Raw genomic sequence first — 70,807 nt, forward strand, 5'->3', positions numbered from 1 at the left:
AGAGAGAGACCACACCGTAGTCACTTGGAGGGATAGAGAGAGAGAGAGACCGCACCGTAGTCACTTGGAGGGATAGAGAGAGAGAGAGAGAGACCGCACCGTAGTCACTTGGAGGGATAGAGAGAGAGAGAGAGACCGCACCGTAGTCACTTGGAGGGATAGAGAGAGAGAGAGAGAGACCGCACCGTAGTCACTTGGAGGGACAGAGAGAGAGAGAGAGAGACCGCACCGTAGTCACTTGGAGGGATAGAGAGAGAGAGAGAGAGAGACCGCACCGCAGTCACTTGGAGGGACAGAGAGAGAGAGAGAGAGAGACCGCACTGTAGTCACTTGGAGGGACAGAGAGAGAGAGAGAGAGAGACCGCACCGCAGTCACTTGGAGGGACAGAGAGAGAGAGAGAGACCGCACCGCAGTCACTTGGAGGGATAGAGAGAGAGAGAGAGAGAGACCGCACTGTAGTCACTTGGAGGGATAGAGAGAGAGAGAGAGACCGCACCGCAGTCACTTGGAGGGACAGAGAGAGAGAGAGAGAGAGACCGCACCGTAGTCACTTGGAGGGACAGAGAGAGAGAGAGAGACCGCACCGTAGTCACTTGGAGGGATAGAGAGAGAGAGAGAGAGAGAGACCGCACCGTAGTCACTTGGAGGGATAGAGAGAGAGAGAGAGAGAGAGACCGCACCGTAGTCACTTGGAGGGATAGAGAGAGAGAGAGAGAGAGAGACCGCACTGTAGTCACTTGGAGGGATAGAGAGAGAGAGAGAGAGAGACCGCACCGTAGTCACTTGGAGGGATAGAGAGAGAGAGAGAGAGACCGCACCGTAGTCACTTGGAGGGACAGAGAGAGAGAGAGAGAGAGACCGCACCGTAGTCACTTGGAGGGACACTCCCGAGGTTTCAAGGAACACTCACTATTTCTCTTTGTTCAGTATCACCTTTTTGCACTAATTGTGATGTGATTAATAAATCGGTTTTGCCTTTAACCGTAATACCAGTACCAGTGGTGATCTTGTTGTTGTCAGGAACCAGTCCTGAGATTGGATCAGATTATAATCCTGAAAATAGTGGTTTAAATCCGACAATTGGCGACCACGAAGGGACTATTTCTGACAACAGCTGAAACCTGGTGGGGGATAGTTCCATAATATAAATTGATTATTTCTCCAGTAAAATGCAGTGAGTGGGGGATAGTTACATAATATAAATTGATTATTTCTCCAGTAAAATGCAGTGAGTGGGGGATAGTTACATAATATAAATTGATTATTTCTCCAATAAAATGCAGTGAGTGGAGGATAGTTCCATAATATAAATTGATTATTTCTCCAGTAAAATGCAGTGAGTGGGGGATAGTTACATAATATAAATTGATTATTTCTCCAGTAAAATGCAGTGAGTGGGGGATAGTTACATAAAATAAATTGATTATTTCTCCAGTAAAATGCAGTGAGCGGAGGATAGTTACATAATATAAATTGATTATTTCTCCAGTAAAATGCAGAGTGGAGTGCACACCCACCACGGGTGGCCTCATAAAATGAGGACAATCAGTTTTTCTTTCCTTGGTGAGAGGTTTCTTTAATCTGGGGATTTAGTTCAGTGGTCGAGCGCATGTTTCGCATGTGTTGAGGTCCTGGGTTCAACTCCCAGCGTCTTCCTCAATAGTTTTTCACCAGAATTACCCACGGAAAGTTGAATGACGCTTTTTGAGCTCAGCGAGTTCCAACTTCTGAGGCTCCACAAGCATTAAATTGTCCCGGAGCGGGACTTCATCTCACGGTCCCCTCAACAGCTCAACTCAAAGCAGCCGCCGACTGAGGGGAATGTGTGACGGTGCAATATCGAGCGAGCAGTCCCAGCTCTTGTTCCTGTTTGACGCTCTGTCATTCTTCCATCTCACTTTATGATTCAGAGGTTGGATTTCAGCCTTGTCACTGACCATTAGCGATTGGGTTTTTTTTATTTCCGCAGACTTTTTTTTTGGAAAGTTCAAAGTAAAGAGGAGCAGAAACCCCGTGAACTGAAGCAGAGGTTGAACATTGTGAACACGCGGGACCGCTGGGCATCTCGATGTCCTGGAGAGACGGAGCAGAAAGCTCACGGCTTCACTTCTAAAGTGTCTGCTTGTTTATTTCTCAGGTACCTTTTGACCCGTGGGAATGTCGCTCAGTGGAAGAGCGCATGCTTTGCATGTATGAGGTCCCGGGTTCAATCCCCGGCATCTCCAAACAAGTTACATTTCAAATTTTGGATTCAACTGTGAGAATATCATCTGAGACTCGCCTCACATTCACACACAAGGAGAGACAAGAGTTTCTTCACCTTGCGAAAAACCGAACGCTCCGCACAGAATATAATTCAATGGGAGAGCGCCCACGGTGTTTCAATGGCTCCCATCTCATGGTTGAACAGCTTGCCCAGTGATAGATTATTTCCAGTTTCACAGATTGGGGGGAAGCAGCGGACCGGCGTTCCGACCACAAAGAGGGAAGAATAGTCTGGATGTTGGGAGCTTCTTCTTTTCCCAGAGAGGAGTGAGCATCTGGAATGCATTCCCGGCTGGTGCGGTGGGTGCTGACCCTCTCTGGTGTGGTGGGTGCTGACCCTCTCTGGTGCGGTGGGTGCTGACTCTCTCTGGTGTGGTGGGTGCTGACTCTCTCTGGTGCGGTGGGTGCTGACTCTGACCCTCTCTGGTGCGGTGGGTGCTGAGTCTGACTCTCTCTGTGCGGTGGGCGCTGACTCTCTCTGGTGCGGTGGGCGCTGACTCTGACCCTCTCTGGTGCGGTGGGTGCTGACTCTCTCTGGTGCGGTGGGTGCTGACTCTGACTCTCTCTGGTGCGGTGGGTGCTGACTCTGACCCTCTCTGGTGCGGTGGGTGCTGACTCTCTCTGGTGCGATGGGTGCTGACTCTCTCTGGTGCGGTGGGTGCTGACTCTCTCTGGTGCGGTGGGTGCTGACTCTCTCTGGTGCGATGGGTGCTGACTCTCTCTGGTGCGGTGGGTGCTGACTCTCTCTGGTGCGGTGGGTGCTGTCCCTCTCTGGTGCGGTGGGTGCCGACTCTCTCTGGTGCGGTGGGTGCTGACTCTCTCTAGTGCGGTGGGTGCTGTCCCTCTCTGGTGCGGTGGGTGCCGACTCTCTCTGGTGCGGTGGGTGCTGACTCTCTCTGGTGCGGTGGGTGCTGACTCTCTCTGGTGCGGTGGGTGCTGTCCCTCTCTGGTGCGGTGGGTGCCGACTCTCTCTCCGCCTTCTCGAGGGATCTGGACTGGTTCTTGACTGGGGCAGAGATGGAATCTTATAGAAGGTGAGTGGTTTTCCAGTTAACCAATGCATGGTCAGTGTGATCCACTGGACTCGATTCGATAGCCTGAGGGAGTCGGGGAGGAATTTCCCAGAATTTCTCCTCCTTATTGGCCCTGGATTTTTTTCTAGTTTGTCACCGCTCCCAGGAGATTCCATGTTCCCGGTGGGTGGGGCTGGTGGTGTGTGTGGGAAGTGTCCAGTCACGATGCTCCAGGCATGTGGGGCAGGATTGATGAACGAGCTGGTCATTTCCTGCCCGTCATGTCCGTCTGTAACCCCAGATCGTCAAGGTGTTTTTAGTGAAGTGATCTTTAAACACAAAACCCACACCTGGGACAAGTCCTGTGTCCGTCTATAGTGAAATGAGACTCAATGCTGTCTGTGCCTCACCTTGTCCTCCTCCTTTTACATTATTGTATTGTCCGTTTGGTTAAGATGAAAATACAAATTATCCGCTCTGGGCTCCTCCAGTCTCTCTGTGTTTCTCTCTCTTCCTAAACTGACTGACTGTCAGATAATAGTAACTGGTGTCCTCTCCATCCCGTTCTCAACACTCAGACACGACTACTTACTGAATAAATTCAACACTCACAGACAGTCCAGTGTCAGACAGTTACAGACGGTTTCTCTCCACCTTTCCTTACAGGACTGGCGAATGATGAATGCCCCGTCAGACCGGTTGATATACAGTAAAAGGGACAGTGACCGTCTCACCAATAGCACCGGAGGTTTGTTCACAGACACAGAATCAGTCTTTCCCTTTCTATCAGTGTGTCTATATTACGCTCAGTAACAGTATCCCGCCTCCTTGTATAGCACTGGGGAGAGAGAAAGACAGACAGACAGAGAGAGACACACAGACAAACAGACACAGTATCAGTCTCACACTTCCCATCAGTGTGTCCGTTTCACACTCAGTAACAATATTCCACCTTCATGTACAGCGCTAGAGAGAGATAAAAACAGACAGGCACAGTATCAGAATTACACTTCCTATCAGTGTCTCTGTATCACTCTCAGTAACAGTATCCCACCTTCATAATCTGTTCAAAAGAGAGAGAGAGAGAAACTGACCTGTAATGTCCCGTTTTCACACAGTAACAAATTGGAAAATATTCCATTCCAATTGCTATTCCAAGGTGGAGTGACAGAAGATGCAGTCTCATCTCTCACTGATATTATTTCAGAGACAGACACATTATTAATCCCACTCTCAGGGACAGTGTCACACATTTAACCCTCTCTTGCATGTTGTCCCCTCTGCAATCTTGCAGCTCAGGACCGCTCTGTATTACTCTCAGTGACCGAGAGTTTCACTCCGATTGAAATAAACTGGGACTGTTGCTGCCTGATATTAATCCTACACGGTCCCAGCAAATACACCAACTCCCACTTTCCTCCCCCGTTTCTCCAGGATTGGTTTGAGGAATCCTCCCTCCAGTTTCGGAGTCAAACGTTACTTTATCAGTAAGGGAGCCAAGAATGAACAGAACCCATTGGCTCATTCCACAGCCGCTCACTTTATCTCTGAAAGACTATTTCCCATCAAAAGAGCCCGAGAGAAACAGCAGGGATGGAAACCTCGAGTTTAATAGTTGGAGATTGTAAAGTCAGTCTGGATTCCAGCGTTAGGCACTGGTGGAATCCCATCTGTTTCCCATTCTGGTGCCTGTTCCTGCACTGCCTGTGGAGCCCATTCCCTCTGACCTTTCCCCCAGACCCACTTCCTTTGCTCAGACAGGCGGGAATGGAGAGATCACGGCCCCCGGGGGAAGGGAGCAAAGAGCAGCCTCGTTACAGCAGCTCATCGCTCCGGGACCGTGTCCGCAGATGGGCTCAGAGATCGGCATTGAGTCCGGGGGAAGGGCAGGGGGAGTCCGGGGGCTGTTTGTAAGAGGCGGAGTGGATCAGGAACTGGTCCCGGAACATGGAGTGAGAGGGGGGAAGGGAGAGGTCATTCTCGGGCTGGGTGTGGACAGGGTGTGTCCAGGGGAAGGGAGAGAGAATGGGAAGAACCTGCTATTAAAACCATTGCTGCTTTCTCTCCCCAAACCAGGAGTGAATGGTCCTGGTTTAGTTCCAGTCTCACCCTGTTTATTGTTATTGGACAGTGAAGAGTGGGAACAGAGCCGGACAGTAAGGATGTGGGGAGTTATACAAAGAGCATCTATTGCAGGCAGCAGGTGAGAAGTGTGAAGGACACAATTTAAACAGCGGCTGTTTATTTTCGGTTGAACGGTTAGTCCCATGGGAGAGGAGATTAGAAACCTGACCTGGACAAAGGTCCCTGCCCCATCGGGTAGTCCCATTCATGGATCAGTGCAGGGGTTGGGTTGTGTCTGGATGTCACTAAATTGTTGTAAAACAGCCCAACACACCTGGTGTGCAGAAGCTGAGTGCTGCAGTGGAGTCAGACACTGACACTGTTTGTATCACCGGTTTTCATTTGTGGATATTCTAAATGATCATTAGAGATATTAAACTGATAACTTTTCCATTTTCAACCTCACCATTTCTTGAGTTACAAGAGATCATTTTCTTTCCACAGGCGAATCCTTGAATGATCCAGAATGAATGTGATGTTTCCTCCACCCGAGGCACAAGGAGGAGTGCAGCCAGCTCCTTCTCACACACAGGAGGTACATTATCACCCACAGAGCACAGAGACACAGACAGGTCATCAGTTCCACAGTCTCAGACAGTAGAAGTCGTCAGTCCCACACTGATCCCAAGTTCCAGAGACACACTTTCAATCCAACAGTCAAACAGAGCGGGTCAGGCAGACACTGTTCCATTTGCCCCGAACTCAGTCCCGCTGACAGGTCGATACAAAAATCCCAGTCCAAAATCACACTCTCAGATTGAAAGGCACTGTGTCAATCTCACAATAGGGCAACATAGCTACGAATTAAATACCAGAGAGAAATCACACATGGTACCCGATTGAAAGGGACAGAATGAATCCCAATAATGTACCCGAGATTCCAATTGAATACTATCCCAGAACTCTCACACACATGACTTTAATACATGAAATATCCATTCGAAAAGTGTACCATTTGCTACAAATCCAAACCTCACGTACAGTATCGATTGAGAAATACTGAAAGATAGTAAACCTGAGAAGCAAATTAGATACCAGTTCAGACTGCACTCGCAGAATGAAATTTAAAGATAGAGTATCAATTCTATTAGTGCAGACTGAGATACACATTATATACCAGTCCAAAAATCTCATACAATATTAGACTGAAAGATACAGTATCAATTCCATTTCTACAGACTGATCTACACATTACAAACCAATTAAAAAATGTCACCTTATCAGTTTGAAAGATTCATTATCATCCACAATTGTACTCAGATTTAATAGTAGTCCAAAAAGCACACAAATTATCTGATTAAAACCTCCAACATTAAATCCTAAAGTTCGTCCATATTTACAAATTAAATAAGGAGTAAAACTCTTCAAACATTAAGATATTAAAGCTAAAGTATTGAACGCAATAATGTAATCTGAGAGAATAATTACGTACAGATACAGAATGAATCTCACATTCAGATACAGTACCAGACACACAAACACAGAATGAATCCAACACTCACAGATACAGAAGGAATCCCAAACTCACATACAGTACTAGAGACTGACAGACACAGAGTTAATCCCACACTCTCATCAAGTACCAGGGAATGATAGGTACAGTATGAATCCCACACTAACATGCAGTATGAGTAACTGCATATTTAGGATGAATTCAACTCCCACATACAGTCATGGGGACTGTATATAAAGAATGAGTCCCACACTCACATGGAGTACCAGAGACTGACAGATACCGAAAGAATCCCACACTAACACACAGTATGAGAGACTGCATATAAAGAATGAATCACAAACTCTCACACACAATGCTGACAAGATACAGAATCAATCCCAAGTTCACACACTGTACCAGAGACTGACAGATACAGAATGAATCCCACACTCACACACAGCACCAGAGACTGACAGATACAGAATGAATCCCAGTAAACTATCAGGGAATCAGCACAGACCGGGGATCAGGGCCTTTACCCAGTAAACTATCAGAGAATCAGCACAGACCAGGGATCAGGGCCTTTCACCTGTCAGAGAGAACATTGTATCACAGATCACATTCTGATTTACAGCCGTGCATAACAGATGTTTGTAGCTGCGATGGCCGAGTGGTTTAAGGCGTTGGACTCGAAATCCCCTGGGGATTTCCTGCGTACGTTCGAATCCTGTTCCCAGTGATACTTCTTAAAGTTATTTTTACTGCTCAAATAACGATGAACTGGAGTTGACGAACCGCATTCCCTCTCTCAGAGAGACTCTCCAGCGCGGCTCATGCTTTTAATTCGGAGCCCAATGGTCTCTTGCAAAATTGCGAGACACGTGAAGGAATCTCTCCCAAGCTCCATCTTAAATTCTGCCCGTTCGCAGAACTTGACATTGATCCTATTTCTTCCTGTACTTTGATCCCACCTTGTCTCTGTCTCTGACTCTCTGTGTTTTTCCCTCATGGACTCCTCAGGCTTCGTTGAACAGCCACGGATGATCGAACCTGGAACACCGGCAGTGAAGGGTAAAGATGGAAAGACTGAGACGGGGGGAGAAGCAAAGGTGCAACCCAGCTGATGAATTCGTAACTAATGTCCACACATTTATGTCTCTTCACCCTCACAGTGAAAAATCAGCAATTTGAGTCCAGTCCACTTATGGTAGAGTGGATAATATGCAGATGTTGAGACAGACACCAATCGAACCGTTGCCGTGGTGATGAAAGCTCCGAATCCTAAACACTGGACCACAAGGAAACGCTGAAAATTCTTTGCTGTGAACAAGCAGACCAACGCGGCCTTTCCCACTCGCCCCTTTGTAATTCAGGTCATTTTCGTGTCAGACAAGCTGCTCGCACAAAATGGCATTTTCTGTTCGAACGACTATCGGGACAGAAGGTGATGTTCAGGCAATGACAGCACCAAGTGCAAGTAGGCATGGACATGGAATGGAAAGTGAGGGAAAATACTCCCACAAGCTGCTGATGGACATGTTTCCATTTCCAAAATTCACGCATCGAATCAATGCAGCTGCTGGGAAAACTCCAAGGCAACGCAGGTCTATCGGGCATCGTTTGAAGCAACTGGCAGTTTAAAGTGTCATCTCCTGCTGCTCCTGTGGGGAGTGAGGGAGAGACACTGTCGGTATCTGCGTACAGTTTGATTTTGTACAAAACTGTACAGAGAAAGAGCAAATATACCAGGGCTGTGAGATATTCTATATTATTCATATTTGACCAGAGGAATATCCGCAGTCAGAAGCTGAAAAGAAGGGAGAGATAAGAGGCCTGAGAATAAACACAGAGCTGAATGAATCACGGAAGAGTGAAAGAAAAATAAATGTTATCAGTTCCACTTTATCTCGTGCTCAATCCTGGGAGCTCCCCGATGGACTGGTGGTTAAAATTCAGTGCTCCCATCACCGCGTGGTTCCATTCCCAGTCAGAGAATTAACTTTAACAAGAGTTATGAACTTAATAAATAATTACATGAAGCTAATTAAACCCTGTTCGTAGTTGAATGACTGTTTTAATCACCATTAATCAACCAATAACGTTCTGTTTCAGACTGAAGGAGATGCCGACATGGTTACCGAGAGACAGACAGACAAAACTTGAATAAGATTTTTGTGCTTTGCATGTGATGAAATTTCATCATTTTACAGACTGGATCTTAAGAGTGGGATTAAAAGCTCAGTGCAGCCGTTGTTAAATTTAACATTAACAGGCAATTGTCGCCGTTTATCACAGGAACGCCCGAACCGGTTCTCCGATGAAGATGAAAGTAACGCAACGAGGAACATCTGATCCAACACGAAAGGCATCGGGCTGTGATAAAAATCCCCACCGTTTTGCTTTTCCAAAATAAAGGGTGTGACATTTATTCTCTGAAAATAGAAACAGTCTGGTCTCACTCACTACAGTAATCTCTCTGTCACAGTGAACCAGCTCTCCTACTGCGAGTGTGACCTCCCTTCGGGCCTTTCGGGGGCTTGTCTCAAGATGAATTGTGATTTCCGTGAAGCCAATGTTCCATTCCTTTATATGATTCATGTGCCTGATTTCCGACCGCAGGGTAAATGGTGGAATATCAGCCCTGCTCAGCTGGCAATGATCACAGTACATTTTCTTGCAGACAAAACACACATTGAAACCCTGGAATTTTGATACGATGAATCCTGAGGAAAAATAAAATAAGGACTCGAATCATCAAACTTTTGTGCCAACCGATTGCGCCACCGAGTCAGGTGGAAAAATCATCCGCTAAATCAGTAATTCACTGAGCTAAACCTTGAGGCTGCAGTGACCAATATAACAGCTGTCTACTGTCAGTTTACTTTTACAAAATCAAGAGTTGGAGCTTGCAGGAGTGAAAATCCAACAAGCCGGTCTTCACTCTTAAAGCAGCAACTGTGAAGTTAAGAGAAACGTGCCGGAGAAATACTCGATTTCAGCGCGGTGACACTGGGCCAGAGTAAAGCTCAGTTAATATGATCGTCGAGTGGCGAGAGGGTGGATTTGGAATTCCTGAGCATTTTCCAGATCTGCTTGGAGCACCAATCCCTTCAATTCATCACTTACAGGGACAATTCGATTCGCGGTTTCTTTTCCCTGAGCTTGGCGAGATCTTAAAAATTGAAAGCGACTAATATCAAAGCGAACCTCGTCACCGACATGCTCACAGATACAGAGCGGTCACACTCTGCTTCAGTGAGATGAAAGCCCAGAGCAGTTTCAATGTCGAATGTAATTGGAAGCAAAGCTCGTTCAATGAAAGTGCAGGTCATTGAGGTGCCTTTAAAGTCCTGATTGTTTGAACTGAATTTCTTTCAAAAGCGCTTGAGATTCAGGTGGAGTGATTTGGGGACTCCTTTTCCCTCTTCGCAAAACTTTGAACCGCAGATCAAGATCCAAAGTCCAGGGCTAAATTAGGGTTTCTCCAGGGTATGAAACATCGAATCAAGAATTATACCCCGACCTCAACGAGCCCAGAAACAAGAACGTGTCACGGACACATTCTATGAGAGGGCTGTCTGTATGATGAAAAGGCATTTTTGAAAAGACCTCCTGATCAGTTCCGTGTTGGATCCTGAACAAAACACAGCACTGTGTGCTTCTCAAATTCACTGAACACCATGAATTACACAAAGGCACCACTAGGAATTGAACACAGGATCTCCTGTTTACTAGACAGGTGCTTTAACCAACTAAGCCACGGTGCCAATTCATGGGAGCGTTTCGCACCTCCTCTCATTAATATCTATCAGCGACACGTCACATTCTGTTGATGATTCAGACTGTTTTATCTTTGTCTCTTTCGCTTGCCAGTTTCCCTGTGAATCCCGATACTGACTGCGTTTCAGGCTGTGTTTATCTTTCTGTGTCCATCAGTGCTTTGATAGACGAATGAATATGTGTGCTTGTGTTTGTTTGTTACTTTAAATAAATTAGGGATGGACAATTCTCGCTCTGACACTGAAGAACTAATTGAGCAAATTTCACAGTGAAGTGTTGTTTATTGTGGTGCTGAAACGAAAAAAAAATCGTGAAAGGTGCAAAGAGGGAAAACGAGAAAAACTTGTGAGTGAAATTAAGGACAACTTTCAACGTTTTTACACGTATATTATGAGAAAGAAGGGTGACTAAGAGTAATGTGGGCCCCTTAAAGACAGATGGAGGTGATATTGGAATTGAAAATCAGGAAATGGCAGACTTGCTAAATACTCACAGAAAAGCATGAGGATAATAAACCAGAGACACGAGGAAAACTGAAAATAAATCAAGGGGATTCAGTGTAAGTAAAATAATGGTAATGGAGAAAACAATTAGACTAAAGATAGACAAATCTCCAGGACCTGATGGTGACCATCCCAGGGGACGAAGGGGAATAGGTGAGGAAATTGTACATGCTTTAGTCATGATCGTTCAAAACTCTCTTGATTCAGGAATTGTTCCATGGATTGAAAAAATTCAAATATCATTCCATTAATTAGGAAGGGTAGGAGAGATAAAACAGGAAATTATAGACCTATTAGTCTGACGTCTGTTGTGGGGAAGTTACCAGAATCTGTTATTGGGGAAAGAATGACTGAGCACTTGGATAAACATGAATTGATCAGAGAGAACCAGCATGGATTTGTAAAGGGTAAGACAAGTCTAACGAAAATAGTTGAACTTTTTGAAGATGTAACTAACGTGGTAAATAATGGAGTGTCTATGGGTGTTATGTGTATATTGACTTCCAGAGGGATTCGATAAGGTTTAACATCAGAGACTGTTAACAGAAATGAGAACATGTGGAATTCAAAGCAACCCATTGACATGGGGAGGGAGTTGGTTTGGAGGTAGGAGACAGAGAGTAGGGTTAATGGGTATGTACTCAAATTGACAGGATTTGATTAGTGGTGTCCCCCAGGGATCTGTATAAATGAGGCAGATAAAGGAATAGAGAGCGGTATATCCAGGTTTGTTGACGACACCAAGTTTGGGTGCACAGTGAGTTGTGTAGATGGGAGCATAAAGTTGTAAAAGGAAATTGATAGATTCAGTGAGTTGGTAAAACTGTGTCAGATGGAGCTTACATAGAATTACATAGAATGCACATCACAGAAACAGGCAATTCGGCCCAACTAGACCATACCGGTGTTTATGCTGCAGACGAGCCTCCTCCAACCCCTCTTCATCTAACCCTATGAGCAAACCCGAATATTCCTTTCTCCTCCATGTGTTTATCTCACTTCACCGTAAATGCATCCATGATATTCGCCTTAACTACTCCTTGTGGGAGCGAGCTGCACATTCTAACGCCTCTCTGGATAAATATGTTTCTCTTGAATGCCAGATTGGATTTATTGATGACTATTATATTCATGGCCCGAAGTTCTGACGTCCCCACTCCCAAAAGTACAAACACCTTATCTACATCTGACCGATCAAACCCTTGCATAATCTTAAAGTCCTGTATCAGGTCACCCTCAGCCTTCTCTTTTCTCGACAAAAGAGCCCCAGACTGTTCAAAGTTTCAATCTGGGGAAGTGTGAGACCATCCACTTTGGCGCGAAGCAAGATAAATCAGAGTATTTTCAAAATGGTGAGAAGCCAGGAACTGTGGGTGAGCAGAGATACTTCGGGAAATCATGACGAGTTGGCAGACAGGTGCAAAAAATAATTAAAATGGCTAATGGAATGTCAGCCTTTATCTCAAGGGAACTGGAAATCAAAAGGGTGGAATTTATGTTAGAATTCTATAAACTCTGCTAAGGCCACATTTAGAGCACGGCATTCAGTCCTGGGCACCAGACCTCAGGAAGGATATATTGGCCTTGCAGGAGGTGCAGCGCAGAAAGACCAGAATGATACCGGGGCTAAAATGGTTACATTATGAGGGCAAGTTGCGTGGACAAGGTTTGTATTTCCTCGTGTATAGAGGATTAAGTGGTGATGTAATTCAGGTGTTGAAGGTGATTCAATGATCCAATGGTGGGTGTGTGAGTTGGTGCTGAATCGGTCCCCTTCAGTGAAGAGAGGGTCAGCGGGCGCCTGACAGACACGGCTCGGAACGGGACTTGCTTCTCTCCGGCGGCAGCGGCTGGTTTAGAGAGATCTCTCTGTCTGCTGCTGTTACTCCGCCTCCCGCACTCTGGGAGAACCGCGGAGGTCGGTCCTCATTTTTCTCTTATGGATCCGGCTCCATCCGTTTACTGTTGACGGGAGTGCGTCTGATACCAAGTCAGTCAGAAGCGGGTGCAAATCACAACATAGGCACAGGCCCAAGGACTGGGGACTGGTTTGATATTGGGTCCTTTTTAAGGGATAGGCTGTAGAATGTTTGTATAATAATAATGATCAGAATTAACTTTGATACAATGAAGTTTTTTTCAGTTATTTCCCATTTCCACCCTCACCAGTTTTATACAGCAACAGGTAACAATGTTTGAGGGATGTGATGTCCAGTGTTGGTGGAATCAGTGTAATTTAACTTAATACATTGAAGAATCTCTTGTCTATCCCAGGCTCTTACCTTCGGTTTAGACCCTCACCGAGTTTAAAATTGGCCACTCACTGATATAAATAAACCAGTAACAATCCCGAAACCTCAGCGGGGATATTTGTTCCGATACTTAATGACTGTCCCAATTTCCACTGAAATTCTCAATCAGCAAATCCCAGAGGCTGTTTCGGGTTTCACAAACTGTGAAACAGATTGTTTTAAAAGCCGGAAAGAGGGAAAAACTGGTGGTTGATATGAAGTGTTATACATTATCTCTTTCTGTTTCAGATTTACAATTTCTCTTTGTGTGTTACTGGCAGGAGAGGCTATAACGGAGCCCAGTGACTGGGTAACGAGCTGCACTGAGTCATTGGCCTGTGTTACAGACCGGCTCGTTGGACCTGCTCATTTCGTGAACTCGCTGGTGTCTCAGCACGTGTGATGACTGAGTGAATCCCTTCCCACACACGGAGCAGGTGAAAAGTCTCTCCCCTGTGTGAGTGCGTCGATGTCTCAGCAGTTTGTTTGTGATTTTAAATCTCTTCCCACAGTCAGAACATTTAAAGGTCTCTCAGTGTGAACTTGCTGGTGTTTCAGCAGGGTGGATGACCGAGTGAATCTCTTCTTACACACGGAGCAGGAGAACGGCCTCTCCCCAGTGTGGGTGCATTGGTGTGTCAGCAGATTACATTTGCTTTTATACCTCTTCCCACAGTCAGAACATTTAAAAGGTCTCTCATCGGAGTGAACTTGCTGGTGTGTCAGGAGGTGAGATGACCGAGTGAATCTCTTCCCACACACGGAGCAGGTGAATGGCCTCTCCCCCGTGTGGGTGCGTTGGTGGCTAAGCAGTTCAATTTTGCTTTTAAACCTCTTCTCACAGTCAGAACATTTAAAAGGTCTCACATCAGTGTGAACTCGCTGGTGTGTCAGGAGGTGAGATGACCGAGTGAATCCTTTCCCACACACAGAGCAGATGAACGGCCTATTCCCAGTGTGAGTGCGTTGGTGTTTCAGCAGTTCAATTTTGCTTTTAAACCTCTTCTCACAGTCAGAACATTTAAAAGGTCTCTCATCAGTGTGAACTCGCTGGTGTGTCAGAAGCTCAGATGACCGAGTGAATCCCTTCCCACACACGGAGCAGGTGAACGGGCTCTCCCCAGTGTGAACTCGCTGGTGTGTCAACAGGGTGGATGACTGAGTGAATCCCTTCCCACACACGGAGCAGGTGAACGGCCTCTCCCCAGTGTGGGTACATTGGTGTGTCAGCAGATTCCTTTTGCATTTAAACCTTTTCTCACAGTCAGAACATTTAAACGGTCTCTCCCCAGTGTGAACTCGCTGGTGTGTCAACAGGGTGGATGACTGAGTGAATCCCTTCCCACACACGGAGCAGGTGAACGGCCTCTCCCCAGTGTGAGTGCGTTGGTGTGACAGCAGATTACTGTTGCTTTTAAACCTTTTCTCACAGTCAGAACATTTAAAAGGTCTCTCATCAGAGTGAGCTCGCAGGTGTGTCAGGAGGTGGGATGACCGAGTGAATCCCTTCCGACACACGGAGCAGGTGAACGGCCTCTCCCCAGTGTGACTGCGTCGATGAGTTTCCAGCTCTGAAGGGGAATTGAATCCCTTCCCACAGTCCCCACATTTCCACGGTTTCTCCGTGGTCCGGGTGTCCTTGTGTGTCTCCAGGTTGGACGATCAGTTGAAGCCTCGTCCACACACAGAACACGTGTATGGTTTCTCCCCGCTGTGAATGGTGCGATATTTTTTCTGGCTGTGCAATTGGGGAAAGCTCTTTCCACAGTCAGTGCACTGGAACACTCTCACTCGGGTGTGTGTGTCTCGGTGCTTTTCCACTCACACTGATGTTTGAAATCTTCTCCCACAGATAGAACAGACAAAAGTTTCTCCTTCCACATTCAAAGGTCGATGATATTCAGGTCCTGATGAATCGAGTGACTCTGTCAGATCTTGACGAGATCTTTGGTTTGAGTTTCCTTCTGCAAATCCTCCCCTGTAAATGGAGTTTATAAAAGTTATCACTGTAATTACAAGATAGAAATTCAGATCAGATAACTCTACTTTCTATGGAACATTATTTCCTCTCTCATTACTCAAACCTGAAAATCCCCCGTCCCACACACTCTCCCTCCTCCCTGTGCTGAAATCCAAACCCATCGCATCATCTTTCAGTAGCCCTGAACCATAAGTCGCTCCCCAACCGATCACCATTTCCCCTTCATTTACAGACGCTCCCCAACCGATCACCATTTCCCCTTCATTTACAGATGCTCCCTGACCGATCACCATTTCTCCTTCATTTACAGACGCTCCCTGACCGATCCCCATTTCTCCTTCATTTACAGACGCTCCCTGACCGATCACCATTTCCCCTTCATTTACAGATGCTCCCTGACTGATCACCATTTCTCCTTCATTTACAGACGCTCCCTGACCGATCAGCATTTCCCCTTCATTTACAGATGCTCCCTGACTGATCACCATTTCTCCTTCATTTACAGACGCTCCCTGACCGATCCCCATTTCCCCTTCATTTCCCGGCGGGTAGTGAGGGGGGGATAATGTTCACTGTTTTATATTCGGGTCTGGGGCCGCACTCGGGGTTTGTAAAGCCTGAGCCTGGGCCTGAGCCCGGACCCGGGCCCCGGGGTTTATTGAGCCTCTTGCTCCGATCCTCTGACCTGCACCGAACGCGCTCCTCCCGCAGCCTCGACTGGCCGCGCATGCTCAGGACACACTGACCGATAATGAGTCACTACTGCGCCTGCGCACTGGGCTCCACTGATTCAGATAGGGCACAATCTGCACCGCGATGCATGCTGGGTGATGCAGCCGCCATTGATGATCTTAATATCAGGCCGAAAAACAAAGACATTGGAAGCAGGGAGAGCGCGTTTGGACCAAAGATAATAAAATAAACTGAAACCCCAGCTCTTCGTGCCATTTAAACCGGCACAAACACACAGCGCAGACGCTCCCCCATTTTGGTGAAATCCAGAAAATATTTTTTACGGTAACTTTTATTAATTTCGTTTTATTAAATGTTGCAACTGACGGGTTCAATTAATGTTTATTTTCGAACTGCACCTCAGGATGTCAGTTTCACCTCTAATCCCGTCCTGGTGACTAAGGAGAGTTCCGGACCAATAGGAGGAGCGGAAATTGACTGGAGGGGTGGGCGGGTGAGGGGTGAGTTGGTCCTCCAACGAATCGGAGTGTGTGAGTGCGGCACAGAATGGGCGGGTCGAAGCCCAGATGTCCCTCATTGTCTGAAACATAATTTTTAAAACGTAATTTATCTTTAACTCCAGGAGACAACGCAACCTTTCTGTTGCGTCTTGAAACAGATCAAACCAGATGAGGTGGAGCAAACATTTCAACATTTGTTAGAAAAACACATCAATTAAGAACAGCCAACATGGCTCATTTGAGATAACTCAAGTCCACTGATAAAGGAAATGTAGTGGATGTTGTGCACATTGATTGTGAAAGGGTTTTTGGTAAGATGCAGGACAGGAGGCTTGTTGATAAAATTAATACTTACCATATTAAAAGGAATGAGGCATTGTGTACAGGAAGTTGTTGAAAGGGCAGAAAACAGAAAGCAGTGGTTAATAGATTTTCTTCAGACTGGGGGGATGTAAACATTGGTGTGCCCCAGGGTCAGTGTTGGGACCATTGCTAATCTCAATGTAGAGAATGATATGAGCTTGGGTTTGTGGGACACAAGGTGAAAATTTCTAGATGACTCCAAAATTGGCAGCGTGGGGAACTGTGAAGAGGAGTCAGTGACTTCATTGTGACCTCCACGGGTTAGTAAATGGGCCAGGTGAAATTTAATGCAGAGAAATGTGACGTGATGCATTTTGAGAGGAAGAAAAATGAGATGAAATGTAAACTAAATGGTGAAAGTTTAAAAGTAGAGCAGCAGAGAGACTTAGGGATGGAAGGTTCTAAATAATGCATTGTCTTATTAATTAACAAGTCTGAGAGTCAGCAACTTTAATACCTCATTAAGAAATATATGAGCAAATTCTCTTTCCTCTCCCATACCAGACTAAACATGCAAATCCCCCGTGGAGACGAGATCAGCCCTCTGGATGGAACCACGGACTCCCTGAGCTTGATCTCCGGTGTCTCCAGTCCCAACTGCCCCTTACATCAGTATCTCCTCACTTTTATACCCTGTTGTGATCCATCTCTGTCACTGGAGCTGGAACTTCCCTAATCTGTGGTTTACAAGGACACATTGCTTGGTTCCCAGCAGTTACTTTTCTTCAGTAGTGTTCTCATGATCCCTGAACTACCCTGCTTACTGTTAATGAGAATCATAGAATCAGAGAAAATTTACAGCACAGAAGTAGGCCATTCCGTCCATTGTGTCCGCGCCAGCCGAAAATGAGCCACCCAGCCTAATCCCACTTTCCAGCACTTGGTCCATAGCCTTGTCGGTCACGGCTCTTCAGGTGTATATCCGGGTACCTTTTAAATGAGTTGAGGGTTTCTGCCTCTACCACCCTTTCAGGCAGTGAGTTCCAGACACCTACCAGCCTCTGGGTGAAAAATGTTTTCTCAGCTCCTCAATAATCCTTCCACCAATCACTTTAAATCTATGCCCTGCCCCTTGTTTATTGACCTCTCTGCGAAGGGAAATCGGTCCTTCCTGTCCAGCCTATCTCGGCCACACATAAATTTGTACACCTCAATTAAATCAATCCTCAGCCTCCTCAGTTTCAAAGAGAACAATCCCAGCCTATCCAATCTTTCTTCATAGCTAAAATTATCCAGTCCTGGCAACATCCTCGTAAATCTCCCCTGTACCCTCTCGAATGCAATTACACCCTTCCTGTAATGTGGTGACCAGAACTGTACACAGTACTCAAGTTGGGGCCTAACCATTGTTTTATACAGTTCCAGCATAACCTCCCTGCTCTTATATTCTATGCCGTGTCTAATAAAGGAAAGAATTCCATTTGCCTTGTTATCCACCTTATCTACCTGTCCTGCTACCTTCAGGGATCTGTGGACATGCATTCCAAGGTCCCTCACTTCTTCTACACCTTTCAGTATCCTCCCATTTATTGTGTGCTCCCTTGCCTTATTTGCCGGCCCCAAATGCATTACCTCACACTTCTCCGGATTAAATTCCATTTACCATTTTCCTGCCCACCTGACCAGTCCATTGATATCTTCCTGCACTCTACAGCTTTCCTCCTCACTATCAACCATGCTGCCAATTTTGTATCATCTGCAAACTTCTTGATCAAGCCCCCTACATTTAAGTCCAAATCATTAACATCACAAAAAGCAAGGGACCGAGTACTGAGCTCTGCGGAACCCCACTGGAAACAGCCTTCCAGTCAAAAAAACACCCCTTGATCATTACCCTCTTCTTCCTGCCACTGAGCCAATTTTGGATCCAACCTGCGCCTGGTTATCAGTATCTCAGTTTGGAGATTCAAACACGCACAGCCCACCAAACAAACTAGTTATTTTTTTCGCTATTCCCAATACTCTGGAATGCAGGCAGCTGGAGGCTGATCTTAAAATAGCTCCTGCCCCCCTCCCGGGGAGGAACGGTCAGTCCTGTTCCAGCATCACGCTGGGCGAGTTTGGGAAACACACGGACATGGAGCAGTTGGGACTGGGATTATCAGGGGCTCACATCAGATGGACGAGTGGCGTCTTGTCGATATTGTGAGTGATGTTGGGACTGAGAACTTGTCCGTCAAAGCGGAGAGCGATTTGACGAGCGCGGCTCTGGTGACTCTCTCTCTCTCTCTCACCCTCCGCAAAGTGCTTAAGCCCGGCCTTCGGGAATCTCGTTTCTTATTCCTGAATTTTGCCTCGGGCCAGTGCAGGGAAAGTTTTTATTAATGATCCAGCTTTCAGACTGATCGTGGTGTGAAAAGATGGGAAATACAGAATGTGAACTTGCACTGGATTACAATGAGAAGTGTTTCATTTTGGACTCTGAAGAAATTCAGTATCTTTTTTTTGAAAATACATATTATTAAAATGAGTTTCTTTGTGTCTCACATTCCCCTTAAAGTTCTTTCATCCCCAGGGTCCTCACTCACCTCCTGTTAGTTCACAGTTGACTTCTGCTCAATTATCCGGTGGTGGGAATTAAGAAATGATTTCAATTTGAATTAACTGTTAATTCAAAAAGCAGCCACTTTAATTCAAGAGTAAGGAATCTTACAACACCAGGTTATAGTCCAACAAATTTATTTTAAAATCACAAGCTTTCGGAGATTATCTCCTTCTTCATCTGACGACAGAGATAATCTCCGAAAGCTTGTGATTTTAAAATAAATTTGTTGGACTATAACCTGGTGTTGTAAGATTCCTTACATTTGTCCACCCCAGTCCATCACCGGCATCTCCACATCTTAATTTAAGAGCAGCGGAGGCTGTAAAGGTTCGACAGGAATAAACCAGGCCTGGACTCGCAAGGAACAGAGATTGTGCCTTGAAACAATAAACCGTTTTGTTTTTCCAAAATAATTTCTCAGAGACGCCGTTTCTTGTCGAAAGGGAAGAAAATTTGATCCGTTTGCCTTTCTCTCCCGACCTTTCCTGGGCCGTGAGGTCGAACAGCTTCTATCAGGTCACTGGTGCCAGGCCTGGGCACCAGTTAGACCTGCGTTGCCCACGCTGAGGAGGAGGCACTGTGCTTTCCCTGGCGGTTATAAGGCGTCCAAAATCAGAATACCAGGTTAATAGCACAGGGGAGAGAGATGTCACCGGTGGACACAATGCCTGGACTTTCCGGACGTTGCAACAGGGTGAGGGCGGGAATTCTGCCCATCGCCCCCTGACCGCACCCTGGTCATTACCCAGTTTCCTGGGTCAGCGGCCATTAGTCACGGTGGGCCCCGGCCCCTGATGGAAATTCCACCGGCGAGCAGCAGCCCAGCGGCCCCCGGGGAAATTTGTAATAACTTTCAAAAGGGAACAGGCTAAATATTTGAAGGGGAGAAATCTGCAGGACCGCGGGGAAAGAGCAGGGGGGAGTGGGACTAATTGGAGAGCTGTTTGAAGGAGCCAGCACAGGCACGATGGGCTGAACGGCATCCTCCTGTGCTGTCAGATCCTATGAGGTTCAAGGTGCAGCGGGGTCAGGGTGGAGCGGCTGTCACCAGCTCTGCCTGATGACCATCAGGTGAAGTCCAACACAGTGAAGGAAATGCAGCCCCCAGTGCACTCTCCCTCCCTGCAGCATTCCTCCAGGAATCCACTCGACACTGTGCAGCATCACACCGGCAAATGAGTTGGAGAGGAACTTCTACAAACGTTAGATTTTTCCCAAAGAAGTTCGGACGTTTGTCTCTCTCTCTCTCTCCTGGGGAGCAACGGGGCCGGGTGGAATTAATCCCAGTACCTTCCGAAAACAATCAATCAATCATCGAAAGCTCAGGGCAGCGAACACTATTGGTCCCACCTCCTGATCCAGGGCATGTCTGAGGATACTGATTGTTTCCAGGACTCCCTCAGACTGGTCTGAAACACCGACCGGGGGCCAATTACTGACTGCAATGCTACGAATTAAAACACAACCTACAGTTTAAACATTCAAAGCACCCCATTTAATATAAAGAGACATTATTGAAAATTACCCCCACCCACTGAACACTCTCCAGGCACAGACAGACACACGGGCCAGCGTTTTACACACACACACACATCGTCGTTACTCAATGAGCTTCTTGGCTTTGAAGAAGCGTCGCAGGTAGAAGACCTGCCAGGTGGCCAGGCCGACGAGGCAGCACATGGAGAAGATGCTGAAATACAGGACACGAGCACTGGTGGACTCTGCACGGAGGGAGAGAGAGAGAGAGAGGGGCCCATCAAACAGGTTGGAGGAGTGGATTCAATCTGCACTAAGATCACTTCACTGAAGGCAGCCCTCCCTCTTCCCTTCACCTTGCTGCCCCGAGCACCGTTTCCCTGCTCCTGGGTCACTGCTGCTCCGAGTCTGCCCTTTGGTCGATGCCTGGGGTCACTCCCTCCCCCGAATCCCCATCCTGGATCCACTCTCGCTAAACAGCTCAGGTGAGAGCAGGGACATGGCAGGCCTTTCATGGGAGCGTCACTCTGTCCACAACTGACACCCTGTCCCTTTCTAACAGGTCAATCCCACCACCTAGAATCTTACAGCACAGGAGGCCTCTCGGCCCATCGTGCCTGTGCTGGCTCTTTGAAAGAGCTGTCCCATTAGTCCCACTCCCCTGCCCTTTCCCCATAGCCCTGCAAATGTTTCCTTTCAGTGTTTATCCAATTCCCTTTTGAAAGTTATTATTAAATCTGCTTCAGGCAGCGCATTCCAGGTCATAACTCGCTGCGTAAAATAAAACCCTCATCGCCATCTGGTTCTTTTGCCAATTACCTTAAATCTGTGTCCTCTGGTTACCGACCCTTCTGCCACTGGAAATAGTTTCTCCTTATTTAATCTATTAAAAGTCTTCATAATTTTGAACACCTCTATTAAATCTCCCCGTAACCTTCTCTGCTCTAAAGAGAACAATCCCAGTTTCTCGACATCACTTAAGTCCCTCATCCCGGGTACCATTCTAGTAAATCTCCTCTGCACCCTCTCCAAGGCCTTGACATCCTTCCTAAAGTGTGGTGCCCAGAATTGGACACAATACTCCAGCTGAGGCCTAACCAGTGTTTTATAAAGGTTTAGTATAACTTCCTTGCTTTCGTACTCTATGCCTCTATTAATAAAGCCCAGGATCCTGTATGCTTTTTTTAAACAGCCTTCTCAATTTGTCACCTTCAAGGATTTGTGTCTGTGCACTCCCCAGGTCTCTCTGTTCCTGCATTCCCTTTAAAATTGTACCATTTAGTTTATATTGCCTCTCCTCATTCTTCCTGCCAAAATGTATCACTTCCCACTTCTGTGTTAAATTTCATCTGCCATGTGTCTGCCCATTCCACCAGTCTGTGTCCTCCTGAAGTCTGTTGCTATCCTCCACATTGTTAACTACATTTCTGAGTTTCGTATCATCTGCAAAGTTTGAAATACCCTGAATACCTAAGTGCAAGTCATTAATATATATCAAAAAGAGCAGTGGTCCTAATACTGACCCCTGGGGAACACCACTGTATATTTCCCTCCAGTCTGAAAAACAACCGTTCACCACTACTCTCTGTCCCTTAGCCAATTTTGTAACCATGCAGCCACTGTCCCTTTAATCCCAGGGGCTTCAAATGATCCCTTCTGTCTCTGGACCCCGTTTATACCGTCCTTCCCCAAAAACTTATTCCACAACTCTGCCCTCTGGTGTAGAAAGGTCCCAGCCCTCTGACTCCAACTCCCTGGTTTAGATGAGTGGAGGCCTCCAGCCCATGGAGCACCCCATCTAACGGCCCATGAAAGGACTCTGTGTTTTCCCTCCGCTACCCGACTGAGAGCCTCCCCTCCGGGTGTTCCATCCTGCCCACACTCGCCCCAGTTTGGACACACGTTCCCTTATCCTGCAGTCAAACTTGGAATGAAAATATGCAGAATCTTATCTGCCTCGACAAGGCCCCCTTGTCAGAAGGTCGTGGGTTCGAGCCCCACTCCAGAGACTCGAGCACCTAATCCAGGCCGACACTCCCAGTGCAGTACTGAGGGAGTGCGGCACTGTCTGAGGTGCCGTATTTCCGATGAGACGTTAAAATGAGTCCCTGCCTGCCCCTCTCAGGTGGACGTAAAAGATCCCACGGCCACTAATGGGAGAAGAGCAGAATTCTCCCCTGGGTGTTCTGGCCAATATTTATCCCTCAACCAACGCCACTAAAACACAGATTATCTGGTCATTATCACAACGCTGTTTGTGGGATCTTGCTGTGCGCAAGTTGGCTGCCCGTTCCCTAAATTGCAACAGTGACTCCACTTCAAAATAGTACATTACTGGCTATTAAGTGCTCTGGGACGTCCCGAGGTCGTGGAAGGGGCGAAATAAATGTACGTTTTTTTAAAAACTAAGTCCCTTTGACACTGGGGATCAGTCCTGCAGTCCTTTTAACCCCTGACCCCTGGTACCCAAGCCCTAGACCACCCCTCTTTACTCAGAGGGCGAGTGGAGGGCAGTTGGGGCAAGGGATGCTTTGCCACAAAGTGCCTGAAGCAGAACCCACTGCATCTTTCACAGGACGACTGGATAACCGTATGAAGCTGAGGCTCGTGCTATGGGGGAGAGAAGGGGAGAGGGGCTTATGTCCCGGGAGGTGGAAGGAGCTAAAACCCACAAACTTCTGACTCGGAGGGGTGAGTGACGCTGACCGAGGAACGAGACAGGGTCCCCGAGACCGAGAGCAGTAAGTGGAGAAGGGGCGGGTGTTGCAGACTGAAGCCTGTGCTGGGTGCTCCTACCATTGGTGTCCCTCATCTCTTCCTCTCGCTGCTTCATGTAGGCAAAGTCATTGACGATCGACTCTGACAGATCCTCCAATCGTCGCAGCTCCACCTCAAGTGGCTTCTCCGCCTTGGCGATCTGGGCAGGGAGAGAGAGAGAGAGAGAGAGACGGTCTGGAAGATCAGACAAAGATGTAGTAAATCCATTGTTGACTTGAGAGACCCACACTACAGAAAGGATATTGAAGCACTGGAGGCGAGGGGAGGAGATGCAGAGAGGGACTAGGTTCTTAACACTCCCAATCTTGTTTCTTGATATCACGTGGAGTGAAACAAATTGGCTGAAGACTGGCTTCTGTGATGGTGGGGATATCAGGAGGAGGCCGAGACGGATTATCCACTTGGCACTTCTGGCTGAAGATGGTTGCAAACGCTTCAGCCTTGTCTTTTGCACTCACGCTGGACTCTGCCATCATTGAGGATGGGGATGTTTACAGAGCCTCCTCCTTCCGTTAGTTGTTTAATTGTCCACCACCATTCACAACTGGATGTGGCAGGACTGCAGAGCTTTGATCTGATCCGTTGGTTGTGGAATCGCTTAGCTCTGTCTATAGCATGTTGCTTCTGCTGTTTACCATGCATGTAGTCCTGTGTTGTAGCTTCACCAGGTTGGCACCTCATTTTTAGATACGTCTGGTGCTGCTTCTGGCATGCTCTTCTACACTCGTCCTTGAACCAGGGTTGATCCCCTGACTTGTTGGTAATGGTGGAGTGAGGAAAATGTCGGGCCATGAGGTTACAGATTGTGCTGGAATACAATTCTGCTGCTGCTGATGGCCCACAGCGCCTCATGGATGCCCAGTTTTGAGCTGCGAGATCTGTTCTGAATCTATCCCATTTAGCACGGTGGTAGTGCCACACAACACGTTGGATGGTGTCCTCAGTGCGAAGACGGGACTTCGTCTCCACGAGGCCTGTGCGGTGATCACTCCTACCAATACAGTCCTTTTATACTTGTTTTAACCGTCTGATTCACTTTTTTTATTCCTTATGCTATCTGCACTTGTGGAGAGAACTCTTATTTGGGCAACAGACCGACTAGACCATATCTAGAATATACTGTGTGCAGTTTTGGTCTCCTTATTTAAGGAAGGACATACTTGCTTTGGAGGCATTTCAGAGAAGGTTCCCTCGACTGATTCCTGGGATGAGGGGGTTATCTTATGAGGAAAGGTTGGACAAGTTGGGCCTGTACAGGCTGGAGTTTAGAAGAATGAGAGGTGATCTTGAGGAGACTAGAAGGGGTAGATGCTGAGAGGATGTTTCCCCTTGTGGGAGAGACTAGAACTCGGGGACCACAGTTTAAAAATAAATGGTCTCCCATTTAAGACGGAGATGAGGAGAAACTTTTTCTCTCAGAGGGTGGTGAGTCTGTGGAACTCCCTTCCCCAGAGAGCGGTGGAGGCAGGGTCAGTGAATATTTTTAAGGCTGAGTTAGATGGATTCCTGATTAACAGGGGAGTCAAAGGTTATAGTTGGTGGATGGGAAAGTAGGGTTGAGGTCACAATCGGATCAGCCATGATCTTATCAAATGGCAGAGGGGCCGAATGGCCTACTCCTGCTCTTAATTCATATGTTCTATGCTGTTTTTCTCACTTCTTAAAAATATCACACTTGTTTTTCATCACTGCTGTATTATTTTTTAATCAGTTATTTTATTATTTCCTCTATTTTTTTTTGATGAACCTGAAGTATTTATATTACCTGTGACACTATTTGTGACCTGGACTTTGTTCTCATCCCTTTTTCTTATCAGTAAGCTATTTTCCCTTTTATTATTATTTCTGCCCGAGCCCTCCCCGTACCCCAGGACCCCCCCCTTGGACTCACTCACCCGGGGGCAGGCGGCTCTCGAAGCAGATCTCGAACATGTCGTAGTCGTCAGTGGTGAAGGCGAATTTGCCCTTCGTCGCCTCCTCCTTAGAGTACAGGATGTGGCCGGAGGAGTCCGTCACCTGGGGGAGGGGAAACAGAGAGGTTACACCCTGGCTCCAGCCCGGAACTGTCCCCCACAGCTCCCTCCCCACACCACCCTCCCAATGGTGGAAAGGTACAAAAAGATCATTAAAAAGGATAATGGAACGTTGGCCTTTATCTCGAGGGCTGGAATACAAAGAGGTGGAAGTTATATTACAGCTGGACAGAGCTCTGGTCAGACCCCATCTGGAGACACTGCGTCCAGTTCTGGGCACCGTCCCCTCAGGAAGGATATATCGGTCTCGGAGGGGGTGCAGCGCAGATTCACCAGAATGATACCGGGGCTAAAAGGGTTAAATTACGAGGACAGGTTGCAGAGACGAGGCTTGTATTCCCTCGAGTGTAGAAGATTAAGGGGTGATCGAATCGAGGGGTTTAAGATGATTAAAGGATTTGATCGGGTCGATAGAGAGAAACTATTTCCTCTGGTGGGGGGAGTCCAGAACAAGGGGGAATAATCTTAAAATTTAGAGCCCGGCCGTTCAGGGGTGATGTCAGGAAGCATTTCTTCACACAAAGGGGAGTGGGAATCTGGAACTCTCTCCCCCGGAAAAGGGGGAGGCCGGGGGTCAATTGAAAATTCAAAACTGAGATTGATGGATTTTTGTTGGGTGAGGGGATTAAAGGGAATGGAACCAAGGGGGGAAATGGAGTGAAATACAAATCAGACATGGTCGGACTGAATGGGGGGACATGGTCGGACTGAATGGGGGGACATGGTCGGACTGAATGGGGGGACATGGTCGGACTGAATGGGGGGACATGGTCGGACTGAATGGGGGGACAAGCTCCCGCTCCGCTCCTCTCCCCCCCCCCCCCTCTCCCCCCCCCCCCCCCCCCCCCCCCCTCTCCCCCCCCTCCCCCCCCCCCCCTCTCCCCCCCCCCCCCTCTCTCCCCCCCCCCCCTCTCTCCCCCCCCCCCCTCTCTCCCCCCTTGAGGTGGGGGCGGGCGGCCGGCTGTTCGCTCAGCTCGGACTCTCCGCTCACCAGCCTGTCCTTGTGGATCTCCTCCCGCAGACACTTCCTGGCGTTGGACGGCAGCTGGAAGGAGATGGCGCCGGCGGCCAGCAGCTGGTTCAGGGCGGCGAGGGGCAGGAGCAGGGCGGGGGGAGGAGGTGAGGGCCTGAGGCCGGGGACTGGGAGTCGGGGAGGGGCCTGAGGCCGGGGACTGGGAGTCGGGGAGGGGCCTGAGACCGGGGACTGGGAGTCGGGGAGGGGCCTGAGGCCGGGGACTGGGAGTCGGGGAGGGGCCTGAGGCCGGGGACTGGGAGTCGGGGAGGGCCTGAGGCCGGGGACTGGGAGTCGGGGAGGGGCCTGAGGCCGGGGTCTGGGAGTCGGGGAGGGGCCTGAGGCCGGGGTCTGGGAGTCGGGGAGGGGCCTGAGGCCGGGGACTGGGAGTCGGGGAGGGGCCTGAGGCCGGGGACTGGGAGTCGGGGAGGGGCCTGAGGCCGGGGACTGGGAGTCGGGGAGGGGCCTGAGGCCGGGGACTGGGAGTCGGGCCTGAGGCCGCTCTCGGGTCGCTCGGTTCCTGCGCGGTTTCCAGGGGCAACGGATTCCGGGCCCAGGCCCAGCGACCGTTACTATGGGCGGCCTGGTATTATGGGATGGAGGGAGAGGCCTGTCCCCAACTTTAGTTCTTTCAATGTGGACGCCGGGCAGGGTGGGATGTGTCGGAGGTCCCCGGGGTGTTTGGGTCACGGGGGGAGGGGGGAGACAGGCTGTGGGTGGGGGGGACTCGGTTTGGGGTGAGGGAAGAGGGGGAGACAGGCTGAGGGTCGGGGGGACTCGGTTTGGGGTGAGGGAAGAGGGGGAGACAGGCTGAGGGTGGGGGGGACTCGGTTTGGGGTGAGGGAAGAGGGGGAGACAGGCTGAGGGTGGGGGAGACTCAGTTTGGGGTGAGGGAAGAGGGGGAGACAGGCTGAGGGTGGGGGGGACTCGGTTTGGGGTGAGGGAAGAGGGGGAGACAGGCTGAGGGTGGGGGGGACTCGGTTTGGGGTGAGGGAAGAGGGGGAGACAGGCTGAGGGTGGGGGGGACTCGGTTTGGGGTGAGGGAAGAGGGGGAGACAGGCTGAGGGTGGGGGAGACTCAGTTTGGGGTGAGGGAAGAGGGGGAGACAGGCTGAGGGTGGGGGGGACTCGGTTTGGGGTGAGGGAAGAGGGGGAGACAGGCTGGGGGGGGGGGAACTCGGTTTGGGGTGAGGGAAGAGGGGGAGACAGGCTGAGGGTGGGGGGGACTCGGTTTGGGGTGAGGGAAGAGGGGGAGACAGGCTGAGGGTGGGGGGGACTCGGTTTGGGGTGAGGGAAGAGGGGGAGACAGGCTGAGGGTGGGGGGGACTCGGTTTGGGGTGAGGGAAGAGGGGGAGACAGGCTGAGGGTGGGGGGGACTCGGTTTGGGGTGAGGGAAGAGGGGGAGACAGGCTGAGGGTGGGGGGACTCGGTTTGGGGTGAGGGAAGAGGGGGAGACAGGCTGAGGGTGGGGGGGACTCGGTTTGGGGTGAGGGAAGAGGAGGGTGGGGGGGACTCGGTTTGGGGTGAGGGAAGAGGGGGAGACAGGCTGAGGGTGGGGGGACTCGGTTTGGGGTGAGGGAAGAGGGGGAGACAGGCTGAGGGTGGGGGGACTCGGTTTGGGGTGAGGGAAGAGGGGGAGACAGGCTGAGGGTGGGGGGGACTCGGTTTGGGGTGAGGGAAGAGGGGGAGACAGGCTGAGGGTGGGGGGGACTCGGTTTGGGGTGAGGGAAGAGGGGGAGACAGGCTGAGGGTGGGGGGACTCGGTTTGGGGTGAGGGAAGAGGGGGAGACAGGCTGAGGGTGGAGGGGACTCGGTTTGGGGTGAGGGAAGAGGGGGAGACAGGCTGAGGGTGGGGGGGACTCGGTTTGGGGTGAGGGAAGAGGGGGAGACAGGCTGAGGGTGGGGGGACTCGGTTTGGGGTGAGGGAAGAGGGGGAGACAGGCTGTGAGGGTTTCAAATCAGTAAAATAGGTCCTTGAAATGTGGCTCATTCCAACAGACAGGTCTCCTGGTCAAACCAGTCCTGCCCTGGGCTGTCCCTGGATTAACATGAGAACGGACAGGTCCCTGAGGGAGACACATTGAGATTCAGTCTCATATCTCAAATGATGTGGAGATGCCGGTGATGGACTGGGGTGGACAAATGTCAGGAATCTTACAACACCAGGTTATCGTCCAACAGTTTTATTTGAAAATCACAAGCTTTTGGAGGCTTTCTCCTTTGTCAGGTGAGTGTGGGATTCCATGAAAGGCACCGCTTTATAGTCAGAGCACAATGCCTGGTGATTACAGATAATCTTTCCAACTGCCCGTTGTCAAGGCAATCAAAGGAGTCGAATAGTGTTCAGACAGAGAGACACTACATACGGGACGATCAGTATATTCAGTAGTCCCGTATGTAACGTCTCTCTGTCTGAACACTATTCAAATCCTTTGATTGCCTTGACAACGGGCAGTTGGAAAGATTATCTGTAATCACCAGGCATTGTGCTCTGACTATGGAATCCCACACTCACCTGACAAAGGAGAAAGCCTCCGAGAGCTTGTGATTTTCAAATAAAACTGTTGGACTATAACCTGGTGTTGTAAGATTCCTTACATAATATCTCAAAGGCTGAAGTGGAGAGCTCCCCGGGGGTAGGGGATGGCCGTGTGTCTCGTCCCAAACCCTCCCCAGGGGCGGGGACAATCTCTCAGTCTGCCGGGGTCCTCCAGCCTGTCCTGAGTGTATTTCTCCCTCTGTCTCTCTCCCAACTTTTCTCTCTCTTTAGCTTCTCTGGTTTGTAATCGGGATTTGTGTCTCAGTGTTGGGGCTGAGGGATTGTTGGTGTAACTGGGAGAGGGAGTGGGAGGGAGGGGGGAGAGAGAGGGGGAGGGGGTTGGGAGGGAGGGAGCTCTGGGCTCTTGCTGTGCCTTTTTAATCCCTTGCTTTTGTATTTTACTCAATTCCCCCTCTCTCTCTCTCCCTCTCTCCCCTCAGGAATCTTTTCGATGAAATGCTGCAAGGAGATGATCCAGAAAGAGACATTTTGTGAGAAGGAGGAGGATGAGGGGGAATCCTGGGCCAAGAATCGTTCTCTCCGCTGGGGACTGACTGACTGAGACCTTCACCGCAGCCTGGACCCGATGGGGGTCATGTGAGTAATGTCTGGGTTACTCTGGGGGATCACTGGGACATTCTGGGGACACTGGAGGATCACTGGGACATTCTGGGGACACTGGAGGATCACTGGGACATTGTACAGGAGCTGACACTGAGACACACACTGACCGTCTGACAGTGCAGCGCTCCCTCAGTACCGACCGTCCGACAGAATATCACCATCTGTTCGAGCCCAAATTCCTCCCTTCATTCATTGCAAGTGCAACTTTTCAGAAATAACACAAAGTGGATCAAACTATTATTCAGAGGCTGACAATGTGACATATCTCGGGTCTTAATTGAAATTAAAAGCTCTTTCAGGGAGCGTCCTGCAGCACGCAGAGGGCCGAAATGTGAAAACAGCCTCCAAATGTTTTCTTAAGTTTGAAGTTTAATTTTTGAAAAGGTCACTGACAACTCAGAAAGAAATCGTGTTAATTCCGAAGCCATTTTGGGCCCCCATGTGAAATTGTATTGTAATGGAACCACACAGACACATGGGGAAGCTCGGGAGCAAACTGATTGGAATTTGAGATTTTAATCCCATATTCATTTGTGGCACAGCTCAGCTCAATTCAAACCCAATGTCTGTGCAAGGATCACGTGTCTCCTGACTGTACAGTCTGTGTGTGTGTGTGTGTGTGTGTGTGTGTGTCTCAGTCTCACTGGTCCCATAACATAACTTTAAAGCAGTAAAATTAACCAGAACCTGCTCCAAAGACAAAACAGATCCAGATCTTGAAGGTGTGATGATTTCCTTCTCTCTGCTCTGTTGGTGGGAGGCTCATTTCCAGTCCCAGGTATTTGTCTATTCCCCATGTCTGATGGGTTGGTTCCTGTGAACAGTTTGTCAGAGAGTGTTTCACTGCCTCAGGGTGTTTACAGAGAGATGTGAGGAATCTTACAACACCAGGTTTTAGTCCAACAGTTTTATTTGAAAATCACAAGCTTTCGGAGGCTTTCTCCTTCGTCAGGTGAGTGTGGGATTCCATGAAAGGCACCGCTTTATAGTCAGAGCACAATGCCTGGTGATTACAGATAATCTTTCCAACTGCAGGTTGTCAAGGCAATCAAAGGATTCGAATAACAGGATTGGTTTGACCAGGAGACCTGTCTGTTGGAATGAGCCACATTTCAAGGACCTATTTTACTGATTTGAAACCCTCACAGCCTGTCTCCCCCTCTTCCCTCACCCCAAACCGAGTCCCCCCTCCACACTCACCTGACAAAGGAGAAAGCCTCCGAAAGCTTGTGATTTTCAAATAAAACTGTTGGACTATAACCTGGTGTTGTAAGATTCCTTACATTTGTCCACCCCAGTCCATCACCGGCATCTCCACATCATCTTTACAGAGAGAGAGAGAGAAGCAGCTCCCATCCTGGTCTGAAAGACCCAGTCAATGAGAGATTTATAAAAACAATCCAGCCCAGTGCAGTTAAACCTTGTCCCCTATTAATCCAAACACACCATATTGTGAGCAAAATTCAATATTTCACAGGGCCAGTGAGTCCCAGACACGGATTGTACCCACCTCCCTAAACTAAACTCAACTCCTTACTGGAAAAAGTGTCTGTCAAAACACAGCCCGTTTCGGGACTGAACCCCTCAAATAACCGTTACACTCAACATTGCAATCTCTCAGTGAATCGTTCCCTTTTACCCACTGTGTACTGTACATGTGCAGGAGCTGACACTGAGACACGGGCCGTACCGTACCTGAGTACTTTCCAAACAAGAGAAATTGAGAGAGACAACAGAGAGAGAGGGGCAGAGAGAGAGAAAAGCACAGAGAGAGAGGGGGCGAGTGGCAAAGAGAGGGAAGGGGAGAGAGAGAGAGAGAGAAAGTAAGAGCGGGGAGAGAGTCAGAGAGAGAGAGAGAGAGAGGTCGGGAGAGAGAGAGAGAGGAGGTGAGAGGCAGAGGGAGAGAGGGGGACAAAGAGAGTGAAAGACAGAGAGAGTGAGGTGGAGAGGCAGAGAGTGGCTTGGTCCTGCCTGGTGATTTACCCGATTCCTGCGAGCAGCCAGGCTTCTCTGGGCTGTTTAATGGCTTCTCACCAGCAAGGGGGGCCCCCATCTCCCACCTCGCAATAAACTCTTTCAATCAGATGCTTCCCCTCACCGTCACACATTACCACTGTTGCAAGCCGCACACGCACAACCCACAGGTCACACACACTGGCAGCTATTCAACCATGACAGGCACATCACCCAAACACCCTGCAGGACCCTCACTGACTCACGTCCCGCTTTCTGGCAGGAGACCCCCTCACACTCTCTCCCTCTCTCTCCGTTGCTGTCGCTCTATCCCTCTCTCCCCCTCTCTCTCTGTCACTCCCTCGCTTTCGCTGCCTCTCTACCCCTCTCCCGTTCTCGCCCTCTCCCGTTCTCGCCCGCTCCCTGACGGGGGAGAGATTGAACAGGGAGAGGGGGGGGAGAGATTGAACAGGGAGAGGGGGGGGAGAGATTGAACAGGGAGAGGGGGGGGGAGAGATTGAACAGGGAGAGGGGGGGGGAGAGATTGAACAGGGAGAGGGGGGAGAGATTGAACAGGGAGAGGGGGGGGAGAGATTGAACAGGGAGAGGGGGGAGAGATTGAACAGGGAGACGGGGGAGAGATTGAACAGGGAGAGGGGGGGAGAGATTGAACAGGGAGAGGGGGGGAGAGATTGAACAGGGAGAGGGGGGAGAGATTGAACAGGGAGAGGGGGGAGAGATTGAACAGGGAGAGGGGGGGAGAGATTGAACAGGGAGAGGGGGGGAGAGATTGAACAGGGAGAGGGGGGGGGAGAGATTGAACAGGGAGAGGGGGGGGAGAGATTGAACAGGGAGAGGGGGGAGAGATTGAACAGGGAGAGGGGGGAGAGATTGAACAGGGAGAGGGGGGAGAGAGATTGAACAGGGAGAGGGGGGGAGAGATTGAACAGGGAGAGGGGAGAGAGATTGAACAGGGAGAGGGGGGAGAGATTGAACAGGGAGAGGGGGGAGAGATTGAACAGGGAGAGGGGGGGGGAGAGATTGAACAGGAAGAGGGGGGGGAGAGATTGAACAGGGAGAGGGGGGGGAGAGATTGAACAGGGAGAGGGGGGGGAGAGATTGAACCGGGAGAGGGGGGGGGGGAGAGATTGAACAGAGAGAGGGGGGGGGGGGGAGAGATTGAACAGAGAGAGGGGGGAGAGATTGAACCGGGAGAGGGGGGGGGGAGAGATTGAACAGAGAGAGGGGGGAGAGATTGAACAGGGAGAGGGGGGGGGGGAGAGATTGAACAGGGAGAGGGGGGGGAGAGATTGAACAGGGAGAGGGGGGGGGGGGGGAGAGATTGAACAGGGAGAGGGGGGAGAGATTGAACCGGGAGAGGGGGGGGGGGAGAGATTGAACAGGGAGAGGGGGGGGAGAGATTGAACAGAGAGAGGGGGGAGAGATTGAACAGGGAGAGGGGGGGAGAGATTGAACAGGGAGAGGGGGGGAGAGATTGAACAGGGAGAGGGGGGGAGAGATTGAACAGGGAGAGGGGGGGAGAGATTGAACAGGGAGGGGGGGAGAGATTGAACAGGGAGAGGGGGGGAGAGATTGAACAGGGAGAGGGGGGGAGAGATTGAACAGGGAGAGGGGGGGAGAGATTGAACAGGGAGAGGGGGGGAGAGATTGAACAGGGAGAGAGGGGGAGAGATTGAACAGGGAGAGGGGGAGAGAGATTGAACAGGGAGGGGGGGAGAGATTGAACAGGGAGAGGGGGGGAGAGATTGAACAGGGAGAGGGGGGGAGAGATTGAACAGGGAGAGGGGGGGAGAGATTGAACAGGGAGAGGGGGGGAGAGATTGAACAGGGAGAGGGGGGGAGAGATTGAACAGGGAGAGGGGGGGAGAGATTGAACAGGGAGAGGGGGAGAGAGATTGAACAGGGAGGGGGGGAGAGATTGAACAGGGAGAGGGGGGGAGAGATTGAACAGGGAGAGGGGGGGGGGAGAGATTGAACAGGGAGGGGGGGAGCTGCTAATTCAAACAAGAGAAAACAGTAAAGCCCACATGGCAACAAACAGAACAGAAGTTGCAACAAAGTCCAGAAATTGTGTCTCCGGGACCCAGGGACAGAAGAGAAAACAAACCCAGGGGAGGTTTGAACTCTGCAGCAAACACTGAGCAGCACAAACAGACAGACAGACACCTGTCAGGGGAATCAGAGGCAAAGCACCAGAGAAAAATCCTGCAAACTTGGATTCGGGAGAGAAGCGAGAGAGAGAGTTAGTGGGAGGGAGGGAGGGAGCTCTGGGCTCTTGCTGTGCCTTTTTAATCCCTTGCTTTTGTATTTTAATCAATTCCCTCTCTCTCTCTCCTCAGAAATCTCTTCGAGAAATGCTGCAAGGAGATGATCCAGAAAGAGATATTTTGTGAGGAGGAGGAGGAGGAGGAATCCTGGGCCAAGAATCGTTCTCTCCGCTGGGGACTGACTGACTGAGACCTTCACCGCAGCCTGGACCCGATGGGGGTCACGTGAGTAATGTCTGGGTTACTCTGGGATCACTGGGATATTCTGGGGACACTGGGGGGGGAGGTCACTGGGACATTGTTGTCGTTGGACCTGTTGTGCTGGTGGTCGAAACATACTTTTTCCAAGATGGTGGCCCCTGCTGTCCCCGTGCCATAACACATAGAAATATATAAATACATTATTAATACATAGATAATATATATTATAAATACAAGTTGTTGTTGTGGTTGTGGCCCAAACACAAAGGCCGCCGCTCTGGCTGCACTCTGGGCTGACCGGCTGCACTCTGGGCTGACGGGCTGCACTCTGCCATCACTCTGGGGTCACTGCGGGATCACCGGGGGCACTCTGCCGGCCACTTGCCGCCATCTGATGATGCGGCGGTGGCCATTTTTTCCAAAATGGTGGCCGCGCTGGCTGCCATTTTGTCCAAGATGGCGTCTCGCCGGCCGCCATTTTGTTTAATTTATTATTTAAATAATTCAATTGTTTAAAATGTAATCTAAATAATTCAATAGTTTAATTCAATATAAAAATAATCAATTGCTTAATTTATGATATAAAGAAGCCAATTGTTTAATTTATTATATCAATAATTATTTAATTTAATGTATAATTAGTTCACTAATTGTATAAATAATTCAATAGTTTATATTATATAAATAATTCAATACATTAATTCATCATATAAATAATTCAATACATTAATTCATTATATAAATAATTCAACAGCTTAATTTATTACATAATAATTCATGTGTCTAATTTATTATAAATAATCCAATAGTTTAATTTATAATGAATTGTTTAATTTATTGTGTGAATAATTCAAGTGTTTAATTTATTGTAAAAATAATTCAATAGCTTAATTCATTCCATGAATAATACAAGTGTTAAATTTAGTATATAAAGAAACATTTGTTTAATTTATTGTATAAATAATTGAATTGATCATTTGATTATCTAAATAATTCAATTGTTTAATTTATGATAGAAATAATTCAAGTGTTTAATTTATTATACAAATAATTCAATAGCTCAAATCATTATATAAATAATACAAGTGTGAAATTTATTACATAAAGAAACAATTGTTTAATTTATCATGTAAATAATTCAAGTGTTTCATTCATCATATAAATAATTCAACTAAATATACAATTATTTATACAATAAATTAAACAAAGGAATATTTATTTCATGAATTAAACTATTGAATTATTTTTATGATTATTTATACAATAAATAAATACTAATTGTTCATGTAATAAATTAAACAATTGATTATTTAATGAAATTATCCGTTCAATTATTTATGAAATGAATTGAACGATTGAATTATTTATATTATAATTAAACACTTGAATTATCTGCTTCCAATGTCTTTGTTTTTCGGCCTGGTATTAAGACCATCAATGGCGGCTGCATCACCCAGCATGCAGCGCGGTTCAGATTGTGCCCTATCTGAATCAGTGGAGCCCAGCGCGCAGGCGCAGTATTCACTCATTATCGGTCAGTGTGTCCTGAGCATGCGCGGCCAGTCGAGGCTGCGGGAGGAGCGCGTTCGGTGCAGGTCAGAGGATCGGAGCAAGAGGCTCAATAAACCCCGGGGCCCGGGTCCGGGCTCAGGCCCAGGCTCAGGCTTTACAAACCCCGAGTGCGGCCCCAGACCCGAATATAAAACAGTGAACATTATCCCCCCCTCACTACCCGCCGGGAAATGAAGGGGAAATGGGGATCGGTCAGGGAGCGTCTGTAAATGAAGGAGAAATGGTGATCGGTCAGGGAGCGTCTGGAAATGAAGGAGAAATGGTGATCGGTCAGGGAGCGTCTGTAAATGAAGGAGAAATGGTGATCGGTCAGGGAGCGTCTGTAAATGAAGGAGAAATGGTGATCGGTCAGGGAGCGTCTGTAAATGAAGGTGAAATTATGATCGGTCAGGGAGTGTCTGCAAATAAAGCAGAAATGGTGTTCGGTCGAGGAGCGTCTGTAAATGAAGGAGAAATGGGGATCTCTATATCTTCACTCATCCAGGGAGCTCGAGCTTTGGATGCTGTTCCTTTCCTCCTCGTGGGAATCTGTCCACTCTGTACCCAAACCAACTCCTCCTTGAAGGCCTCCCACTGTTCAATTACTCTTCTGCCTGCCAATTTTTGATTCCAATCCACACTCACTCTCTCACACTCACTCTCTCACACTCACTCTCTCACACTCACTCACTCTCTCACCCTTTCACTCATGGTTTCGGGCCACTGAAAGATGATGCGATGGGTTTGGATTTCAGCACAGGGAGGAGGGAGAGTGTGTGGGACGGGGATTTACAGCTTTGAGGAATGAGAGAGGAAATAATGTTCCAGAGAAAGGAGAGTTATCTGATCTGAATTTCTATCCTGTAATTACAGTGATAACTTTTATAAACTCCTTTTACAGGGGAGGATTTGCAGAGGGAAACTCAAATCAAAGATCACGTCAAGATCTGACAGAGTCACTCGATTCATCAGGACCTGAATATCATCGACCTTTGAATGTGGAAGGAGAAACATTTGTCTGTTCTATCTGTGGGAGAAGATTTCAAACATCAGTGTGAGTTGAAAAGCACCGAGACACACACACCCGAGTGAGAGTGTTCCAGTGCACTGACTGTGGAAAGAGCTTTAACCAGTTTCACAGCCTGAAAAAACATCGCACCGTTCACAGCGGGGAGAAACCGTGCACGTGTTCTCTGTGTGGACGAGGCTTCAACTGATCGTCCAACCTGGAGACACACAAGGACACCCGGACCACGGAGAAACCGTGGAAATGTGGGGACTGTGGGAAGGGATTCAATTACCCTTCAGAGCTGGAAACTCATCGACGCAGTCACACTGGGGAGAGGCCGTTCACCTGCTCCGTGTGTGGGAAGGGATTCATTCGGTCATCCCACCTCCTGACACACCAGCGAGTTCACTCTGATGAGAGACCTTTTAAATGTTCTGACTGTGAGATGAGGTTTAAAAGCAAAATTAATCTGCTGATACACCAACGCACTCACACTGGGGAGAGGCCGTTCACCTGCTCCGTGTGTGGGAAGGGATTCACTCAGTCATCCAGCCTCCAGACACACCAGCGAGTTCACACTGGGGAGAGACCTTTTAAATGTTCTGACTGTGAGAAAAGGTTTAAATGCAAAAGGAATCTGCTGACACACCAATGTACCCACACTGGGGAGAGGCCGTTCACCTGCTCTGTGTGTGGGAAAGGATTCACTCAGTCATCCACCCTGCTGACACACCAGCGAGTTCACACTGCGGAGAGCCCGTTCACCTGCTCCGTGTGTGGGAAGGGATTCACTCAGTCATCCCACCTCCTGACACACCAGCGAGTTCACACTGGGGAGAGCCCGTTCAGCTGCTCCGTGTGTGGGAAGAGATTCACTCGGTCATCCAACCTGCTGACACACCAGCGAGTTCACTCTGATGAGAGACCTTTTAAATGTTCTGACTGTGAGAAGAGGTTTAAAAGCAAATGTAATCTTCTGACACACCAATGCACCCACACTGGGGAGAGACCGTTCTCCTGCTCCGTGTGTAAGAAGAGATTCCCTCGGTCATCCACCCTGCTGAGACACCAGCAAGTTCACTCCGATGAGAGACCTTTTAAATGTTCTGACTGTGAGAAGAGGTTTAAAAGCAAATTTAATCTGCTGACACACCAACGCACTCACACTGGGGAGAGGCCGTTCTCCTGCTCTGTGTTTGGGAAGGGATTCACTGGGTCATCCACCCTGCTGAAACACCAGCGAGTTCACACTGGGGAGAGACCGTTCTCCTGCTCCGTGTGTGGGAAGAGATTCACTCGGTCATCCCACCTGCTGAGACACCAGCGAGTTCACTCCGATGAGAGACCTTTTAAATGTTCTGACTGTGAGAAGAGGTACAAAAGCAAATTTAATCTGCTGACACACCAACGCACTCACACTGGGGAGAGGCCGTTCACCTGCTCAGTGTGTGGGAAGGGATTCGCTTGGTCATCCTCCCTGCTGAAACACCAGCGAGTTCACACTGAGAGACCTTTAAATGTTCTGACTGTGGGAAGAGATTTAAAATCAGAAACGAACTGCTGAGACATCGACGCACTCACACTGGGGAGAGACTTTTCACCTGCTCCGTGTGTGGGAAGAGATTCACTCGATCATCCCACCTTCTGAAACATTAACTTGTTCACACTGTTGAGTCACCTTTTAATGCAGTGACTGTGAGACGAGCTTTGAAAGCAGAAATGAACTGCTGACACATCAACGCATGCCCATTGGTTGAGAGACTGTTCACCTGCTCCGTGTGTGGGAAGGGATTCACTCAGTCATCACACGTGCTGAGACACCAGCGAGTTCACGAAATGAGCAGGTCCAACGAGCCGGTCTGTAACACAGGCCAATGACTCAGTGCAGCTTGTTACCCAGTCACTGGGCTCCGTTATAGCCTCTCCTGTCAGTAACACACAAAGAGAAATTGTAAATCTGAAACAGAAAGAGATAATGTATAACACTTCATATCAACCACCAGTTTTTCCCTCTTTCCGGCTTTTAAAACAATCTGTTTCACAGTTTGTCAAACCCGAAACAGCCTCTGGGATTTGCTGATCGAGAATTTCAGTGGAAATTGGGACCGTCATTAAGTATCGGAACAAATATCCCCGCTGAGGTTTCGGGATTGTTACTGGTTTATTTATATCAGTGAGTGACCAATTTTAAACTAGGTGAGGGTCGAAACCTAAGGTAAGAGCCTGGGATAGACAAGAGATTCTTCAATGTATCAAGTTAAATTACACTGATTCCACCAACACTGGACATCACATCCCTCAAACATTGTTACCTGTTACTGTATAAAACTGGTGAGGGTGGAAATGGGAAATAACTGAAAAAAAATTCATTGTTTCAAAGTTAATTCTGATCACTATTATTGTACATTCTCCAACCTATCCCTTAAAAAGGACCCAATATCAAACCAGTCCCCAGTCCTTGGGCCTGTGCCTATGTTGTGATTTGCACCCGCTTCTGACTGACTTGGTATCAGACGCACTCCCGTCAACAGTAAACGGATGGAGCCGGATCCATAAGAGAAAAATGAGGACCGACCTCCACGGTTCTCCCAGAGTGCGGGAGGCGGAGTAACAGCAGCAGACAGAGAGATCTCTCGAAACCAGCCGCTGCCGCCGGAGAGAAGCGAGTCCCGTTCCGAGCCGTGTCTGTCAGGCGCCCGCTGACCCTCTCTTCACTGAAGGGGACCGATTCAGCACCAACTCACACACCCACCATTGGATCATTGAATCACCTTCAACACCTGAATTACATCACCACTTAATCCTCTATACACGAGGAAATACAAACCTTGTCCACGCAACTTGCCCTCATAATTTAACCATTTTAGCCCCGGTATCATTCTGGTGAAACTGCGCTGCATCCCCTCCACGGCCAATATGTCTTTCCTGAGGGGTGTGCCCAGAACTGAATGCAATACTTTAAATGGGGTCTCACCAGAGCTTTCTATCTGGAACATATTTTCACGTCTTTGAATTCCAGCTCCCTTGAGATAAAGGCCAACATCACATTAGACTTTCAAATTATTTTTTCAGCAGTCCACTGGCTTTTAGTGATTTCTGTACTTCGATCCCTAAATCTCTCTGCTCCTCCATAGTTCTGAGCTTCTCACCATTCAGAAAATACTCTGATCTATATTGCTTCCGTCCAAAGTAGATGACCTTATACTTCCCCATATTGAAAGTTTGAACAGGCTGGGGCTCTTCTGTATAGAAAAGAGGAGGCTGAGGGTGACCTGATATCGGGCTTTAAGATCATGTGAGGGCTTTATAGGTTAGGCATCGACAAGGTGTTCGTACTTGTGGGAGTGGGGACTCCAAAACATTGGGGCCATGAATATAATCCAGTCACTAATGTATCCAATCTGGCATTCAAGAGAAACAGACTTCCCCAGAGAGTCGTTAGAATGTTCAACTCACCACCACAAGGAGTAGTTCAGGCGAATAGAATGGATGCATTTACGGGGAAGCTGGATAAGCACATAGAGGAGAAGGGAATATTAGAGTTTGCTCATAGGGTTAGATGAAGAGGGGTTGGAGGAGGCTCGTCTGCAGCATAAACACCGGTATAGTCTAGTTGGGCCGAATTGCCTGTTTCTGTGATGTACATTCGATGTAATTCTATGTAAGCTCCATCTGACACAGTTTTACCAACTCACTGAATCTCTCAATTTCCCTTTGTAACTTTATGCTCCCATCTACACTACTCACTGCGCCTCCTAACTCGATGTCAGCGACAAACGTGAGTGTTCGGCTCTCTATTCCTTCATCTCCCTCATTTATACGTATCGGAAAAAGCTGATGCTTTCATCACATCCGGCCAATTTGAGTACATCCCTTATTATCCCGGGCCTCTGCCTCCCACCTTCTAACCAACTCCCGACCCATTTCAATAGGTTGCCTTAAATTCCACGCACTCTCATTTTTGTTGACAGTCTCTTATGTGGTCCCTTATTGGATGCCTTTGGAAGTCAATGTCCATCTAACACCCAGAGACACTCCATTATCGAGCACGTTAGTTACATCTTCAAAAAGTTCAACGAGCTTTGTTAGACTTGACTTCCCCTTTACAAATCCATGCTGGCTCTCTCTGATTACTCCATATTTATCCAAGTGCTCAGTCATTCTTTCCCCAATAACGGATACTGGTAACTTCCCCACAACAGGCGTCAGACTGATAGGCCTAGAATTTCCAACTTTATCTCTCCGACCCATCCGAAATAATGGAGTGACATTGACAATGTTTCAATTAAAGCAACAATTCCTGAATCAAGAGAGTTTTGATCGATCATGAGTGAGCATGTAGAAGTTCCTTACCTATTCCTCTTATTCCCCTGGGATGGTAAACATCAGGTCCTGGAGATTTGACAATCTTCAATCTCATTATTTTCTCCATTGCCATTATTTTATTTACACTGAATCCCCTTGATTTATTTACAGTTTTCCTCGTGTCTCTGCTATGTTCGCCTCATCCTTTTCTATGAAGACCGATGCAAAGTAAATATTTAGCAACTCTGCCATTTCCTGATTTTCAATTACAATATCACCTCCATCTGTCTTTAAGGGTCCCACATTACTCTTAGTCACCCTTCTTTCTCTCAATATACCTGTAAATACCTTAATTGTTGTCGTTATTTTCCCTCACAAGTTTTTGCTCCTTTTCCCTTTTTGGACCTCTTCGGTTTTTTCGTTTCAGCACCACAATAAACAACACTTTGCTGTAAAGTTCGGCTCAATGATGGGCCGAAGGGCCTCTATCCGTGCTGTGTAACTCTATGACTCAATAGTTCTCCAATGTCAGAGCGAGAATTGTCTGAACCCCGAATTGTCTGAACCCCGAATTTATTTAATGTAACAAACACAAGCACACTTAATCATCGGTGTATCAACGCACTGATGGATACACAAAGATAAACACAGCGAGAAATGCAGGCAGTATCAGGATGCACAGGTAAACGGACAAGGGAAACAGACAAAGATAAAACGGTCTGTGCCTCGAACAGACAGTAACGTGTCACTGATCGATATTAGTGAGACGAGGTGGGGAACAGGTGCTGTGAATTGGTGCTGTGGTTTAGTTGGTTAAAGCATCTGTCTTGTAAACAGGCGATCCTGGGTTCAACTCCCAGCAGTGTTTTATGTAACTTATTATTTTTACCTAATTTGTGGAATTCAGCGACAAAGTCACACTTTGGAATTGGTATTTGTTGAGGTTTGAGGAGGAAACCGATATCAGAATGACTGTTCAAAAACACCATTTCATCGCACAGACAGACCTCTCATAGAATGTGTCTGTAACACTTTAATTTAAGGACACATTCTTGTTTCTGGGCTTGTCGGGGTCAGGGTATAATTCACGATTTATGTCATTGAGGAGCGAATGGTTGTCTCCTCGACCTCCGGATAGCAGTGATAAAGTTCGAGGACACACAGAAGCGGACAGGGTGGTCGGGGTCTGGAACTCACTGTCTGAAAGGGTGGTCGAGGCAGAAAACCTCAACTCATTTCAAAAGTGCATGGATGTGCATTTGAAGTGCCGTAACCTACAGGGCTACGGACCAAGCCCTGGAAAGTGGGATTAAGCTGGATAGCTCTTTTTCGGCCCTCACAGACACGATGGGCCGAATGGCTTCCTCTTGTGCTGTAGCTTTCTCTGATTCTATGATTCCGTGTGTGGGAAGGGATTCACTCAGTCATCACACGTACTGAGACACCAGGGAGTTCAAAAGTGACTACAGGGGTTGGATTCTGCTGTTAATCCCATCCAGGACTGAACCATGTTCATTCTGACAGTTGGGGTTTGTTTCTCCTGATGTTAATAAGCCCTATAACTGGGCTGGAGTTTAATATTCTGGATATGTTAAATAAATCAGCTTTGTTTTAAACCCTTGTTGTAGATTTTGGTCTTTCCCACCTGAGTGTTTAGCATCACCTGACTGGAGCTCAGAAAGGACAATCTGGGGGGAGGATCGTCCGGTGGGAACAGAACTTCAGCCTGGACACAGTCCTTCAGGGCCACACTGAGAGGGGCAAACGGCACTTTGGTCTTTCTCGTCTCTCTTCACTGATAGCAAAGTCACCGTGCGGCGTCCAGTCTAAAAATGACCGTCGTAATTATTCTATGAAGATTTAACCTGTTTGTGTGACTGTCCTGAGTCTACCATTTAAGGCAGGCGTTAACTCATTTAAAATAAACCCGCTTAAAATAAATGGGTTATGAATTGTGATTTCCGTGAAGCCAATGTTCCATTCCTTTATATGATTCATGTGCCTGCTCTCCGACAACAGGGTAAATGGTGGAATATCAGCCCTGCTCAGCCGGCAATGATCACGGTACATTTTCTTGCAGACAAAACACACATTGAAACCCTGGAACTTTGAGGTGATGAATCCTGAGGGAAAATAAAATTAGGGCTCGAAACATCAAACTTTTGCGCCAACCGATAGCACCACCGAGACAGGTGAAGAAGTCACTGAGCTGAACTTTTTGATTGCAGTGACCAATAGAACAGCTGTCTACTGTCAGTTTACTTTTCCAAAATGAATGGTTGAAACTTGCAGGAGTGAAAATCCAACGAGCTGGTCTTCACTCTTAAACCAGCAACTGTGAAGTTAAGAGAAACGTGCCGGAGAAATACTCGATTTCAGCGCGGTGTCACTGGGCCAGAGTAAAGCTCAGTTAATATGATCGCCGAGTGGCGAGAGGGTGGATTTGGAATTCCTGAGCGACCGCACTTTGAATTTTCCAGATCTGCTTGGAGCACCAATACCTTCAATTCATCACTTACAGGGACAATTTGATTCTCGGTTTCTTTTCCCTGAGCTTGGTGAACTTTTCAAAATTGAAAGCGACCAATATCAGAGCGAAACTCGTCACCAACATGCTCACAGATACAGAGCGGCCTCACTCTGCTTCAGTGAGATGAAAACCCAGAGCGGTTTCAAGGTCGAATGCAATTGCAAAGAAAGCTCGATCAATGAAAGTGCAGGTCATTGAGGTGCCTTTAAAGTCCTGATTGTTTGAACTGAATTTCTTCCGAAAGCGCTTCAGATTCAGGTGGAGTGATTTGGGGACTTCCTTTCCCTCTTTGCAAAAGTTTGAACCGCAGCTCAAGATCAAAAGTCCCGGGCTAAATGAGGGATTCGCCGGGATATGAACCTCGCATCGAGAATTATACCCCAACCTCAATGAGCCCAGAAACAAGAACGTGTCGTCACATTTACGTGTCACGGTCACATTCTAAACTGGTTTGCCCTGTACTGTACATTACTGTCTAAATATTACAGATAAGCAGAGCACTTGAGCTGTCACAGCTGTGACTTTGACTTTTCTCCCTCTCCTCTCGATCTCCCCGGCAACTGCCACTAACCACAATCTTCTCTCACACTTCATCATCAGGAAGTTCCGAACCTCGGTTTTCAAATGAAATAACGCCCATCTCTCCAATCAACGACAGCCCAGAGAGAGTTTCATAATTTCAGCTCCCACTTTGCCCAAATCCTCCTTAAAGTACCGTGAAAAAATTGGCCTTTAGTCAATAATAATATAATGAAATGTTATTGTCTTCAGGGGCATTGTTTAAGATTTCACGGCTTTTAAAGATCTGCTGATGTTTAACGAATCGCCTCTTGTTTGGAGGCTTCTGTGTGGGAAAGATCAGGAAGTGATAATTGAGAGACCGAGGATGAAGCTGTTTGATGGGAGCACTGGGGACACAGACCGTGCGCGGCTCCAGTGGAGCAATCGGTCAGCGCGCGTTATTTCTACAATAATTATACACTCGAGAAATGCTGGGGTTGTGAGTTTCAGCGCCATCTAAAGTAGTTGAACCTTCTAAACATTTTGACCGGAGTTCAAGGTACAACCGGTTCCATAACACATCGACTTCTTCATGTCCCCATGTGGGCACTGAGGCTCCTCTGACCTCCCGTCTTGCAATAGCAGGTGAGAGTTTATTTGTTTATAGGAGGGAGAGGGGGCGATTGGCGAGAGCTGAAATGGTAAAGCCGCCGGCACGACATCTTTAAATCTAAAGAACCAAAAACACAATTCTTCTTTCCGTGAAGCAGGTATTCATCGGTTTGAAGTGTCATGTTGGGAAAATTCGGGAGGCAAATCTGCTGCCTGGTGTCACGGTGTAACGGGTGAAATTATTCAGCTTTCAATTGTTGATCGGCTGAAATGTCGAGAGGCCTTTCCTAGCTTCCGTGTGGAACAAGTTCAGCTTTTGAGCCATTGGGTAAAGTGTATTTTTTAATTGCTGCTAACGAATGACAAGACATTTTGTACAAACAAGAAGAATTGTAAAATCACAAGTTCGCTGTCCATGTTTCTTACATCATGTTCAACAGAAACAAGGATTCTCCTCAACACGTTGCTGAAAATTGTAAACAGGAATTCTCCCCTTCTTCTCCATCGACAGGGATAATTCAGAGTCCCACCATGAATCTGTATGATGGAAACCAATCCAACAGCGAGCCTAGATAGCTCAGTCGGTAGAGCATCAGACTTTTAAAACAGGTAGTGATCTGAGGGTCCAGGGTTCAAGTCCCTGTTCAGGCTAAAAGTTTTAAAACAGCTGGCAAGTTCTGCTTTTCCAGTGGACCAACATCAGCGAAAGGAGCAAGAGTTGGCCATTCAGTCCCTCAAGCCTGCTCCGCCATTTGACAGCGTCATCGCTGATCTTCGGCCTCAACTCCACTTTCCCGACCTATCCCCATATCCCTTGAGTTCCTTTGTGTCCAAAATTCGATCTCCCTCAGTTTTGAATCTATTCAATGGCTCAGCATCCACAGCCCTCTGGGGTGGAGAATTCCAATGGTTCACAACCCTCTCAGTGAAGAAATTATTCCTCATCTCTGTACCAAATGGCCAGCCCCTTATCTTGAGATTATAACCATTAGTTCTGGACTCTCCAGCCAGGGGAAACAGCATCCCAGCATCTACCCTGCCAGGCCCTCTAACAATTTTACATGTTTCAATGAGAACACCTCATTATTGTAAACTCCAGAGAATATAGGCCCATTCTGCTCAATCTCTCCTCACAGGACAACCCTCTTATCCCAGGAATCAATCTCGTGAACCTTTGTTGCACCCACTCTAAGGCAAGTGTATCGTTCCGCAGGTAAGGAGATCAAAACTGTACACAGTACTCCAGATGTGGTCTCACCAAAGCCCTATATAATTACAGCAAGACTTCCTTATCCTTGTTCTCCAACCACCTCGCAATAAAGGCCAACATACCATTTGCTTTCCTAATTGCTTGCTGCATCTGCATGTTAACTTTCTGTGATCCGTGTACAAGGACACACAAATCCCTCTGAACACCAACATTTCATACTCTCTCACCTTTTAAAAGATATTCTGCTTTTCTATTCTTCCGACCAAAGTTAATAACCTCACATTTCCCCACTTTATACTTCATTTGCCAACTTCTAGCCCACTCACTTAACCTGTCTGTATCACTTTTCATCCTCTTTGTGTCCTCCTCACAGCTTACTTTCCCACCTCGTTTTGTATCGTCAGCAAACTTGGATACATTACACTCGGTTCCTCATCTAAGTCATTGATATAGATTGTAAATATCTGAGACCCAAGCACTGATCTTCACGGCACCCCACTAGTTACAACCTGCCAACCCCAAAATGACCTGTTTATTCCGACTTTCTGTTTTCTGTCCGTCAACCAATCCCCAATCCATGTTAATATATTACCCACAATCCCATGAGCCCTAATCTTGTTCAACAAACTTTTGTGTGGCACCTTATCGAATGCCTTTTGAAAATCCAAATGTACGACATGCACTGGTTCTCCCTTATCTACCCTGCTATCTAAACCCTCAAAACCTCTAATAGATTTGTCAAACACGATTTCCCTTTCATAAAACCGTGTTGCATGTGCCTAATCATATTATGATTTTCTAAGTGCCCTGTTACCACGTCCCTAGTAATAGATTCTCGCAATTTCCCTACTACTATTGTCAGGCTAAAGGTTCTGTAGTTCCCTGTTTTCTCTCTCCCTCTTTCTTGAATAACGGGGTTACATTTGGTACCTTCCAATCCATGGGGATCTTTCTAGTATCATGGGAACTCTGGAAGATAAAACCAGTGCATCCACTTTCTCTGCAGCCACCTCTTTTTAAACCCAAGGATGTCAGCCATCAGGTCCAAAGAATTTGTCAGCTTTTAGTCCCATTAATTCCACCAGTACTTTTTCTTTACTAATCTTAATTGCTTTAGGTTCCTGTACATTTCCAGCACCCTGCACATTTGTAGCATGACTTCACTGCTTTTATGCTCCATCCCCCTAGACATAAAAGCCAATATTCCGTTTGCCTTCCGGATTACCTGCTGCACCTGTATGTTGAATTTTGTCCTTCTTGCACGAGGAAACCCAGATCCCTCCGTACTGCAGCATTTTGTAGTATTTCTCCATTCAAATAAAAAAGCAAAATATTTTTTTCCTCCCAAAGTGAATGACTTCACATTTTCCCACATTATATTCCATCTGCCAATTTTTTGCCCATTCGCTTAACCTGTCAATATCCCTTCGCAGACACGTTGTGTCCTCATTGCAACTTGCTTTTCCACCTATCTTTGTACCGTCAGCAAATCTGGCCACAAGACACTCTGTTCCTTCATCCAAGTCATTGACATACATTGTAAATAATTGAGGCCACAGTACTGATCCCTGCAACACCCCAAGAGTTATATGAAATGCCTATAAATTTCCGCTCCTCCTATTGGTCCGGAACTCTCCTTAATCGCCAGGCGGGATTAATTGTGAGACTGGCGGTCCCGAGGTGCATTTGGAAAATAAACATTAATTGAACCCTTCAGTTGCAACATTTAATAAAACGAAATTAATAAAAGTCACTGAAAATTTTTTTTCTGGAGTTCACCAAATTCGGGGTGGAGGGGGGAGGGCTTCTATGCTGTGTGTTTGTGCCGGTTTTAATGGCTCGAAGCGCTGGGGTTTCAGTTTATTTTATTATCCTTGGTCCAAACGCGCTCTCCCTGCTTCCAATGTCTTTGTTTTTCGGCCTGATATTAAGATCATCAATGGCGGCTGCATCACCCAGCATGCAGCGCGGTTCAGATTGTGCCCTATCTGAATCAGTGGAGCCCAGTGCGCAGGCGCAGTAGTGACTCATTATCGGTCAGTGTGTCCTGAGCATGCGCGGCCAGTCGAGGCTGCGGGAGGAGCGCGTTCGGTGCAGGTCAGAGGATCGGAGCAAGAGGCTCAATAAACCCCGGGGCCCGGGTCCGGGCTCAGGCCCAGGCTCAGGCTTTACAAACCCCGAGTGCGGCCCCAGACCCGAATATAAAACAGTGAACATTATCCCCCCCTCACTACCCGCCGGGAAATGAAGGGGAAATGGGGATCGGTCAGGGAGCGTCTGTAAATGAAGGAGAAATGGTGATCGGTCAGGGAGCGTCTGTAAATGAAGGAGAAATAGTGATAGGTCAGGGAGCGTCTGTAAATGAAGGAGAAATGGCGATCGGTCAGGGAGCGTCTGTAAATGAAGGAGAAATGGTGATAGGTCAGGGAGCGTCTGTAAATGAAGGAGAAATGGTGATCGGTCAGGGAGCGTCTGTAAATGAAGGAGAAATGGGGATCGGTCAGGGAGCGTCTGTAAATGAAGGAGAAATGGTGATAGGTCAGGGAGCGTCTGTAAATGAAGGAGAAATGGTGATCGGTCAGGGAGCGTCTGTAAATGAAGGAGAAATGGTGATCGGTCAGGGAGCGTCTGTAAATGAAGGAGAAATGGGGATCGGTCAGGGAGCGTCTGTTAATGAAGGAGAAATGGTGATCGGTCAGGGAGCGTCTGTAAATGAAGGAGAAATGGTGATCGGTCAGGGAACGTTTGGAAATGAAGGGGAAATGGTGATCGGTCAGGGAGCGTCTGTAATTAAAGGAGAAATGGTGATCGGTCAGGGAGCATCTGTAATTGAAGGAGAAATGGAGATCGGTCAGTGAGTGTCTGTAAATGAAGAAGAAATGGGGATCGGTCAGGGAGCATCTGTAAATGAAGGAGAAATGGTGATCGGTCAGGGAGCGTCTGTAAATGAAGGAGAACTGGTGATCGGTCAGGGAGCGTCTGTAAATGAAGGAGAAATGGTGATCTGTCAGGGAGCGTCTGCAATTGAAGGAGAAATAGTGATCAGTCAGGGAGCATCTGTAAATGAAGGAGAAGTGGTGATCAGTCAGGGAGCATCTGTAATTGAAGGAGAAATGGCGATCGGTCAGGGAGCGTCTGTAATTGAAGGAGAAATGGAGATCGGTCAGGCAGTGTCTGTAATTGAAGAACTGGTGATCGGTCAGGGAGCGTCTGTAAATGACGGAGAAATATGATTGGTCAGGGAGCATCTGTAAATGAAGGAGAAATGGTGATCTGTCAGGGAGCGTCTGCAATTGAAGGAGAAATAGTGATCAGTCAGGGAGCATCTGTAAATGAAGGAGAAATGGTGATCAGTCAGGGAGCGTCTGTAATTGAAGGAGAAATGGAGATCGGTCAGGGAGTGTCTGTAATTGAAGAACTGGTGATCGGTCAGGGAGCGTCTGTAAATGACGGAGAAATGTGATTGGTCAGGGAGCATCTGTAAATGAAGGAGATATGTGATTGGTCAGGGAGCGTCTACAAATGAAGGAGAAATGGTGATCTCTATATCTTTATTCATCCGAGCTCGAGCTTTGGATGCTGTTCCTTTCCTCCTCATTGGAATCTGTCAACTCTGCACCCAAACCAACTCCTCCTTGAAGGCCTCCCACTGTTCAATTACTCTTCTGCCTGACAATTTTTGATTCCAATCCACACAGAAAAGATCCCTTTTTAACTCACTGGAATTAGCCCTCCTCCAGTTAAGAATTTTCACATTTGACTGTCACCTGTCCTTTTCCATAAATATTCTAAACCTAATGAGATTATGATCACTGCTGCCCCACTGAAACATGCTCCACCTGCCCCACTTCATTCTCCACACCGAGCCCACTGCTGTACTCACACTCACTCTCTCACACTCACACTCTCTCACACTCACACTCTCTCACACTCACACTCTCTCACACTCACTCCCTCACGTTCACTCTTTCATACTCACTCACATTCACACACATTCACTCACATTCACGATCTCACACTCTCTCACACTCAATCACATTCATTCACTCACATTCACTCTCACATTCACTCACACTCTCTCTCACATTCACACTCTCACTCTCACATTCACTCACACTCTCTCACTCTCACATTCACTCTCTCACATTCACTCTCTCACATTCACTCTCTCACCCTTTCACTCATGGTTTCGGGCCACTGAAAGATGATGCGATGGGTTTGGATTTCAGCACAGGGAGGAGGGAGAGTGTGTGGGACGGGGATTTACAGCTTTGAGGCACAAGAGAGGAAAGAAGGTTTTGTAGAAACTAGAATTGTCTGTTCTCAATTTCTACCCTGTACTTACAGTGATGACTTTTATAAACTCCTTTATAGGGTATTAGAAGGGGAGGATTTGCAGAGGGAAACTCAAACCAAACAGCATGCCAAGATCTGACAGAGTCACTCGATTCATCAGGACCTGAATATCATCGGCCTTTGAATGTGGAAGGAGAAATGTTTGTCTGTTCTGTCTGTGGGAGAAGATTTCAAACAGCAGTGTGAGTGGGAAAGCACCGAGACACACACACCCGAGTGAGAGTGTTCCAGTGCACTGACTGTGGAAAGAGCTTTAACCAGTTACACAGCCTGAAAAAACATCGCACCGTTCACAGCGGGGAGAAACCGTACACGTGTTCTGTGTGTGGACGAGGTTTCAACTGATCGTCCAACCTGGAGAGACACAAGGACACCCGGACCACGGAGAAACCGTGGAAATGTGGGGACTGTGGGAAGGGATTCAATTACCCTTCAGAGCTGGAAACTCATCGACACAATCACACTGGGGAGAGGCCGTTCACCTGCTCCGTGTGTAAGAAGAGATTTACTCGATCATGCCACCTGCTGAAACACCAGCGAGTTCACACTGGGGAGAGGCCGTTCACCTGCTCCGTGTGTGGGAAGAGATTCACACTGTCATCACAACTTTTGTCACACCAGCGAGTTCACACTGGGGAGAGGCCATTCACCTGCTCCGTGTGTAAGAAGAGATTCACTCATTCATCCTCCCTGCTGAAACATCAACTTGTTCACACTGATGAGAGACCGTTTCAATGTTCTGACTGTGAGAGGAGCTTTAAAAGCAAAATTAATCTGCTGACACACCAACGCACTCACACTGGGGAGAGACCGTTCTCCTGCTCCGTGTGTAAGAAGAGATTCGCTCGGTCATCCCACCTGCTGATACACCAGCGAGTTCACACTGGGGAGAGGCCGTTCTCCTGCTCCGTGTGTGGGAAGAAATTCACTCATTCTTCCACCCTGCTAACACACCAGCGAGTTCACTCCGATGAGAGACCTTTTAAATGTTCTGACTGTGAGAAGAGGTTTAAAAGCAAAAGGAATCTGCTGACACACCAACGCACTCACACTGGGGAGAGGCCGCTCACCTGCTCCGTGTGAGGGAAGGGATTCACTATTTCATCCAAACTGCTGACACACCAACTGGTTCACACTGGGGAGAGACCTTTTTAATGTTCTGACTGCACGAAGAGCTCTAAATGCAGATACAAATTGTGAAGACATTGACACACTCCCGCCAGGGAGAGGCCGTTCACCTGCTCCCTGTGTAAGAAGAGATTTACTCGGTCATCACACCTGCTGAGACACCAGTGAGTTCACTCTGATAAGAGACCTCTGAAATGTTCTGACTGTGAGAAGGGCTTTAAAACAAATGATCTGAAACACCAACACACTGACACTGGGGAGAGACTGTTCACCTGCTCCGTGTGTGGGAAGGGATTCACTCAGTCATCACATGTGCTGAGACACCAGCGAGTTCACAAGTGACTGCAGGGGTTGGATTCTGCAGTTAATCCCATCCAGGACTGAACTATGGTGTTTAGAGTCAGGACGAACAACGTGTAAGGATTAACCCATTAACAGATAGAATTTAGTATAATTATAATCAATATTAGAAGTGGAACAAAATGTACTGGGAATCTATGTATCTATAAATGTAAACTGTACTGTGTATTAATATAGAATGAACCATGTAACGTGTGTTCAATAAGAAAGTGCTGGTGGGCCGAGAAGGATGCATGATGGTTATTATAGTCAAGTTTGCAGTTAAAACTAAAACGATGCTGACAACAGTAAAGTGGGAATTGACAGACCTAAGGGAGGAATGTGCTGTCATAGCATAATGTCTAAAAGACATGTAGATACAGGGACTGAAGGTTCATTAAATCAAGGAGTCACTCAGGCTCAGGCCTCTCCATCTCGAGCCTCCACAAGCTCGTGAGCAGAAGTCTGTTTATACAAACGGTTCTGTGAAGGCTGGCAATGTCAACTCGAAATAAGGTTCTGTTAAGTCTGTAACAACAAGGCACGGATGGGACCAGGAGTTATGCTTGGAATGTAACTTCTGAAGGTTGAGAGACATGAATAATGGTCAGGCTGAGAGATGTGGATGTGAGAGTGAAATGCTCATAAACTGAAAACGGGAATAAGAAGAGACCTCAAAAGCTGAGGAAGGCGCACAAGATTCTGGCAAGGAAGAAGAGAACTTTTCAGTCAACAGATCACAGCAAGAGAGAGAGAGAGAGACCGCACCGTAGTCACTTGGAGGGATAGAGAGAGAGAGAGAGAGAGACCGCACCGTAGTCACTTGGAGGGATAGAGAGAGAGAGAGACCGCACCGTAGTCACTTGGAGGGATAGAGAGAGAGAGAGACCGCACCATAGTCACTTGGAGGGAGAGAGAGAGAGACAGACCGCACCGTAGTCACTTGGAGGGATAGAGAGAGAGAGAGACCGCACCGTAGTCACTTGGAGGGATAGAGAGAGAGAGAGAGAGACCGCACCATAGTCACTTGGAGGGATAGAGAGAGAGAGAGAGAGACCGCACCGTAGTCACTTGGAGGGACAGAGAGAGAGAGAGAGAGAGAGACCGCACTGTAGTCACTTGGAGGGACAGAGAGAGAGAGAGAGAGAGACCACACCGTAGTCACTTGGAGGGATGGAGAGAGAGAGAGAGAGACCGCACCGTAGTCACTTGGAGGGATAGAGAGAGAGAGAGAGACCGCACCGTAGTCACTTGGAGGGATAGAGAGAGAGAGAGAGAGAGACCGCACCGTAGTCACTTGGAGGGATAGAGAGAGAGAGAGAGACCGCACCGTAGTCACTTGGAGGGATAGAGAGAGAGAGAGAAGAGAGACCGCACCGTAGTCACTTGGAGGGATAGAGAGAGAGAGAGAAGAGAGACCGCACCGTAGTCACTTGGAGGGATAGAGAGAGAGAGAGAAGAGAGACCGCACCGTAGTCACTTGGAGGGATAGAGAGAGAGAGAGAAGAGAGACCGCACCGTAGTCACTTGGAGGGATAGAGAGAGAGAGAGAGAGAGACCGCACCGTAGTCACTTGGAGGGATAGAGAGAGAGAGAGAGAGACCGCACCGTAGTCACTTGGAGGGATAGAGAGAGAGAGAGAGAGAGACCGCACCGTAGTCACTTGGAGGGATAGAGGGAGAGAGAGAGACCGCACCGTAGTCACTTGGAGGGACAGAGAGAGAGAGAGACCGCACCGTAGTCACTTGGAGGGATAGAGAGAGAGAGAGAGAGACCGCACCGTAGTCACTTAGAGGGACAGAGAGAGAGAGAGAGAGACCGCACCGTAGTCACTTGGAGGGATAGAGAGAGAGAGAGAGAGAGAGACCGCACCGTAGTCACTTGGAGGGATAGAGAGAGAGAGAGAGAGAGACCGCACCGTAGTCACTTGGAGGGATAGAGAGAGAGAGAGAGACCGCACCGTAGTCACTTGGAGGGATAGAGAGAGAGAGAGACCACACCGTAGTCACTTGGAGGGAGAGAGAGAGAGAGAGACTGCACCGTAGTCACTTGGAGGGACAGAGAGAGAGAGAGAGACCGCACCGTAGTCACTTGGAGGGATAGAGAGAGAGAGAGAGAGACCGCACCATAGTCACTTGGAGGGATCGAGAGAGAGAGAGAGACCGCACCGTAGTCACTTGGAGGGACAGAGAGAGAGAGAGAGACTGCACCGTAGTCACTTGGAGGGACAGAGAGAGAGAGAGAGAGACCGCACCGTAGTCACTTGGAGGGATAGAGAGAGAGAGAGAGAGACTGCACCGCAGTCACTTGGAGGGACAGAGAGAGAGAGACCGCACCGTAGTCACTTGGAGGGACAGAGAGAGAGAGAGAGAGACCGCACCGTAGTCACTTGGAGGGATCGAGAGAGAGAGAGAGAGACCGCACCGTAGTCACTTGGAGGGACAGAGAGAGAGAGAGACCGCACTGTAGTCACTTGGAGGGACAGAGAGAGAGAGAGAGAGACCGCACCGTAGTCACTTGGAGGGAGAGAGAGAGAGAGAGAGACCGCACCGTAGTCACTTGGAGGGATAGAGAGAGAGAGAGAGACCGCACCGTAGTCACTTGGAGGGATAGAGAGAGAGAGAGAGACTGCACCGTAGTCACTTGGAGGGATAGAGAGAGAGAGAGAGAGACCGCACCATAGTCACTTGGAGGGATAGAGAGAGAGAGAGAGAACGCACCGTAGTCACTTGGAGGGACAGAGAGAGAGAGAGAGAGAGACCGCACTGTAGTCACTTGGAGGGACAGAGAGAGAGAGAGAGAGAGAGAGACCACACCGTAGTCACTTGGAGGGATGGAGAGAGAGAGAGAGAGACCGCACCCTAGTCACTTGGAGGGATAGAGAGAGAGAGAGAGAGACCGCACCGTAGTCACTTGGAGGGATAGAGAGAGAGAGAGAGAGACCGCACCGTAGTCACTTGGAGGGATAGAGAGAGAGAGAGAGACCGCACCGTAGTCACTTGGAGAGAGAGAGAGAGAGAGACCGCACCGTAGTCACTTGGAGGGATAGAGAGAGAGAGAGAGAGAGAGACCGCACCGTAGTCACTTGGAGGGATAGAGAGAGAGAGAGAGACCGCACCGTAGTCACTTGGAGGGATAGAGAGAGAGAGAGAAGAGAGACCGCACCGTAGTCACTTGGAGGGATAGAGAGAGAGAGAGAAGAGAGACCGCACCGTAGTCACTTGGAGGGATAGAGAGAGAGAGAGAGAGAGACCGCACCGTAGTCACTTGGAGGGATAGAGAGAGAGAGAGAGAGACCGCACCGTAGTCACTTGGAGGGATAGAGAGAGAGAGAGAGAGAGAGACCGCACCGTAGTCACTTGGAGGGATAGAGGGAGAGAGAGAGACCGCACCGTAGTCACTTGGAGGGACAGAGAGAGAGAGAGACCGCACCGTAGTCACTTGGAGGGATAGAGAGAGAGAGAGAGAGACCGCACCGTAGTCACTTGGAGGGACAGAGAGAGAGAGAGAGAGACCGCACCGTAGTCACTTGGAGGGATAGAGAGAGAGAGACCGCACCGTAGTCACTTGGAGGGATAGAGAGAGAGAGAGAGAGAGACCGCACCGTAGTCACTTGGAGGGATAGAGAGAGAGAGAGAGACCGCACCGTAGTCACTTGGAGGGATAGAGAGAGAGAGAGACCACACCGTAGTCACTTGGAGGGAGAGAGAGAGAGAGAGACTGCACCGTAGTCACTTGGAGGGACAGAGAGAGAGAGAGAGACCGCACCGTAGTCACTTGGAGGGATAGAGAGAGAGAGAGAGAGACCGCACCATAGTCACTTGGAGGGATCGAGAGAGAGAGAGAGACCGCACCGTAGTCACTTGGAGGGACAGAGAGAGAGAGAGAGAGACCGCACCGTAGTCACTTGGAGGGATAGAGAGAGAGAGAGAGAGACTGCACCGCAGTCACTTGGAGGGACAGAGAGAGAGAGACCGCACCGTAGTCACTTGGAGGGACAGAGAGAGAGAGAGAGAGACCGCACCGTAGTCACTTGGAGGGATCGAGAGAGAGAGAGAGACCGCACCGTAGTCACTTGGAGGGACAGAGAGAGAGAGAGACCGCACTGTAGTCACTTGGAGGGACAGAGAGAGAGAGAGAGAGACCGCACCGTAGTCACTTGGAGGGATAGAGAGAGAGAGAGAGACCGCACTGTAGTCACTTGGAGGGATAGAGAGAGAGAGAGAGACCGCACCGTAGTCACTTGGAGGGATAGAGAGAGAGAGAGAGACCGCACCGTAGTCACTTGGAGGGATAGAGAGAGAGAGAGAGACTGCACCGTAGTCACTTGGAGGGATAGAGAGAGAGAGAGAGAGACCGCACCATAGTCACTTGGAGGGATAGAGAGAGAGAGAGAGACCGCACCGTAGTCACTTGGAGGGACAGAGAGAGAGAGAGAGACTGCACCGTAGTCACTTGGAGGGACAGAGAGAGAGAGAGAGAGAGACCACACCGTAGTCACTTGGAGGGATGGAGAGAGAGAGACCGCACCCTCGTCACTTGGAGGGATAGAGAGAGAGAGAGAGAGACCGCACCGTAGTCACTTGGAGGGATAGAGAGAGAGAGAGAGAGAGACCGCACCGTAGTCACTTGGAGGGATAGAGAGAGAGAGAGAGACCGCACCGTAGTCACTTGGAGAGAGAGAGAGAGAGAGACCGCACCGTAGTCACTTGGAGGGATAGAGAGAGAGAGAGAGACCGCACCGTAGTCACTTGGAGGGATAGGGAGAGAGAGAGAAGAGAGACCGCCCCGTCGTCACTTGGAGGGATAGAGAGAGAGAGAGAAGAGAGACCGCACCGTAGTCACTTGGAGGGATAGAGAGAGAGAGAGAGAGAGAGACCGCACCGTAGTCACTTGGAGGGATAGAGAGAGAGAGAGAGAGACCGCACCGTAGTCACTTGGAGGGATAGAGAGAGAGAGAGACCGCACCGTAGTCACTTGGAGGGATAGAGGGAGAGAGAGAGACCGCACCGTAGTCACTTGGAGGGACAGAGAGAGAGAGAGACCGCACCGTAGTCACTTGGAGGGATAGAGAGAGAGAGAGAGAGACCGCACCGTAGTCACTTGGAGGGAGAGAGAGAGAGAGACCGCACCGTAGTCACTTGGAGGGATAGAGAGAGAGAGAGAGAGAGACCGCACCGCAGTCACTTGGAGGGACAGAGAGAGAGACCGCACCGTAGTCACTTGGAGGGATAGAGAGAGAGAGAGAGAGAGACCGCACCGCAGTCACTTGGAGGGACAGAGAGAGAGAGAGACCGCACCGTAGTCACTTGGAGGGACAGAGAGAGAGAGAGAGAGACCGCACCGTAGTCACTTGGAGGGATAGAGAGAGAGAGAGAGAGAGACCGCACCGTAGTCACTTGGAGGGACAGAGAGAGAGAGAGAGAGAGACCGCACTGTAGTCACTTGGAGGGACAGAGAGAGAGAGAGAGACCGCACCGTAGTCACTTGGAGGGATAGAGAGAGAGAGAGAGACCGCACCGTAGTCACTTGGAGGGATAGAGAGAGAGAGAGAGACTGCACCGTAGTCACTTGGAGGGATAGAGAGAGAGAGAGAGAGAGACCGCACCATAGTCACTTGGAGGGATAGAGAGAGAGAGAGAGACCGCACCGTAGTCACTTGGAGGGACAGAGAGAGAGAGAGAGAGAGAGACCGCACTGTAGTCACTTGGAGGGACAGAGAGAGAGAGAGAGAGAGACCACACCGTAGTCACTTGGAGGGATGGAGAGAGAGAGAGAGAGACCGCACCCTAGTCACTTGGAGGGATAGAGAGAGAGAGAGAGAGACCGCACCGTAGTCACTTGGAGGGATAGAGAGAGAGAGAGAGAGACCGCACCGTAGTCACTTGGAGGGATAGAGAGAGAGAGAGACCACACCGTAGTCACTTGGAGGGAGAGAGAGAGAGAGAGACTGCACCGTAGTCACTTGGAGGGACAGAGAGAGAGAGAGAGACCGCACCGTAGTCACTTGGAGGGATAGAGAGAGAGAGAGAGAGACCGCACCATAGTCACTTGGAGGGATCGAGAGAGAGAGAGAGACCGCACCGTAGTCACTTGGAGGGACAGAGAGAGAGAGAGAGAGACCGCACCGTAGTCACTTGGAGGGATAGAGAGAGAGAGAGAGAGACTGCACCGCAGTCACTTGGAGGGACAGAGAGAGAGAGACCGCACCGTAGTCACTTGGAGGGACAGAGAGAGAGAGAGAGAGACCGCACCGTAGTCACTTGGAGGGATCGAGAGAGAGAGAGAGACCGCACCGTAGTCACTTGGAGGGACAGAGAGAGAGAGAGACCGCACTGTAGTCACTTGGAGGGACAGAGAGAGAGAGAGAGAGACCGCACCGTAGTCACTTGGAGGGATAGAGAGAGAGAGAGAGACCGCACTGTAGTCACTTGGAGGGATAGAGAGAGAGAGAGAGACCGCACCGTAGTCACTTGGAGGGATAGAGAGAGAGAGAGAGACCGCACCGTAGTCACTTGGAGGGATAGAGAGAGAGAGAGAGACTGCACCGTAGTCACTTGGAGGGATAGAGAGAGAGAGAGAGAGACCGCACCATAGTCACTTGGAGGGATAGAGAGAGAGAGAGAGACCGCACCGTAGTCACTTGGAGGGACAGAGAGAGAGAGAGAGACTGCACCGTAGTCACTTGGAGGGACAGAGAGAGAGAGAGAGAGAGACCACACCGTAGTCACTTGGAGGGATGGAGAGAGAGAGAGAGAGACCGCACCCTCGTCACTTGGAGGGATAGAGAGAGAGAGAGAGAGACCGCACCGTAGTCACTTGGAGGGATAGAGAGAGAGAGAGAGAGAGACCGCACCGTAGTCACTTGGAGGGATAGAGAGAGAGAGAGAGACCGCACCGTAGTCACTTGGAGAGAGAGAGAGAGAGAGAGACCGCACCGTAGTCACTTGGAGGGATAGAGAGAGAGAGAGAGACCGCACCGTAGTCACTTGGAGGGATAGGGAGAGAGAGAGAAGAGAGACCGCCCCGTCGTCACTTGGAGGGATAGAGAGAGAGAGAGAAGAGAGACCGCACCGTAGTCACTTGGAGGGATAGAGAGAGAGAGAGAGAGAGAGACCGCACCGTAGTCACTTGGAGGGATAGAGAGAGAGAGAGAGAGACCGCACCGTAGTCACTTGGAGGGATAGAGAGAGAGAGAGACCGCACCGTAGTCACTTGGAGGGATAGAGGGAGAGAGAGAGACCGCACCGTAGTCACTTGGAGGGACAGAGAGAGAGAGAGACCGCACCGTAGTCACTTGGAGGGATAGAGAGAGAGAGAGAGAGACCGCACCGTAGTCACTTGGAGGGAGAGAGAGAGAGAGACCGCACCGTAGTCACTTGGAGGGATAGAGAGAGAGAGAGAGAGAGACCGCACCGCAGTCACTTGGAGGGACAGAGAGAGAGACCGCACCGTAGTCACTTGGAGGGATAGAGAGAGAGAGAGAGAGACCGCACCGTAGTCACTTGGAGGGATAGAGAGAGAGAGAGAGAGAGAGACCGCACCGTAGTCACTTGGAGGGATAGAGAGAGAGAGAGACCACACCGTAGTCACTTGGAGGGATAGAGGGAGAGAGAGAGAGAGAGACCGCACCGTAGTCACTTGGAGGGACAGAGAGAGAGAGAGAGACCGCACCGTAGTCACTTGGAGGGATAGAGAGAGAGAGAGAGAGAGACCGCACCATAGTCACTTGGAGGGATCGAGAGAGAGAGAGAGACCGCACCGTAGTCACTTGGAGGGACAGAGAGAGAGAGAGAGACCGCACCGTAGTCACTTGGAGGGACAGAGAGAGAGAGAGACCGCACCGTAGTCACTTGGAGGGATAGAGAGAGAGAGAGAGAGAGACCGCACCGCAGTCACTTGGAGGGACAGAGAGAGAGAGAGACCGCACCGTAGTCACTTGGAGGGACAGAGAGAGAGAGAGAGAGACCGCACCGTAGTCACTTGGAGGGATAGAGAGAGAGAGAGAGAGAGACCGCACCGTAGTCACTTGGAGGGACAGAGAGAGAGAGAGAGAGAGACCGCACTGTAGTCACTTGGAGGGACAGAGAGAGAGAGAGAGAGAGAGACCGCACCGTAGTCACTTGGAGGGATAGAGAGAGAGAGAGAGACCGCACTGTAGTCACTTGGAGGGATAGAGAGAGAGAGAGAGACCGCACCGTAGTCACTTGGAGGGATAGAGAGAGAGAGAGAGACCGCACCGTAGTCACTTGGAGGGATAGAGAGAGAGAGAGAGACTGCACCGTAGTCACTTGGAGGGATAGAGAGAGAGAGAGAGAGAGACCGCACCATAGTCACTTGGAGGGATAGAGAGAGAGAGAGAGACCGCACCGTAGTCACTTGGAGGGACAGAGAGAGAGAGAGAGAGAGAGACCGCACTGTAGTCACTTGGAGGGACAGAGAGAGAGAGAGAGAGAGACCACACCGTAGTCACTTGGAGGGATGGAGAGAGAGAGAGAGAGACCGCACCCTAGTCACTTGGAGGGATAGAGAGAGAGAGAGAGAGAGACCGCACCGTAGTCACTTGGAGGGATAGAGAGAGAGAGAGAGAGACCGCACCGTAGTCACTTGGAGGGATAGAGAGAGAGAGAGAGACCGCACCGTAGTCACTTGGAGAGAGAGAGAGAGAGAGAGAGACCGCACCGTAGTCACTTGGAGGGATAGAGAGAGAGAGAGAGAGACCGCACCGTAGTCACTTGGAGGGATAGGGAGAGAGAGAGAAGAGAGACCGCCCCGTCGTCACTTGGAGGGATAGAGAGAGAGAGAGAAGAGAGACCGCACCGTAGTCACTTGGAGGGATAGAGAGAGAGAGAGAGAGAGAGAGACCGCACCGTAGTCACTTGGAGGGATAGAGAGAGAGAGAGAGAGACCGCACCGTAGTCACTTGGAGGGATAGAGAGAGAGAGAGACCGCACCGTAGTCACTTGGAGGGATAGAGGGAGAGAGAGAGACCGCACCGTAGTCACTTGGAGGGACAGAGAGAGAGAGAGACCGCACCGTAGTCACTTGGAGGGATAGAGAGAGAGAGAGAGAGACCGCACCGTAGTCACTTGGAGGGAGAGAGAGAGAGAGACCGCACCGTAGTCACTTGGAGGGATAGAGAGAGAGAGAGAGAGACCGCACCGCAGTCACTTGGAGGGACAGAGAGAGAGACCGCACCGTAGTCACTTGGAGGGATAGAGAGAGAGAGAGAGAGACCGCACCGTAGTCACTTGGAGGGATAGAGAGAGAGAGAGAGAGAGAGACCGCACCGTAGTCACTTGGAGGGATAGAGAGAGAGAGAGAGAGAGACCACACCGTAGTCACTTGGAGGGATAGAGGGAGAGAGAGAGAGAGAGACCGCACCGTAGTCACTTGGAGGGACAGAGAGAGAGAGAGAGACCGCACCGTAGTCACTTGGAGGGATAGAGAGAGAGAGAGAGAGAGACCGCACCATCGTCACTTGGAGGGATCGAGAGAGAGAGAGAGACCGCACCGTAGTCACTTGGAGGGACAGAGAGAGAGAGAGAGACCGCACCGTAGTCACTTGGAGGGACAGAGAGAGAGAGAGACCGCACCGTAGTCACTTGGAGGGATAGAGAGAGAGAGAGAGAGAGAGAGACCGCACCGCAGTCACTTGGAGGGACAGAGAGAGAGAGAGACCGCACCGTAGTCACTTGGAGGGACAGAGAGAGAGAGAGAGAGAGACCGCACCGTAGTCACTTGGAGGGACAGAGAGAGAGAGAGAGAGAGACCGCACTGTAGTCACTTGGAGGGACAGAGAGAGAGAGAGAGAGAGACCGCACTGTAGTCACTTGGAGGGATAGAGAGAGAGAGAGAGAGAGACCGCACCGTAGTCACTTGGAGGGATAGAGAGAGAGAGAGAGACCGCACTGTAGTCACTTGGAGGGATAGAGAGAGAGAGAGAGAGAGACCGCACCGTAGTCACTTGGAGGGATAGAGAGAGAGAGAGAGAGAGACCGCACCGTAGTCACTTGGAGGGATGGAGAGAGAGAGAGAGAGAGACCGCACCGTAGTCACTTGGAGGGATAGAGAGAGAGAGACCGCACCGTAGTCACTTGGAGGGATAGAGAGAGAGAGAGAGAGAGAGACCGCACCGTAGTCACTTGGAGGGATAGAGAGAGAGAGAGAGAGACCGCACCGTAGTCACTTGGAGGGACAGAGAGAGAGAGAGAGAGACCGCACCGTAGTCACTTGGAGGGACAGAGAGAGAGAGACCGCACCGTAGTCACTTGGAGGGATAGAGAGAGAGAGAGAGAGAGACCGCACCGTAGTCACTTGGAGGGATAGAGAGAGAGAGAGAGAGACCGCACCGTAGTCACTTGGAGGGATAGAGAGAGAGAGAGACCGCACCGTAGTCACTTGGAGGGATAGAGGGAGAGAGAGAGACCGCACCGTAGTCACTTGGAGGGACAGAGAGAGAGAGAGACCGCACCGTAGTCACTTGGAGGGATAGAGAGAGAGAGAGAGAGACCGCACCGTAGTCACTTGGAGGGAGAGAGAGAGAGAGACCGCACCGTAGTCACTTGGAGGGATAGAGAGAGAGAGAGAGAGAGACCGCACCGTAGTCACTTGGAGGGATGGAGAGAGAGAGAGAGAGAGACCGCACCCTCGTCACTTGGAGGGATAGAGAGAGAGAGAGAGAGACCGCACCGTAGTCACTTGGAGGGATAGAGAGAGAGAGAGAGAGACCGCACCGCAGTCACTTGGAGGGACAGAGAGAGAGACCGCACCGTAGTCACTTGGAGGGATAGAGAGAGAGAGAGAGAGACCGCACCGTAGTCACTTGGAGGGATAGAGAGAGAGAGAGAGAGAGAGACCGCACCGTAGTCACTTGGAGGGATAGAGAGAGAGAGAGAGAGAGACCACACCGTAGTCACTTGGAGGGATAGAGGGAGAGAGAGAGAGAGAGACCGCACCGTAGTCACTTGGAGGGACAGAGAGAGAGAGAGAGACCGCACCGTAGTCACTTGGAGGGATAGAGAGAGAGAGAGAGAGAGACCGCACCATCGTCACTTGGAGGGATCGAGAGAGAGAGAGAGACCGCACCGTAGTCACTTGGAGGGACAGAGAGAGAGAGAGAGACCGCACCGTAGTCACTTGGAGGGACAGAGAGAGAGAGAGACCGCACCGTAGTCACTTGGAGGGATAGAGAGAGAGAGAGAGAGAGAGAGACCGCACCGCAGTCACTTGGAGGGACAGAGAGAGAGAGAGACCGCACCGTAGTCACTTGGAGGGACAGAGAGAGAGAGAGAGAGAGACCGCACCGTAGTCACTTGGAGGGACAGAGAGAGAGAGAGAGAGAGACCGCACTGTAGTCACTTGGAGGGACAGAGAGAGAGAGAGAGAGAGACCGCACTGTAGTCACTTGGAGGGATAGAGAGAGAGAGAGAGAGAGACCGCACCGTAGTCACTTGGAGGGATAGAGAGAGAGAGAGAGACCGCACTGTAGTCACTTGGAGGGATAGAGAGAGAGAGAGAGAGAGACCGCACCGTAGTCACTTGGAGGGATAGAGAGAGAGAGAGAGAGAGACCGCACCGTAGTCACTTGGAGGGATGGAGAGAGAGAGAGAGAGAGACCGCACCGTAGTCACTTGGAGGGATAGAGAGAGAGAGACCGCACCGTAGTCACTTGGAGGGATAGAGAGAGAGAGAGAGAGAGAGACCGCACCGTAGTCACTTGGAGGGATAGAGAGAGAGAGAGAGAGACCGCACCGTAGTCACTTGGAGGGACAGAGAGAGAGAGAGAGAGACCGCACCGTAGTCACTTGGAGGGACAGAGAGAGAGAGACCGCACCGTAGTCACTTGGAGGGATAGAGAGAGAGAGAGAGAGAGACCGCACCGTAGTCACTTGGAGGGATAGAGAGAGAGAGAGAGAGACCGCACCGTAGTCACTTGGAGGGATAGAGAGAGAGAGAGACCGCACCGTAGTCACTTGGAGGGATAGAGGGAGAGAGAGAGACCGCACCGTAGTCACTTGGAGGGACAGAGAGAGAGAGAGACCGCACCGTAGTCACTTGGAGGGATAGAGAGAGAGAGAGAGAGACCGCACCGTAGTCACTTGGAGGGAGAGAGAGAGAGAGACCGCACCGTAGTCACTTGGAGGGATAGAGAGAGAGAGAGAGAGAGACCGCACCGTAGTCACTTGGAGGGATGGAGAGAGAGAGAGAGAGAGACCGCACCGTAGTCACTTGGAGGGATAGAGAGAGAGAGAGAGAGAGACCGCACTGTAGTCACTTGGAGGGATAGAGAGAGAGAGACCGCACCGTAGTCACTTGGAGGGATAGAGAGAGAGAGAGAGAGAGAGACCGCACCGTAGTCACTTGGAGGGATGGAGAGAGAGAGAGAGAGAGACCGCACCGTAGTCACTTGGAGGGATAGAGAGAGAGAGACCGCACCGTAGTCACTTGGAGGGATAGAGAGAGAGAGAGAGAGAGACCGCACCGTAGTCACTTGGAGGGATAGAGAGAGAGAGAGAGAGACCGCACCGTAGTCACTTGGAGGGACAGAGAGAGAGAGAGAGAGAGAGACCGCACCGTAGTCACTTGGAGGGACAGAGAGAGAGAGACCGCACCGTAGTCACTTGGAGGGATAGAGAGAGAGAGAGAGAGAGACCGCACCGTAGTCACTTGGAGGGATAGAGAGAGAGAGAGAGAGACCACACCGTAGTCACTTGGAGGGACACTCCTGAGGTTTCAAGGAACACTCACTATTTCTCTTTGTTCAGTATCACCTTTTTGCACTAATTGTGATGTGATTAATAAATCGGTTTTGCCTTTAACCGTAATACCAGTACCAGTGGTGATCTTGTTGTTGTCAGGAACCAGTCCTGAGATTGGATTAGATTATAATCCTGAAAATAGTGGTTTAAATCCTACAATTGGCGACCACGAAGGGACTATTTCTGACAACAGCTAAAACCTGGTGGGGGATAGTTACACAATATAAATTGATTATTTCTCCAGTAAAATGCAGTGAGTGGAGGATAGTTACATAATATAAATTGATTATTTCTCCAGTAAAATGCAGTGAGTGGGGGATAGTTACATAAAATAAATTGATTATTTCTCCAGTAAAATGCAGTGAGTGGAGGATAGTTACATAATATAAATTGATTATTTCTCCAGTAAAATGCAGTGAGTGGGGGATAGTTACATAAAATAAATTGATTATTTCTCCAGTAAAATGCAGTGAGTGGAGGATAGTTACATAATATAAATTGATTATTTCTCCAGTAAAATGCAGTGAGTGGGGCATAGTTACATAATATAAATTGATTATTTCTCCAGTAAAATGCAGAGTGGAGTGCACACCCACCACGGGTGGCCTCATAAAATGAGGACAATCAGTTCTTCTTTCCTTGGTGAGAGGTTTCTTTAATCTGGGGATTTCGTTCAGTGATAGAGCGCATGTTTCGCATGTGTTGAGGTCCTGGGTTCAACTCTTAGCATCTTCCTAATTAATTTTCCACCAGAATTACCCACGGAAAGTTGAATGACGTTTTTTGAGCTCAGCGAGTTCCAACTTCTGAGGCTCCACAAGCATTAAATTGTCCCGGAGCGGGACTTCATCTCACGGTCCCCTCAACAGCTCAACTCAAAGCAGCCGCCGACTGAGGGGAATGTGTGACGGTGCAATATCGAGCGAGCAGTCCCAGCTCTTGTTCCTGTTTGACGCTCTGTCATTCTTCCATCTCACTTTATGATTCAGAGGTTCGATTTCAGTCTTGTCACTGACCATTAGCGATTGGGTTTTTTTATTTCCACAGACTTTTTTTTGGAAAGTTCAAAGTAAAGAGGAGCAGAAACCCCGTGAACTGAAGCAGAGGTTGAACATTGTGAACACGCGGGACCGCTGGGCATCTCGATATCCTGGAGAGACGGAGCAGAAAGCTCACGGCTTCACTTCTAAAGTGTCTGCTTGTTTATTTCTCAGGTTCCTTTTGCCCCGTGGGGATGTAGCTCAGTGGAAGAGCGCATGCTTTGCATGTATGAGGTCCCGGGTTCAATCCCCGGCATCTCCAAACAAGTTACATTTCAAATTTTAGATTCAACTGTGAGAATATCATCTGAGACTCGCCTCACATTTCCACACAAGGAGAGACAAGAGTTTCTTCACCTCGCGAAAAACCGAACGCTCCGCACAGAATATAATTCAATGGGAGAGCGCCCACGATGTTTGAATGGCTCCCATCTCATGGTTGAACAGCTTGCCCAGTGATAGATTATTTCCAGTTTCACAGATTGGGGGGAAGCAGCGGACCGGCGTTCCGACCACAAAGAGGGAAGAATAGTCTGGATGTTGGGAGCTTCTTCTTTTCCCAGAGAGGACTGAGCATCTGGAATGTATTTCCGGCTGGTGTGGTGGGTGCTGACTCTCCCTGGTGGGGTGGGCGCTGACTCTGACTCTCTCTGGTGCAGTGGGTGCTGACTCTCTCTGGTGCGGTGGGTGCTGACCCTCTCTGGTGCGGTGGGTGCTGACTCTCTCTGGTGGCGTGGGCGCTGACTCTCTCTGGTGGCGTGGGTGCTGACCCTCTCTGGTGCGGTGGGTGCTGACTCTCTCTGGTGCGGTGGGTGCCGACCCTCTCTGGTGCGGTGGGTGCTGACTCTCTCTGGTGCGGTGGGTGCTGACTCTCTCTGGTGCGGTGGGTGCTGACCCTCTCTGGTGCGGTGGGTGCTGACTCTCTCTCCGCCTTTTTTCTGTTTTTTTTCTGGTTTGTGACCGCTCCCAGGAGATTCCATGTTCCCGGTGGGTGGGGCTGGTGGTGTGTAGGAAGTGTCCAGTCACGATGCTCCAGGCATGTGGGGCAGGATTGATGAACGAGCTGGTCTTTTCCTGCCCGTCATGTCCGTCTGTCACCCCAGATCGTCAAGGTGTTTTTAGTGAAGTGATCTTGAAACACAAAACCCTCACCTGGCACAAGTCCTGCGTCCGTCGAAAGTGAAATGAGACTCAATGCTGTCTGGGCCTTACCTTGTCCTCCTCCTTTTACATTATTATATTGTCCGCACACAGTGATATGTTTGGTTAAGATGAAAATACAAATTATCCGCTCTGGGCTCCTCCAGTCTCTCTGTGTTTCTCTCTCCTGCTAAACTGACTGACTGTCAGATAATAGTAACTGGTGTCCTCTCCATCCCGTTCTCAACACCCAGACACGACTACTTACTGAATAAATTCAACACTCACAGACAGTCCAGTGTCAGACAGTTACAGACGGTTTCTCTCCACCTTTTCTTACAGGACTGGCGAATGATGAATGCCCCGTCAGACCGGTTGATATACAGTAAAAGGGACAGTGACCGTCTCACCAATAGCACCGGAGGTCTGTTCACAGACACAGAATCAGTCTTTCCCTTTCTATCAGTGTGTCTATATTACGCTCAGTAACAGTATCCCGCCTCCTTGTACAGCACTGGGGAGAGAGAAAGACAGAGAGAGACACACAGACAAACAGACACAGTATCAGTCTCACACTTCCCATCAGTGTGTCCGTTTCACACTCAGTAACAATATTCCACCTTCATTTACAGCGCTAGAGAGAGATAAAAACAGACAGGCACAGTATCAGAATTACACTTCCTATCAGTGTCTCTGTATCTCAGTAACAGTATCCCACCTTCATAAGCTGTACAAAAGAGAGAGAGAGAGAAACTGACCTGTAATGTCCCATTTTCACCCAGGAACAAATTGGAAAATATTTCATTCCAAATGCTATTCCAAGATGGAGTGACAGAAGATGCAGTCTCATCTCTCACTGATATTATTTCAGAGACAGACACATTATTAATCCCACTCTCAGGGACAGTGTCACACATTTAACCCTCTCTTGCCTGTTGTCCCCTCTGCAATCTTGCAGCTCAGGGCCGTTCTGTGTTACTCTCAGTGACCGAGAGTTTCACTCCGATTGAAATAAACTGGGACTGTTGCTGCCTGATATTGATCCTACACGGTCCCAGCAAATACACCGACTCCCACTTTCCTCCCCCGTTTCTCCAGGATTGGTTTGAGGAATCCTCCCTCCAGTTTCGGAGTCAAACGTCACTTTATCAGTGAGGGAGCCAAGAATGAACAGAACCCATTGGCTCATTCCACAGCCGCTCACTTTATCTCTGAAAGACTCTTTCCCATCAAAAGAGCCCGAGAGAAACAGCAGGGATGGAAACCTCGAGTTTAATAGTTGGAGATTGTAAAGTCAGTCTGGATTCCAGCGTTAGGCACTGGTGGAATCCCATCTGTTTCCCATTCTGGTGCCTGTTCCTGCACTGCCTGTGGAGCCCATTCCCTCTGACTTTTCCCCCAGACCCACTTCCTTTGCTCAGACAGGCGGGAATGGAGAGATCACGGCCCCCGGGGGAAGGGAGCAAAGAGCAGCCTCGTTACAGCAGCTCATCGCTCCGGGACCGTGTCCGCAGATGGGCTCAGAGATCGGCATTGAGTCTGGGGGAAGGGCAGGGGGAGTCCGGGGGCTGTTTGTAAGAGGCGGAGTGGATCAGGAACTGGTCCCGGAACATGGAGTGAGAGGGGGGAAGGGAGAGGTCATTCTCGGGCTGTGTGTGGACAGGGTGTGTCCAGGGGAAGGGAGAGAGAATGGGAAGAACCTGCTATTAAAACCATTGCTGCTTTCTCTCCCCAAACCAGGAGTGAATGGTCCTGGTTTAGTTCCAGTCTCACCCTGTTTATTGTTATTGGACAGTGAAGAGTGGAAACAGAGCCGGACAGTAAGGATGTGGGGAGTTATACAAAGAGCATCTATTGCAGGCATCAGGTGAGAAGTGTGAAGGACACAATTTAAACAGCGACTGTTATATTTGGGTTGAACGGTTAGTCCCATGGAAGAGGGGATTAGAAACCTGACCTGGACAAAGGTCCCTGCCCCATCGGGTAGTCCCATTCATGGATCAGTGCAGGGGTTGGGTTGTGTCTGGATGTCACTAAATTGTTGTAAAATAGCCCAACACACCTGGTGTGCAGAAGCTGAGTGCTGCAGTGGAGTCAGACACTGACACTGTTTGTATCACTGGTTTTCATTTGTGGATATTCAAAATGATCATTAGCAGAGATATTAAACTGATCTCTATTCTATTTTCAACCTCACCGTTTCTTGAGTTACAACAGATCATTTTTCTTTCCACAGGCGAATCCTTGAATGATCCAGAATGAATGTGATGTTTCCTCCACCCGAGGCACAAGGAGGAGTGCAGCCAGCTCCTTCTCACACACAGGAGGTACATTATCACCCACAGAGCACAGAGGTCATCAGTTCCACAGTCTCAGACAGTAGAAGTAGTCAGTCCCACACTGATCCCAAGTTCCAGAGACACACTTTCAATCCAACATTCAAACAGAGCGGGTGAGGCAGACACTGTTCCATTTCCCCCGAACTCAGTCCCGCTGACAGGTCGATACAAAAATCCCAGTCCAAAATCACACTCTCAGATTGAAAGGCACTGTGTCAATCTCACAATCGGGCAACATAGCTACGAATTAAATACCAGAGAGAAATCACACATGGTATCCGATTGAAAGGGACAGAATGAATCCCAATAATGTACCTGAGATTCCAATTGAATACTATCCCAGAACTCTCTCACACATGACTTTAATACATGAAATATCCATTCGAAAAGTGAACCATTTGCTACAAATTGCAAACAAATCCAAACTTCACGTACAGTATCGATTGAGAAATACTGAAAGATAGTAAACCTGAGAAACAAATTAGATACCTGTTCAGAATGCACTCGTAGAATGAAATTTAAAGATAGAGTATCAATTCTATTAGTGCAGACTGAGATACACATTATATACCAGTCCAAAAATCTCATACAATATTAGACTGAAAGATACAGTATCAATTCCATTTCTACAGACTGATCTACACATTACAAACCAATTCAAAAATGTCACCTTATCAGTTTGAAAGATTCATTATCATCCACAATATTACTCACAGAGATGCAGATTTAATAGTAGTCCAAAAAGCACACAAATTATCTGATTAAAACCTCCAACATTAAATCCTAAAGTTCGTCCATATTTACAAATTAAATAAGGAGTAAAACTCTTCAAACATTAAGATATTAAAGCTGAAGTATTGAACGCAATAATGTAATCTGAGAGAATAATTATGTACAGATACAGAATGAAACTCACATTCAGATACAGTACCAGAGACACACAGACACAGAATGAATCCAACACTCACAGATACAGAAGGAATCCCAAACTCACATACAGTACTAGAGACTGACAGACACAGAGTTAATCCCACACTCTCATCAAGTACCAGGGACTGATAGGTACAGTATGAATCCCACACTAACATGCAGTATGAGTAACTGCATATTTAGGATGAATTCAACTCCCACATACAGTACTGGGGACTGTATATAAAGAATGAGTCCCACACTCACATGGAGAAACAGAGACTGACAGATACCGAAAGAATCCCACACTAACACACAGTATGAGAGACTGCCTGTAAAGAATGAATCACAAACTCTCACACACACTGCTGACAAGACAGAGAATGAATCCCAAACTCACACACAGTATCAGTGAGTGACAGATACAGAATGAATCCCACACTAACATACAGTACCAGAGACTGACAGATACAGAATGAATCCCACACTCACACACAGTACCAGAGACTGAGAGATACAGAATGAATCCCACTAAACTATCAGGGAATAAGCACAGACCAGGGATCAGGGCCTTTACCCAGTAAACTATCAGAGAATCAGCACAGACCAGGGATCAGGGCCTTTACCCAGTAAACTATCAGAGAATCAGCACAGACCAGGGATCAGGGCCTTTACCCAGT

General features: G+C 48.8%; 3 protein-coding genes and 5 non-coding genes across 10 annotated transcripts; 5 read left to right on the forward strand and 3 right to left on the reverse strand.

Annotated features, from left to right (window-relative positions):
• Positions 1–2,154: 2,154 nt before the first annotated feature.
• On the forward strand, positions 2,155–2,226 carry trnaa-ugc (transfer RNA alanine (anticodon UGC)). The gene has a single exon. It is a non-coding gene; the product is annotated as a tRNA-Ala (tRNA).
• Positions 2,227–8,892: 6,666 nt separating this feature from the next.
• Positions 8,893–20,263, reverse strand: LOC137318259 (zinc finger protein 271-like). Its single transcript, XM_067981191.1, has 3 exons — positions 20,240–20,263; positions 12,024–15,059; positions 8,893–9,561 (listed from the first exon to the last, which is right to left on the reverse strand). The coding sequence occupies exons 1-2, from the start codon at positions 20,261–20,263 to the stop codon at positions 13,887–13,889; spliced, it is 1,197 nt and encodes a 398-aa protein (XP_067837292.1). The 3' UTR covers positions 8,893–9,561; positions 12,024–13,886.
• trnat-agu (transfer RNA threonine (anticodon AGU)) lies at positions 10,532–10,605 on the reverse strand. Its single transcript has one exon. It is a non-coding gene; the product is annotated as a tRNA-Thr (tRNA).
• Positions 20,264–20,966: 703 nt separating the features above from the next.
• Positions 20,967–27,480, reverse strand: LOC137318258 (uncharacterized; the record flags this gene model as incomplete). The annotated part of the gene is made up of 4 exons (XM_067981190.1): positions 20,967–21,215; positions 23,767–23,922; positions 25,644–25,764; positions 26,773–27,480. Coding segments are annotated over 4 exons (1,107 nt in total), but the record flags the coding sequence as incomplete, so codon positions are not given.
• LOC137318257 (zinc finger protein ZFP2-like) lies at positions 27,206–42,878 on the forward strand. Of its 3 annotated transcripts, none has more exons than XM_067981186.1 (4): positions 27,206–27,379; positions 29,772–29,928; positions 34,269–34,421; positions 36,850–42,878. In XM_067981186.1, exon 4 carries the CDS (start codon positions 37,403–37,405, stop codon positions 38,519–38,521), a length of 1,119 nt encoding a protein of 372 aa, XP_067837287.1. In that variant the 5' UTR covers positions 27,206–27,379; positions 29,772–29,928; positions 34,269–34,421; positions 36,850–37,402; the 3' UTR covers positions 38,522–42,878. The 3 variants fall into 3 exon arrangements, with proteins under 3 accessions (XP_067837287.1, XP_067837288.1, XP_067837289.1); XM_067981187.1 differs by lacking the exon at positions 27,206–27,379 and adding an exon at positions 28,728–28,958; XM_067981188.1 differs by lacking the exon at positions 27,206–27,379 and adding an exon at positions 28,728–28,936.
• On the forward strand, positions 42,057–42,130 carry trnat-ugu (transfer RNA threonine (anticodon UGU)). The gene has a single exon. It is a non-coding gene; the product is annotated as a tRNA-Thr (tRNA).
• Positions 42,879–45,471: 2,593 nt separating the features above from the next.
• On the forward strand, positions 45,472–45,556 carry trnak-uuu (transfer RNA lysine (anticodon UUU)). The gene is given in 2 exon segments: positions 45,472–45,508; positions 45,521–45,556. It is a non-coding gene; the product is annotated as a tRNA-Lys (tRNA).
• A 20,373-nt stretch (positions 45,557–65,929) lies between these two features.
• Positions 65,930–66,001, forward strand: trnaa-ugc (transfer RNA alanine (anticodon UGC)). The gene has a single exon. It is a non-coding gene; the product is annotated as a tRNA-Ala (tRNA).
• The last annotated feature ends 4,806 nt before the right edge of the window (positions 66,002–70,807 follow it).

This window comes from Heptranchias perlo, unplaced genomic scaffold (genome assembly GCF_035084215.1).
Source record: "Heptranchias perlo isolate sHepPer1 unplaced genomic scaffold, sHepPer1.hap1 HAP1_SCAFFOLD_688, whole genome shotgun sequence".
Lineage (NCBI taxonomy): Eukaryota > Metazoa > Chordata > Chondrichthyes > Hexanchiformes > Hexanchidae > Heptranchias > Heptranchias perlo.

Coding starts and splice junctions, on each gene's coding strand:
- LOC137318257 (XM_067981186.1), top strand. CDS start 37,403: ATGAGGTTTAAAAGCAAAATTAATCTGCTGATACACCAACGCACTCAC.
- LOC137318259 (XM_067981191.1), bottom strand. CDS start 20,263: ATGGCCGCTGACCCAGGAAACTGG. Junction 15,060..20,239: donor CCGCTGACCCAGGAAACTGG/GTAATGACCAGG, acceptor TCCAACCTGGAG/ACACACAAGGACACCCGGAC.